The 72,089-nt window shown below is 42.0% G+C and overlaps 1 long non-coding RNA gene across 2 annotated transcripts; it reads left to right on the top strand.

Moving 5' to 3' along the window:
- Positions 1–21,713: 21,713 nt before the first annotated feature.
- Positions 21,714–43,284, top strand: LOC132395929 (uncharacterized). Of its 2 annotated transcripts, XR_009512788.1 has the most exons (4): positions 21,714–21,884; positions 29,362–31,986; positions 33,019–33,227; positions 42,005–43,284. It is a non-coding gene; the product is annotated as an uncharacterized LOC132395929 (long non-coding RNA). The 2 variants fall into 2 exon arrangements; XR_009512787.1 differs by having other exon boundaries at positions 29,362–33,227.
- Positions 43,285–72,089: the final 28,805 nt, after the last annotated feature.

The raw sequence follows: 72,089 nt of genomic DNA, 5'->3' as shown, positions 1-72,089 counted from the left end.
TTTCCCAGTTTAGCAATCTTAAGCAAATTTGATCAATTTTGCTTTTGATGTGAATTTTAATCTATTTTGGTCAAAACCCTTTTAGCGGATGTGTATTGTGTATGTCTCTTGGCATGTTTCTTAACAATCCACCCAAATCTATCCAAAACCACCAAGTATGAACTTAACCAAATGTATTCCATTTGAACCTGTTCAATTTCTTTTGAAGGCACAAACAGGTTATTGTTTTGTAATTTCCTTACCCAACATGAGACACGGGTTCTGTAAATGTCTAAAAAGCTGATAGGGCACATTGACAATGGTATTTGTATAAAAATAGTTATCAGGTTTACTGGTAATCATTTCCATTATTTTGCACAGTTTTGAAGTATGGCTAATGAATGTAAAGCCAACAGTCTGTGCTTTGGTCCATTTTGAAATGGAAATTATATAGATCTCAGTTTAATCCATTGCTAGTATGCCAATGTCTGGATAATATTTTGGTGATCATCAGTCATCTGATCAGTTGTGTGGTGGGAAGGATAGTTACTCTCAAGAAAACTGTAGCATGATATACTCCATGGTAAATCATTCAATATGACTTGCTCCATAGAATGACAGCTTAGGATGGTTTGCTTAATAGGAGGATGCTCCAAAATATATTGTGTATGATGGGGTTTCTATATTTCCCCTTCATGCCTCTTCCCTGGTAATTGCAAACCTGATTCTTTACTGCACTGATTGAACAGGCTATGAGGAAACAGAAACAGGAGTTCAAGGGCAGCTTGATTAATATAGGGAATTAAATTATAAAAATGTTGGCCATGTGAAAACTAATCTTACCACTTGCTCACAGACCCATCGAAAGTGTACTTCAAAAGATTTCCTCTATCCCATACTTACAATTAAGTTGTTAACACGGTGATTACAAGAGAGAAATTACAAAACATTTCCAAGGTTCCAGTTCTATGACTTTGCCAAATTTATATAACACCCCTAATGCGAATGTTCCCTGCATGGCTGAACAAGGAACATTTGTGGTTTAAGGGCTTAATAATATTAACTTCATGAACATGTCCCTGAAGTTGAAGGTCAGACAATTTTGATACCTATAGCCAGGGTGGTTGGTTTCCATTCAAAACTAAGCACTGTTTACCCAACAGCTATTAAAGCAACACTAAAAACAGGTTTGTAGGAGCTGGCACAAACTTGCAAATTTGTTATTTTTAGTGGATGTATAAAGGTCAACTTATTCTGAAATAAATATTTTATGCTTTCTAAGGGTATTTTTTTCACTGCACTGATGTACTCACAGAGTATTAATTTTAATTGCTTCTGTTGACTTTATAAAATAATGATTTTTTCAGGAATACTATCTGCCTATGTCACTACACTATATTTCCTGATGACTTTTCTGTAAATTTCAGGCAGGAGATTGGATAAATCACTTTAGAAATTCAAATCCAAGTGCTTCCAGCTCTAGATTATCATGAGGTGGGACTGCGATGAACCCATTGGTGAATTTCAAAACTTGCATGTCATGGTGACATTCTGAGCACAGCTAATTTTGACGAGAATTTTCCATAGTCTTTCAATGAAGTTCTAAAAGGCCATGTAGAACAGTTGATGTTGATGTCCATGTTTTCTTGGATTTATTGCATGGGGAAGATTATGTCCATTACACTTCTTAAGGAGAATCTATACTGCAGTTCTGGGAAGGGTTGTGGGCTGGGGTATTTGAAGCAGACCTTCCATTGACAATACCCATAGCAGGAAACAGGAGACTCCTCTTCCATTTCTTTGATTGGAGATCTTTTACTTCAGTATGATGAGTCTTGAGATCTCCTTGCATGGTCTTCATTTCCCCTGTTCACCGTAGATTTCATCTGCTGCAGGTATCTTGTTTTGCAACTGTTGGGTGGCCGCCTCAATTTCTTGGCAAGTCAGAGTAACTGACATCATGCTGGAAAGTGTACTGTTAGGATGGAGTCAAGGGCAATTGCAGTAACATTGTGTTATTGTTCTGATTCTATTCAATCTCTTACTGAAATACTTCTTAACTCTAAAAAGCTTTCTGCTGAAGTGAAGTTAATCTACATACAGTGCAGTACATATGAACTAAATATAATTCATATTGTCCTCTTTCAGTTCAATGTTTTTTTTCATGTTCTCACACATTCTTGTTGCAGATTGACAGGCTGTGGGCTTTGGTGATCTGCTAGTTTTAGTGCAAGGGATGTGTTGGGGGTGTTTGGGATTTGCATGTTTTTGTTTCTTTTTCTTGTGCGCGGGCGGATTGATGTCTTTCTTTCAACTACTTATATGGCTTTCTGTATCCTGTGGCTATCTGGAGAAGACAAATCTCAGAGTTGTATCCTGCATACATACTTTGATAATGAACCTTTGAACAGTTTGTGGATGAAACCTGATTTTGTGCAAATGTTGAAACATGAAAGGAGGATGTTATTAAACTGAAGCTTGTTTTAAACATCCTTGGCCAATTTGCCCCTGCCATACAACATAACCTTTCTACATTCAAGGTCAATGGTAGGTCCCTGGAAAATGTAAATCACTTTTCATATCTCAGGAGCTATCTCTCTGCAAGCACTGCATAAATCACTGCTTTTAAGGTTCCAGCACAGCTTTGGGCTTTCAGGATATATTACATCAAAGGCTGAAATTTCAAACTCAACATCAAGTTCAGGTCAACCAGTCTGCAGCAATCTCTATTCAGAGACATGGTCCACCTATAATACACACCACAAAGCATCGAAGAGAAGTACTACCAATTAATTCTGCCATTGTAGAGTCCTGCATTGGCATGATAGGTGAACCACTGTCAGTGTAATTTCCATGTCAATTCATCCTGACATCTTAACCAGTTCTGCTGGGTAGCCACCTTGTCTGCACGTCTTAGACCCAGCTCCCAAAAACAAGCATCCTGCTTTGATGTCAGTCATGGGAAGAGAATTCTGGGAGGGTAAATGCTTCAAAAGCATTCTCCTTGACTAGTCACTAAGGACTCTCAACGTATGAGACATGTCCTCTTTTTGTTACTACAAAACAGCGAGAAGGTACAGGAACCAGAATACTCATATTCAACAATTTAGGAACAGCTTGTTCCCCTCTGCCAAATTTCTAAATAGTTCATGAACACAGCTAGTCATTTCTTTCTTTGCAATATTTAGTTATTTTGTAATTTCTGGAAATTTTATATCTTTGCACTGTACTGCTGCCACAAAACAATAAATTATAATAAACCTGATTCTAATTCTGAAATTATAACATTTTTGCAGACATCTGGACTCAGAGGATAATGCAGCATGGAGTCAAGGTGTCCTAAAATAATCCTATTTGCCTATATTTGACCCATATACCTCCAACTCTTTCCTATACATTGAATTGAGTAGGTGTCATTTAAATGTTATGGTATTTGTCTCAACCACTTCTCCTAGGAGCTCATTCTATTTAAGAGCCTCAACTTAAGCCTACTTCCTCTTATTTTGCTTCCCTGTTCATGGAAAAACACCATGTGTATTTATCCTTTCTATACTTCTCATGATTTTATACACCTCTATAAAGTCACTCCTCAGTCTTGTATGCTCTAAGGAATAAAGCCTTTGCTTGCTCTACCTCTCGTCATTGAATCTTGGAAACTATTGTCAATCTTCTTTGCACTCTTTCCAGCTTAAAGCCAAGTCTGTCCTTATACGCACAAAGCATCGAAGAATAAACAAAACTGTACAATAGGCCTCCTAGGCTGTGGCAGAGGAGTAATATTTGGAAAGGCATAGAAGCCATTGGTAAACAGCATAATGAATGTAAAACATTTTAATCTCCCTCTCCAACCCCTGCACTGCTAAACACCATCTATGGCCGAATCAGCATATCTGGCAGAGGACCATGCAGGTACTTGGAACCTATGGAACTAGCATGAAAGCAAGTGAAGATTGTCAGTTGGATATGGAGCTAGACTCTGTCTAATTTACCCTAACAACAATTCTCAACCCCAAGACTATTTGGAGAACCTCCAGAATGATGTCCCACTTTCCCATCATGGTTATCCTTTTGGCTTTCTGAGTACAAATCCTCCATTTTAAAATTTCTTAAGAATATAGTTTAATTAAAATATGGAAGTTTTAGCACTTCCAGGTGAGGCAACACTTCAACTGTGAGTTGGCTGGTGTGGTATACTGTGTCTGGTGCTCCCGGTGTGGCCTTTTATATATTGGTGAGACCCGACGCAGACTGGGAGACCATTTTGCTGAACACCTACGCTCGGCCAGCCAGAGAAAGCAGGATCTCCCAGTGGCCACATATTTTAATTCCACGTTCCATTCCCATTCTGATGTGTCTATCCATGGCCTCCTCTACTGTCAAAATGAATCCAAACTCAGGTTGGAGGAACAACACCTTATATACTGGCTGGGTAGCCTCCAACCTGATGGCATGGACATTGACTTGTCTAACTTCCGTTAATGCCCCTCCTCCCCTTTTAACCCATCCCTGACATACTTAGTTGTTTGCCTGTTCTTCATCTCCCTCTGGTGCTCCCCCCCCCCCTCCTTTCTTTCTCCTGAGGCCTCCCGTCCCATGATCCTTTCCCTTCTCCAGCTGTGTATCACTTTCGCCAATCACTTTTCCAGCTCTTAGCTTCATCCCACCCCCTTTCCGGTCTTCTATCTTTTCACATTTCCCCCTTCTCCCCCACTACTTTCAAATCTCTTACTATCTTTCCTTTCAGTTAGTCCTGATGAAGGGTCTCGGCCCGAAACATCGACAGTGCTTCTCCTTATAGATGCTGCCTGGCCTGCTGTGTTCCACCAGCATTTTGTGTGTGTTGTTTGAATTTCCAGCATCTGCAGAATTTCTCGTGTTTGAAGTTTTAGCACAGTTACATTAAAATTTTATCTATTCAAACTGTTGTGGATAGTGTAGTTTGGCAGAATAGTTCAGTACTCCATCAATAAAGTGCTTTCGTGCTTGACATATAACATTTACATCCAACTGTTATTAAGTTCAATCATACTCAGCCTATGCTGTTACCCCAATCAGAAATGCACACAGATATTAGGATATCCATGCATTTACAAAAGATTGGATAGGATAACCTTGATGGACTGGTAACATGTTGTTGATCACTTGGTGATAGTATGAAATCTGTATGGTTTAAAATAGCAGTAATGCTAGGTCAGGTGACATTCCTGAAAGGGGGTGGGTGTGGGTGTGGTTTGATTTCAATAATGTGCAATGACCACTAGAAACACAAAAATGTTTTGGCATTTGTTGTTCATCAGCACAGGGGTAGATTTGTGCACCTATTCTTGATGCAAATTGGATAAGTAGGTGGCTCAGAGATTTTACAATCCTCTAACGAATGAGTTAGAAATAATTGGAGGACAACTTTCAGCAGGAATTCAAAGACACTTAAGCTATTTGAATATTGTTCTCTTAAATAGTTTCACCCAAAATGGGGTTGAAATCCCAGACTATGTGGATGATCCATTAATCCATTGATCCAAAAGATGCCTGCCTGGTCAAACTCTCCTCACTGCTAAGCTCTGAAGCATCTTAGGAAACCTCCCTTCACACTCTGCTATCATTTCCATCCTGCAGTGACCAGAACATATTGTGTTAATATAGACCTATTGCCAACTAACTGTGTGAGCTGAGTAGGACACATTGGCTTGCAATTTGTCGATAGATGTCTGCTGATGCTGAAAGAATATCAGTCCCTTGTATAAACCAGAGACATTAAGGAGTAGTGAATCACTCTAATGCTGCTTTATCTGACACCACAGTAGCTAGCAGTCAGAAAATTGGGGTCAAATTTGTGCATCTGTATATAAGGAGTTTATATTCTCTGTGTGACCATGTGGGCTTCCTCTGTGTGCTCTGGTTTTCTCCACTTACCAAAAACATACGGGATAGGGTTAGTAAGTTCGTGGGCATGCTGTGTTGGCATCAGAAGCATGGCACCTCTTATGTGCTGCCCCCAGCACATGTTGATCGTAGACGCAAATGACGCATTTCACTGTATGTTTTGATGTACATGTGACAAATAAATCTAATCTTTATCTTTACCAGATCATGTAAGTGCTTTTCATTCATTATTGATTGTAATCTCTGCCAATGTTATTTGCTTAACCTGACAAAGTAGACAGCTGGCAAAAGCTGGTATTGGCTTTCAATTTAGGGAGGCTACAGATTAGAGAGGAGTGGAAAAAGGAGCATCTGTGGTGTCTGTGGATTTGTGTGTGTGTGTGTGTCTGTGTTGCAGTGGGGGGAGAGAGGGACAGACAGGGAAAATGTTGAGTCCTTGCAGAAAAAACTTGGTTTCTAATCACCTTGCCACTTGGCAAAGCTCTCCCCAAGGCCGTGAAGTAGCTGTTGTGGAGGGGCCATTTCACAGACAGATATATGAGATCCAGTCACCGTTGGTCCAGAGTCTGCCTATAAAGATCTAATGGATTGTTTTTTTCTTCCCCCTTAGTACATGGAGATACCTTACTGCTGCTTTGTTTATGTGAAATGGGCTCTGCCGCCATTTTAATCAGGTGTTTCTTGTTCAGGTAAGATAATATCAGTAAACTAACATCCATATTATTTCCTCTAATTTGGCACTGGCTAAATATAAATGGAGTTTTAGATAATATTGGTTCTTCTGCTTGGATAGGGCTGCCAACAAACCCTGTTAATGGGTAGGAGCCATGCGATGAGGTGATGAGTGGGCAGGACTGGGAGTGAGGTTGTACAGAACACAGGAGGGGAACAAGATAATCTAGTTCCTCTCCAACAAGAAAGTTTTTTTACAGAATAAAAATGTCAGCTGTTGAATGTTTCAGACATACTTTTAAAAAAACTCAAGAGAAATCCAGGAATATACAATGGAAGGGAAATGGAGAAGTAGCATTCAAATTATAATGTATGTGCCAAAATTGGAAAGAACATCCTTGACCTGTTGCATGGAAGGTATCCAAGATGTTGTGCTTCCCTGTTTAGAGAACCAGCTGGGGGCGGGGAGAAAGATTACAACTAAATAATTATAAAATGTGACCACCACTGTTCAGCTTTGCAATTCCTCTGGTACCTAACCCTCTGTTGTCTCCTCTCTTTTCATGGTTTTGTCTTGATTTGGGCAAGATACAATTAATGGATGTAACTGTAAGCTTTAAAAAGCTGACCACCTGAAAATGTCTAAAAATGTCACTAAGACTTCTGTCCAATCTTTTGTCTGACTGTGCTGAACGTAGAGCAAAATGTTTGTTGTAATTGCTAGTAAAACTGTAATATGAAGTACCTCAGAGCAGAAGTTAGACCTGAACTATACATAAAACCTACTTAGAAACCTTTGCTCTTTTCCTATCTAACAAAATGTATTGATCGGTGCTTTGAAGATTTCAATTGGTCCGCATGAATATTATTCCTGACTTCTGGTAACTGTAGAGTGCAAGGTGACTTCGCTTTAATTTTCTTTACAGTTTGCAGAGAAAGTTAGTGAAGGTGTAGGCAATAAAAGAGATAAGGGGAAATAGGTGAAGTTACCAAAACAATTTTTTTAAGATATTGAAAAGTAGCATTTTTATGCAGTTCTAGAGGTGATACATAAATATTTACTGTGGCCCAATGCGATATTTGCTTTTACTTATTTCGAGAAACAAATTCTAATTTTAACATTTTGATGCTTCCAGCATGCAGCATTCTATCAAGCCTGTTGGAGTATTATTGTGTTTTAAGACCTGTAATGGAGCACGGTAGTTTATTACCGTGCCCCCCACCCCAGGCAGAAACAGGATAGAGTTCCCCTACTTCTCAACTGTCACCCCACCAGCCTACATCTCCAACATATCACTCTTCTGAACCTCTGCCACCTACAGTGGGACCCCACCACCAGGCACATCTTGCCCTACACTTGCTTCCCCTGTTTTCCACAGTGATCATTCCTCATCCATCCCCCTCCTTCCCAGGGACTCAACCCAGTAGCTATGCAAAGTTTACACCTACTCCTGCACCTCCTGCTATACCACTGCCCAGGGCCCCTGGCAGTCCTTCACATTTAAGTACACTGGTGTTACTTATTGCATCCAGTGCACACAGTGCAGCCTTCTCTACATTGGTGAGACCAGGCATAGACTGGATGACCATTTCACTGATCACCTCCGCTTTGTTTGTCCCTCCAGTTGGGAACCCCTGTTGGCCAGCCTGGAAAAGATTGGATCAGCCATGATAGAATGGTGGAGCAGACTCAATGAGCCAAATAGCCTAATTCTGCTCTTATCTCCTATGGTCTTATGCTCCACCTTTCCCTTCTGTTGGATTCCATTATCTTTGGCCCCTTAACACTTCTACCTATCACCTCCTAGCTTCTGACATCACTCCTGCCTTTATCTGCCTATCAGCTCCCTCACTGGATCCATCTATCACCTCCTAGCTCTTGCTGCAGTCCTTCTCTCCAGATTATTATACTGGCTATCTCAAGATTTCTCCCACTCTTGCTGAATGGCAATGATCCAAAATGTCAACTATCCATTTACCTCCATAGGAGCTGGTTGGCCGTGATGTTCCAATAGCACCTTGTGTGTTACAATAGCTCATTTTTTGGGTCTTGGAGGCATAAGGTTTGAACAAAATATGTTGTGAGGTGGTAGAACATTTTGAAAGCAGGATTAATAAAACAAATGCGATCCAGCACCTATACTCTGGAATTAGAAGAATGAAATGTAATCATGCAGAATTCTTACGGAGTTTAACAGTAGTCTTCATGTGATGTTGAATAGGATGTTTGGAGTCAGTGTTACATGGTCTCAAAATAAAGACCATTTACAAATGAGATGAGAAAAAATTTCTTCACTGACGCAGTGTCTCTTTGGAATTCTCTACCGCAGGGGTCAGATTCTCTACCATACAAGTTCAGTTGCTAAGTATGGTCAAGGCAAGGATTGATAGATTATTGGATATTACATGAGTCAAGGAATTAGCACAGGAACATGGTGCCAAGGTAAAAGATCAGCTCTGATGTTATTGAAATGTGGATCAGCAGCAAGGGAATGCTCCTCTAGATTATTTTTAGTCAATGGATTGAATACAAAAGCAGGAAAATAATGTCAGAAATTTATAAAACTCCGTTTAGGTCATAACTAGAACATTATTTCAAGACAGTACACTTTGGAGAGGGTGCAGAAATAGTTCCAGTGCTGAGGGATTTTATCTGGAAAGTAAGACTGAAGAAGCTAAAATGGATGGGTTTAGGTGGTCCACAAAGCAAAGAGGTTGCAAAAAGATTTAAAAATTGTGGACAACTGTGCTAGGGCAAGGAAATTGAAAGCTTAGGCCATAAGTTCTTGTCTTACCAACTCCGTAAGATGAAAACGAAAAGGAGGTAAATAGAGATCTGAGCAATTTGAAGGAGTAACATGCACAAAATGTTGAAGGAACTTAGCAGGCCAGGCAGCAGCTATGGAAAAGAGTAAACATTCAGTATTTCAGGCTGAGAACCTTCATTAGGGCTGGAAAAAAAGAGATGAGAAGTCAGAGTGTGGGGGAGGGGAGGAAGAAGTACAAGGTAGTAGGTGATGGGTGAAACTGGGAGAGGGGAAGGGGTGAATTAAAGCTGGGAAGTTGATTGGTGAAAGAAATAAAGGGGTGTGGAAGGGGAAATCTGACAGGAGAGGACAGAAGGGCATGGAAGAAAGGGGAGGAGGAAGAGGAGCAGCAGAGGGAGGTGATAGGCAGTTAAGGAGATAGGGTGAGAGAGGGAAATGGGAATAGGGAATGGTGAAGGGGGCCTATTTCCAGAGTTCGGGAAATTGATGTTAATGCCAGTAGGTTGGAGGCTACCCAGTTAGAATATAAATTGTTGCTCCTCCACTTGAGTGTGGCTTCATTGCGGCAGTAGAGGAGGCCATGGACTGACATGTTGGAATGGGAAGTAGAATTGAAACGGAGGAGATCCTGCACTTTCTGATTAAGAGAGCATAGGTGTTCAGCAGAACATTTTCTCAAATCTGCGTTGGGTCTCACAGATATATAGGAAGCTACGCTGGGAGTACTGGATATGGTAGATGACCCCAACATACTCAAGTGAGGCCACCTGGAAGGACTATTTGGGGCCCTGAATGGTAGTGAGGGAAGAGGTGTAGGGGCAGATGTGGCACTTACTCCACTTGCAAGGATAAGTACCAAGCGAGAAATCAGAGGGGAGGGATGAATGGACAAAAGAGTTGCTTAGGGAGCAATCCCTGTGGAAAGCAGAAAGTGGGGATGAAGGAAAGATGTGCTTGGTGGTGGGATCCCATTGGAGATGACAGAAGTGCTGGACGTAGAGCTAGTGGGGGGGTAGGTGAGGTCGAGAGATACCCTATCCCTGGTGAGCTGGTGGATGAGATCGGAGGAAGCAAATGTATCCCCAGTTAATAAGGTCAAGAGCCAGTTAAAATGATGGAAACAGCACACCATGAACAACCCACCTCCCTACCTCATCAGTCACAGAAGAATGGAGCAAAATCAACATTGACAATATTACACCTAATATACAGATCATTCCTGGTTACAGCAAGTTTCTGTTCATGTGAACTCTTCATAATCCGAACAGCCTGCAACAAAGACGTGGATACAAACTGACCTCCAAGATGGCAGCTGGTAAATTCATCCCACTGGTCTCCCAAATACTTCCATGAGTACAAGCTGTACATTGTGTTGGGGGTGTCTCTAATAAGTTTCATTCTCCTATTAACTAAAATAGCTTCAGATCATTCCAAACTTCCCTTTATTTTAAAATTATCATCCATATCATTTCCTGTATCTGAAATTCTTCAACCTGAAACAAAAATAGAAAATTCTAGAAAAACAGAGCAGGGGTGCAATCTATGATAAGGGAAGCAATGTTTCAGGTTGAATCTCAAGGTTGTATGTATGGCATATATGTACTTTGATATTAAGTTTACTTCGAAATTCAACCTTTTTCCAAAATGTTGTCTGTCTTTTAACTGATACTGCCTGACCTACTGAATTTATTTAGCATTTTCTGTTTTGTTTCAGATTTCCAACATCTTCAGATTTAGTTTTTAATTTCCAGCTGTATAATTCTGGCCTTTCGAGCAACCCCTATTTTAAACAAGAGGGAAACTAGGAGAATAAGACATACAAGAAGAATTAGATCCTTGGCCCATTGAGTCTGCTCTGCCATTCCATCATGGCTGACTTATTACCGCTCTCAACCCCATTTTTCTACCTTCTCCTTGTAATCTTTGATGCTTTGGTTAACCAAAAACCTATCAACCTCCATTTTAAATATACTTAATAACTTGGCCTCCACAGCTGTCCATCACAATGAACTCACCACTCTCTGGCTAAAGAAATTCCTTCTCAACTCTGTTCTAAATTCTATCTTTATTCCAAGGCTTTGGCCTCTGGTCCTAGACTCACTTACCATAGGAAACATGCTTTCCACCTCTACACTCTAGACCTTACAGTATTTGATAGGTTTCAATCAGATCCCAGCTCTCCAATGAGTACAGACCCAAAGCCATCAAACCCACTTCATACATTAGCCCTTTCATTCCCTGAATCATTCTCTTGAACCTCCTCTGGACCCTTTCCAATGTCAGCACAAGACTGACAGGACCACTGAAGAGCATTTTCGTCATTTGAAGCAGTATTAGGTTTATGCCACACGTACCAATAAAAAAACATATCATTGCTTGTAAAGACTTTGCAAAGCATCAATTAGAATATACTGTAAAGATGTAGAAGAAGATACTGTGCTCAGATGAGACTACAGTGGAACATTTTGGCCTCAACACTAAGTGTTACATGTGGCGTAAATCTAATACTGTGCATCAGCTTGGTAACACCATCCTTCCTGTAAAGTATGATGGGGGTAACATCATGCTATGTGGAAGCCTTTCAACAGCAGGGACTAGAAATCTGGTCAGGATTGATGGGAAGTTGAATGCTGCTAGATACAGAGAGATCCTGAATAAAAACTTGTGTCTCTGCCAGGTAACAAACTGGGGCAGAAGTTCTTCTTTCAGCAGGCCAATCACCCAAAGCACACTGCTAGACCAACCATGGAGTGGCTTCAGATGAAGAAAATCGATTTGCTTGATCGGCCCAATTAGAGTCCTGACCTTAATCCCATCGAACATCTCTGGCAGGACTTCAGAATTGCTGTCCACCACCACTCCCTAACTAACCAGGCACAGCTTGAGCAATTTTGCAAGGAGGAATATGCAAATCCTGTTCCATCACGTTGTGTAAAGCTAAAAGAGACCTATAACTAACCACTAAATTGGACAACTTAGTGGCACGTCTCACAGAGTGTATAATTGGCATGTAAACATGTGACTCATGTAAAGTCTAAGTGCAACTTAACTGCTGAAGCTACACAACTTGACACAACCATTTTGCTGTTTGTAGCTTTCATTTCAATATCTTAGGTAATGGCGCATTCACTGGACATGAGACAGGATTATAAAGGAGCATTCTGCATTTATCAGGAATAATACAGATTAAACAACACTCCAGTTCAAATCAAGTTGTCTACATGATTGCAACCCCATATGATACACTTAAAATATATTTTCATTGTTACTAGCACCTCTGGCTATACCATGTATTGTCTTTATATTTATACATTAGCTTGTAAAATGTGAATATCACTGAACATTGGCATCTTTTGTGATTAGGAGTCAACCACATTGGTGGGTCTGCCAACACGTATATAGGTCAAGAAATAATTGTAAATTTCCTTTCCTAAAATACATTAGTATAGCAGATGCATTCTTCTTACAATCTTCCTCCAGCACTTCTCCAGAGCGCAAGCATCCATCCAGCATCCTCTTTGACATTCCACCATCAGGCAGGAGACTCCAATGCATAAAAACAATAACAGTCAGGATGGGAAATAGTTTCTTCCCTCAGGCCATTGGGCTTCTGAACTCCCTGCAACATCACATTTGAAGTGTCACCAATTAATTTGTTCTGTACCCTATAATTCTTAATTTATGCATTATTTCATTTGTAGATTTTATCCTTACTTTCCAAAGTTATTGTGTATTACATGTGTATTATGTGTACTATTGTGCTTTACACCCTGGCCCAGAGAAATGTTGTCTTGTTTGATGGTATACATGTATATAGTTAAAAACTTGACTTGATAGATATGCCAAATGTGGAGAATTAAATACAAATGGGAATTAAGCATCATAAGCATTCCTTGAGTGGAGAATTGGATGATGGGAAAGAAGTCCAGACAGGGCATATTGACAATCTGAAGCCAAGCAACTGAGCATGAAATGCCTTTGCAATAAATGGAAAGAATGGAAATGTTCTTGAAGGCAAATAATCATAAATTATATTCAAAATATGAAGCCATCAAATACTTACATGACATTGTAAAAACATCATTCTTTTGATGGAAATTCATTTTGAAACATAACAACCCTGCTAATTTGGCAACACTGTGAAGTCAAGGATGATTCTTTCTTTCCTTTAATGATGTATTATAGATACTAGAGGATTATTTTAATTATCAGCCACTTGAATAACCAGAAAGTTACAATTTTGTCATAAGAAGTAGAAGAATCAGTGAATTTACTGTTGTGTTAAAGAATTTATCTAGACTTTGAAACATTAGTGAATTACTGAAGCATGCTGTGGGACAAAGTTGTGTCTGGCTTTTAAGTTGAACAGTTTCAATCCAAACTGGTAAGCATACATGGAGTCACATTAGACCTGACTTGCAGCGTTGCAAACACGAGGAAATCTGCAGATGTTGGAAATTCAAACAACACACACAAAATGCTGGTGGAACACAGCAGGCCAGGCAGCATCTATAGGGAGAAGCACTGTCGACGTTTCGGGCCGAGACCCTTCGTCAGGACTAATCATTCCTCTCAGTTAGTTCCTCACAGTGCTTCTCCCTATAGATGCTGCCTGGCCTGCTGTGTTCCACCAGCATTTAGTGTATGTTGCAGTGTTGCAACCTTGATTGTAAAATAGACTTGTACAGCAGAGAAACAGATTGTGTGGCTCACCACACCAATGCTGTTCTTTTTGCTCAGGTACCCCACTCTTAGTTGTCTGTATTAGGTCTGTGTTCTTTTATGCCTTGTTTATTTAGGGGCATGTTTAGAGTCTCTTAATGTAGTAATTATATCTGACTCCACCACTTCCTCTGGCAATGAGTTACAGATATTAACCATTCTTTTCTATTATATTCTTTGTAAAATTGTTCCTTTCAATTTACATCAATGCACTCCCTACATGAATCTGACTATGTACGCTATCTGTGCCTTTTATTATTTTATATACCTCCAGCAATTCACCACTCAGTCTTTATCAATCCAGAGAAAACAAGCCCATCCTGTCCAACCTCTCCCCACAGCTGGTCTTCCAATCTCAACAAAATTAAATTAAACATCCTGGTGAATTTCCTTTGTGCTCTCTCCAATGCAGCCACATCCTGGTTCCAAGGAAATTCATCCATCACCTGTTGCAAAAAAATAGACAGAAAGATGCAGCGAGAACTATATTTACAAACAAGCCTAGTTTACCTGAGTGAAAGTAGTGCTTATTCTTGCTGCAGAAGCAATGGACGTCATTCACTGCAGGGCTGATCATTTGATAAAGAAAAGTATTATTTGTGACAAAGAGACATATAATGATTGGATATAAATCCAAACCCTAGAACAATTAATCCAGGTGCTCCTAAACATTTTTTATGTCATGTGCCTGTACCATTAACTGAAGGGTTTGTGGACCCCAGGTTGGGAACCCCTGAATTAACCAGTTACTATCAATGCAATACTGTCACAGTGTGGAAATTTGCTAGAAAATACAGAGGGAGCATCTGTATAACACTGACATTATAATACCATCTAAAATATAAACAGAAAATTCTTGAGAAACTCCGCAGTCCAGGCAGAACTAATGGAAAAGGAACAGCTTCAGGTGGCATAGCAGCTAGCGTAACACTGTTATAGTGTCAGTGATCAGAGTTCAATTCCCACCACTGTCTGTAAGGAGCTTGTATGCTCTCCTGCATGACTGCGTGGGTTTCCTCCAAGTGCTCCGGTTTCCTCCTATGTTCCAAAGAGGTTAATTGGTCACATGGGTGTAATTGGACAGCACTGGCTTGTGCTGGAAGGGCCTGTTACTGTACTGCAGCTCGAAATAATATTAATAATGGCTTTGGGTTAATGAGCTTTCTTTGGAATTGTACAAATCTGTTCTATCAAGTAAAGATGTGGAAAACAGATAAAAATGCTACTACATGATGAGATTTAGCAATGAATATAGCTATGTTTAAAGTTTGGTTTTTAATACTGGAGAATACACAGCAGAAAATTCAGCTGTTTACCTTTGAAAGAATGTAAAACTAGTCTCTGTGTAAACATACACTGGTGAAGTAAAAGTATTAGGTTAAATACATTGCATATTATGTTATAACTGGAAATCACTGGGTCATCATAGAATGATGTGTTTCTGAAATAAGTCTCTGAGCATGTTTTTATGGGTTTTGACAGAGACCCTAATGTGAATATGCAACCATTTTGCAGAGAAGAATTTAACTGCTCAGTGGTCAGGGACGTCTGTTAGGTAGATATAGAACAGGCATGGGCAAACTACGGCCCGGGGGCCATTTGCGGCCCGTTAAGCTTTTTAATCCGGCCCGCAGAACTTGATGAAATTATATTAATAAACCTTGTTAACGTTTTTTCCCCGCAATTCTGGCGTTTTCCCAATAGATGACGCACTCTATATACATTGACCTTTGTTGAGGTGCAGCGTATTACTCCACATTTGTGCTTTACTCTTTGTTCGGCTCGACCTATTATTGTGAACAGGCATTCAGCGTCATGAACATCAACAAAGCCAGCCACAGATCCAAGTTAACTGACCAACACCTCAGATCCATCCTGAGAATCGCCACAACAAAACTAAATCAAGACTTTGATGCGCTGGCTAAAAAGGGAGACCAACAACACTGTTCCCACTGAAATTAAAAATAAGTTTCTTTGTTTTGTTATGTAAAAAATGCATTTGAAAATATTTTTTTCAATAAGCCTTACATGTTACATGTCATTTCTGTTAAGTGATGGACATGAGTAGTGCACAGGTGCACGTACGTTCTCAAAATAAAAAATGCGCTCCAGACCAAATAACGCGCTTCGCATACTGGCGCGCTGTCAATGTTCTGTCCTTGTGCTGGTCGTTGTTGAGTTTTGGCACAGGGGACAATTGAATAAGAAGGAGCAGGACAAGTAGACCTGCATCTCCTACCGTTTTTGAAATAAAGACAGTCAGGAGGAGAGTGATGATGATAATATCTTGAAGGATAACAGAATTTTCAGTGCTTTTAAATAATAACTGTTACTATTAAAAAAGCTGTATTCATTTAATTTTCAGTGTTTTAAAAGTCATTTCAATAAATAGCTAAATACCATGGGACTTCAAAGACAGATATTTTGTTGTAATGCATTTGTTCATTTTCCATTGAAATTAAAGCACATGTTTTCTACATATCCCATGATATTTTATTTTCTCTTATGAGGTGTATTACCAAAACACTCTGTCCATCTGCTCCTGGTCCGGCCCCCCTGTCAAATTTTAGAACACTTTGTGGCCCAAAAGTCAAAAAGTTTGCCCACCCCTGATATAGAATGACCTGATAGGATGAATTACACTCAGGACATAAAAATGTTAAAAATATGAAGGTATTTCTACCAGTTATTGAGTATTGCATAATGCATCAGAAATTAATGGGAACAGTTGATAACTTTTTACGTAGTTGATGTTGCAACATCCCAGCTTACAGGTGAGAATGGAGGGGCAGCAGCTGAAACAAAACTAGACTCACAATTCACATCCCAACAATTTACTGGGAGAAAGTAACAATTATAACGGGTGGAAGTTCAATATTGGAAGATAGCACAAAGCTCTAGGTATAGAAGATTTAGATATGTCAAAGTGCAATTTGCAGCTACTAAAGACAATGTAACAAACACAGAGACTGGCATGGTCATTTCAGAGATTCCATATTGATTTTGTCAAAAAGGCGAGCAACTTCCTGGTTTCTGACACATTCTAAATGGATTGAAATTTCATAAGTCAGATCATGGAAAAATATACAATTGAGGATCAGATGAATTAATTAAAAACTTAGTGTCAGATAATGGACCTCCATTCATATCATAACTGTTTGAAAGTTGATGAGGTGCATTGATATCAAACATGCATTGATATCAAACATTCATTGATTCCCCCATAATATCTCCTGCCTGTAATGATGTGGCTGAATAATCTGAACTCATACTGAAGGAAACCTTGAAGAGCTGTTTTCTAAGTGTGTCCAAGAGGTACAAATAATCATTATTTAGCTCAATTCCTACCTGATTATTGGTTTAGTGCCACAGGATGCACCCCAGTATATAGCAACATACAATCTGCTGGAGGAACTAAACACAGACAATTCCTTTCCTCCCACAGATGCTCCTCAACCCACACCAACAGACTGCAGCTGCAGAGTCCAAGATACTGATATACTAATGAATTTTTATATGACTGACTTCACTGCAACTGAGCTTGAAGGAGAGGGTCAACAGTTGAAACAAATGCAAAATTATGATTCAGTTCCTGACAGCTCATTGAGAAGCAACAAAGCAGTGAAAGATAAACAAAAAATGGGAGTACTAAGACAGACGGACAATTATGATAGATGTAAGCGAAGCATTGCTGAAACAGTAGAAGTGTGCAGAACTGGTTGATACTTTATATAAATGGTCAGAGAATCATTAGCTAATTGACTGTAGTGTGAGACATGATAAAATAAATTGCAAAATAAGAGGTGACAAATTTATGCCAGAAGCAGATATGGAGCTTTTTAGTGAAGAGGAAACTCCTAAACTCAGGAAATATCTACAAAGCTTGTTGCTCTTACCATCCCAGTCTCTCACTCTTTCAAAGAGGGAAAGTACTTTGGTTTATTTGCATGTAAAGCTGTAAATGAGAATCACATGCATTGATGACGCCGTCCACATGTGATGTAAACACGTGGTAGTTGTAGTTAGTCTGTGATAAGGAGGTAATGAATGTTCTGAAGCTGCTGAGGGATTTTTACAGACAGCTTTCCTTCCAGTGGTTGGTGGCTGCCCCTCTATCAATGATAATTTCACCTCTGTTCTTAGCTCTCAGTAAGATGTTTGAGCTTTGACAGCAGTGAAAAATCCATACAAGCCATGATTATCAGTGATTTGCTGGACCTTCTGTGCTCTTTCTACCCAGCATCTTCTTTAGGTCAAGCACCTCTGCTTTCGTGCCCTGATAATGTTGTTTGCTTTCACCGGGTGACATGATGAGCTTTTAGTCTAAGAATGTGTTACCTTTAAGGTTACTCTCATCAAGTTGGTCCAGGTGTTTTCTGTTGGAGGAGCTAGGAGTCTCCTCGTGTGTGGAAATTATGGTGAACTTCAGGACAATTCAGAAATGTGGACGTTGTGCTTTCAATAAAATGGGGGCAATCAGGTTGTATGTAAGGTGCAGCCCAGGAGGATTTTCTTTCACTGTCACTGATACATATAATGTTTTTTTTTGTGTGTGGCAGTTGTTCTGTTTCCACCATTGTTTGGAGCCAGGTTGATGGAGATAATGGAGTGCATGAGGTGGTGGTCTGTCCAACTGTTATCATCAACTGTCCTGGTGTGGGTTTATGAGGTGGTGCTTTTTGCAGGTGGCTGTTTCTTGTTCCACATGTTGAAATGAGGATCGTGTGGTGGCTTCTCTGGCAAAATAGGGTCTTGCAGGCAATCCTGAAATTACAAGATGGTTCCCTTGACACCAGTGCTGCTGGCAGAATCTCAGATGCCAATGAGGTATATAGGAGTGAGATATATTGGCTGATTGAGCAGTGTTTCAACAACAACCTTGCACTTCAGATAAGCAAGACCAGGGATCTGATTGTGGACTTCAGGAAAAGGGATTTGGGAAAACATACACAAGTTCTCATTGAGAGGTCAGTCGTCGAAATGTGAAGAGCTTCAAGTTCCTGGGTATCATCATTTCAGAGGATCTATCCTGGGCCCAACACATTGACACAATCATGAAGAAAGCGCACCAGTGGCTGTACTTCATCAGGAGCTTAGGGAGATTTGGTATGTCGCTAAAGACTCTCACAAATTTTGGTACACGTATAGTGGAGTGCATTCTGACTAGTTGCATCACAGCATGGAAGCTCCAAAACACAGGATTGTAAGAAGCTGCAAAAGGTTGTAGATTCAGCCAGCTCCATCAGAGAAACAATCCACCTCACCATCAAGACTATCGTCAAGGGACAATGCCTCAAGAAGGCAACATCCATCACTATAAAGACTCATCCTATCCAGGTTGGTTATTGTCATTCCTTTTCATGCCTTGTGGCACACTGGGTTGTCTAAAGAAGTAAGGTTGAACAAACCAGGTTTGTACCTGCTGGAGTTTGTAATAGTTCGAGGGGACTTGAATGAATATCTACAATGCTGAAGGGCTTTGAGAAGGTAAATCAGAAGAGAACATTTCTTCCTGTAGGAGAATCTAGGATTTATTGTTTAAGTCTTACACACTGCAATGCTATTATCTATATTGTTCACCATTGCAGAATGCACATTAAATAGAATAAATGGAATATGGCTTGGAGGAAAATGGGTCAAAAATGGGCAAGTGGGACCAATTTCGATGGACACTTTGGTCAGCTTGGACCCATTTCTGTGCTGTATGACTGAGTAAATCTGAATAGGAGTACTGTTATGGATGGGGTGAGAGGATGTTCCAGGGGATTGGTTAAGGGTTCAGGACAGCATTTGTGGGGAATGGGATTGGCAGATGAATATGCCCATTGTGTGAGAGTAGCCAAGATCAGTGATAAGGATTTGTGCAGATAAGGATGAATGAGACATTGCTCAGAGTGAGCGTGGGATGGAACATTTGTAAAAGTAGCTCATGTTGGTGGGGTGGGAAGAGTGTATTGGTGGTAAGTGGGGGATGAGGAGTCAGCTAGTGGATCAGTGAGGATATTAGGTGGCATATCAAGAACTGCAAGGGATGCTTGGAGGAGACAATCAGAATCAGAATTAGTATCACTGGCTTAGATAATGTGAAATTTATTGTTTTGCCACAGCAAAAAAAATACAGTTTGAGGAAATAAAATTACTATAAATTACAAAAATAAATAAATAATGCAACAAATGGAACATGGACCATTCAGAAATCTGGTGACAGAGGATTTAGAAGCTGTTTCTGAATTATTGAGTGTGGGTCTTCAAGCTTCCAAACCTCCTCCCTGATTGTAGTAATGAGGACATGTCCCAGATGGTAAGGGTCCGTAAAGACGGATGGATGCCTTTTGAAAATATTCTCGATGGTGCCTATGATGGAGATGGCGCTGGCTTCTTGTGATCCAGTGCATTGGAGCCTCCTTACCAGGCTGTGATGTAACCAGTCATAATGCTGTCCACCTTACATCAATAGAACCTTATAAGAGGCTTTGGTGACATATCAAATCTCCACCAACTCCTAATGAAGTAGAGCTGCCTTCTCCATGATTGCATCAATGTGCTGGGACCAGGACTGAACCTCTGAAATGTGGATCCTAATTCTTGAAGCTGCTCACCATTTCCACTAATGACCACTTAATGACAACTAGTGTTGTCCTTCTCCTAGTTATGGAAATGGTGCCTGGGTATACCTTACATATGTGGCCACCACTTGTGCCTTCTCCCTCTAATCTATACCCCTCTCCAGATATCTGTTCTCCTTTAACTTGGGCTGTGATGTTATTTACTGCACTAATGTCATCTGCTAGCAAGATATTAAACTCTTTCATCTGCCTTCTAATTACCTGTATCTTACTTTATTTCATGAAAACTTCCTCTTTTGGGTTCTTAGTTATTTGACTTCTTTTGTGGTCTGATTTCAAATGTGGTTTGATAATACACTTACAAAGTGTTTCAGGGAAATTGCACTGCATTGAAGCCGTTGCTCTTGTTATTCACGCCCAAGGCTGCATAAGTCACCTGCAACACATATCTTGGTTTGTGCATGTTAGTTGACACCTGTTCACTGGAGCACAACAATGACCCGTCACATATTGCACCCGCAACAGCAAGGCAGCTTCTGTTCGCCTGCTTAGTGTGATCTTCACAACAGAGTGGATAAAACTTCAACTGCTCGTCACATGTGGAGAACTGGAAACCCCTTCAGATACTGAGGGATTGTCTCACTGTTCCTGGAGTTCCTTTTTCTTAATTTACATTTCTACGGTTTCCTTTGAATGTCTGGAGTGTGCTAATACAAACTGGAGCTAGAGGAAGACAGCCACAAAACCACCAGCACCAACCCAGGTTTAGGAGAAGAGGCTATCTGGTCACTGCTGGATTTTTTTTCTAGAAAATATGTGCATAGTACTTGATTTCAGTGTGATACCCCCTTAGCTAAATTGCTTGTTTCCATGCTTATGTATGTATATATGAGCTTCGTGGATGAGGTACTAAAGCACAACTAATGCACCTCTTGAATTGTGAATAAATCATTGAGGTAATTTTAACTCCATGTTAAAGGAACAATTGATGTGTGACTAGGGTGTCTGCAGGCTATAATCTGAAACAATGCCATCAGGCTGGGAAGGTGAAGAGGGGGAGGCATGACTGATTTTATTTGTGATGTGGTTCGCAATGCTGGCAAATCATTTCAGCAGAGGCATGCCCACCTAACCTTGTTAAGCACTTTCTAGCAGGTTAAACCTGTTGATTTATAAACTGAATACATGTCTTAAAGGAGGTTGCAGATCCCTGAATTTGGACTTTGAACTGTTTTGCTGCAGATTGGCCGGAAGCTGGGGAATGGTTGCCCAGAGGTTTTCAGACACTTCCCAGGTATGTTTCCAACATTCAGGATGTACACAGCAATGGTGTCCTTCTCGATGCAACTTTGCTCAGCACCACTCACAAGGTGTCACTGTATCTCGTCTCATTCTCTTTTCCAATACACAGGCTTGCTGTCTTCACTCCCAATAAACCTCAGCTTTGATGTAAACTCAAGACATTGTACAAACATTGACAACATTTTCTTGAGACTGACCCACTTGATTGGCTATTGAATTATGCAGAGGGGACGTCCCAGGTGCCATTATCTCCTGCAGTCCACCCTCCCTGCAATTATTTGGAACTTTGAACCTTCAGGCCCTCTGTGAGTGACAAAAGACACTGCAGATCCTGGAATCTGGACCAACAATATGCTGAAGGAACTCAGCAGGCCAAGCAACATCTGTGAGAGAAAAGGAATTATCAACATTTCAGGATGAAACCCTGCATCAAGACTCCATGTAGGTTTTTTTTTACCTGAAACATTGATCTTTCGTTTCTGCTCACAGATGCTGTTTGACCTGCTTAGTTCCTCCAGCAAATTATGGTTGTCCCTGGGATTGACAATGGGTTTCTAATAGAACAGCCATTGCTGTCTCACGAGGTAGTTCTATGTTGGCTTCCTCAGCAACCCCTGCTGTGTTCTGTGAGCTGGTAGTAACCACAATCTTCAGTCATGCCTTCATTGTCCTCAGCTTCCAGGGCTGGTCTGCCATTAGTTTCTGGAGGGTAGACAATTCTCATGGCTTCCTGGTGCTTGATCCACCAACACCATTGTGGGTGCCCCTCTTGAAGTGGTGCAGTAAGAAAAAAAAGGCACATTGCATTACTAATGACTGAAAATTAAATAAAAATAACTGCAGATGTTGTAAAACTGAAACAAAAACCAGAACATGCGGAAAGCACCCAAGAGGTCAGGCTGCATCTGTACAATGAAAGCCAGAGTTAATGCTTTAGTTTTAAGATGAACGCAGCTTCAGATGAAGAATCTTTGACCTTAAGTGTTAATCCTGTTTTACTTCCCATCGAAGCTGCCTAAGTTCAAGTTATCACTTGGGTGATTTATGTTTAACAGCAAATGATTCCATTTGGTGCACATTGGAACTTTCATTCTAGTGACAAATTGGTCTGATGGATGTTTGCTGAGTAGCTCATTAATCTGCCCTGTCAGTAAGTCACTATTGTAAAAGTTGCCTGACTATCTGAATGTTACAGGATCATGGAGTGGTGACTGGGTTTGCCAAGTATGTACTGCAGAGAAGATTGGTTTTGTTATCAAGCAGCATTGCACAAATGATTGGGCTGTGAATGCATTCTTTACATAGCTGCTAGCCATAGGAAGTCACAGATCATCACCACCCTCTGAGCAAAGAAGATTCCCATCATGTTCCTCTTAAACTTCTCACCTTTCACCTTTAAGCCATAACCTCTGTGGAAAAAGCTTGCTTATGTTACGAACCCCGTAACTGGGTATCTTACCAGCAAAGATAGGAGTATCCGTTGAAGTCTGATGATACTATTTTTAACAGTATTTATTAGTAAAAATACACAAAAATAATATCAATACAAATATACAGATAATATACGTCATCAATACTGAACCTAAAAGTGCGGGTATAATAATAATCTATAAGAAATAAGCTCTATCGTTGTCTAGGGGATAATGTATTGTCTGATGGAAATATAAAGTTCAGTTCAGTTCGTGCAGGCTGCAGTAGTTGTTGGTTGCTGTGTTGCAATTGTTGGAGAGAGAGAGAGAGAGAGTAACAGCTATTGACTTGCCGACTTTCCTTTTACGATCTTGATCCTTTGATGCATTGTTGTTGTGGCCATTCACGTATGACCCCTCCATCCTTTAGCTAGACCGTTCTGTGGAGGACTTGACACCCAGGCAAGGGTGGACACACACACAAGCCCCCACCAGTCTCGTATCGTCTCTCCTGGTGCGTTCCAGGGGTGTTTCCCCAGACCCTACTTTTATCCCCACTCAGAGGGTCTCAGGTGTCCATCAGGTTGGGATGATGCAACCCATCAACCAGACCACTCTGGTTGCCCCCTGAGGGGTTTCAATGAATAGAACAGTACTCAATACACAATCCTTCTCCAAGAGACAATAGCGGTAATCAGTGGTTCTGTTCCGCTTTTGTTAGGAGGAGACATTCCACTTTTGTGTATCTCTGCATTGTCTCTCTCATTTCCTTGGTATCAGACCCGAAATAGTAGCGACTTTGCGATTCTCAAGGGGGGGCGACTTTGCACCCTTCTGCCCATCAGAGTTGCTCCTCATTCGTAACACCCCCATCCTTCTAAGAATTTTCACCCAAAAGGGGATAATTAACTAATAGAGTCTTACAGAATTACAGAATCTAACACAATACAAGAGTTTTCACTACAGAGTAATACAGTCATACATTCAATTTAGCATCTAGATAAACAGTCAGCGAGTACATTATCACTTCCTTTAATATCTTAAGATCTTGTACCTTAATAAATTCCTGTAGCATCAGGCTCCAATTTAATAACCACCTATGTTTATTCCTTTTCTTCAGCAAAAACAAAACGAAAAGGTTGTGATCTTAAGTATATAATACAAAATGTGAACCAATACATGTGATAATTCTGTAGTACATTACAAAAGTTAATGCAAATACTAATCTTTTATTTTTAAAGTTAACAGTCAATCTTCCATAGTGTTGCCTTTATTATTTACATGCTTTGTCAAAGTCCCTTAAAACCAGATCCTGTTATTTAAAGTGGCATTTTTTCAACCTTCGCCTCTTTTCCAGTTAACTCTCACGTGGTTAGCTTGCTCACCAGTGTGGAATAGGCTTTTGCATACTCCTTCCATAGGAGTTATTTTATCAACAATGTTTTCCAAACTTAGCCCATCTTCTGAACTTCCACACAATTCTTTATTTTTAAGCAAGTCGTTAGTTTTATCTTCAGGACCCTTCGTTCTATTAGTTTTCAGGTTAACATCTGCAAGTGATCCCTCTTTGTCCAAACAACATTTCAAATTCTGCCTCTTCACAGCACACCCTTGAATAACATTAGCGAGTGGGGTACCTTTACATTCCAAATCAAACAGTAATTGATTCACAGGCACCTTGTTAACAAGCCATTGTCCCTTCAGCCTGGTTACTGCTTCTGACATCAATCCAGACTTTAAATTTTCTTTATTCAATTTAGGAACTACACTTTTCCCTTCTCCTTCAATAATAATATCCACATCACCAATTTATCTCCTCACTAACTTTTAACACACCTTCTAACACAAACAACTGGGAATTCTCACTTCCCACTAGTACCAAGGTTAACCCTTTCTTCACTGAACCAAGTCCATCTGACCCAAAAGGACTGCATTCCTTTTCAACTAAATCAGATACCTCAGACTTTTGCTGAGTTTCATTACTAGGTTCAGTACCATGTGCATCCACATCTTGAACAAACTCAAACAGGACACCTGCCTCTTCCAGGCTTTCAATACCTGTCCCCTTTTCAAATTCTAAGTTCCCCTGATCCTCCCAGTTACTCTCTGGGCAACTCCCTTCCGGAGTAAACTCAACCTTGCGGGTTAAAACAACCTCATCTGCTAATCCAGAAGACTCTTTCAAGGTAATGGCATCCTTTTCATCTAGGACTGTCCTTATTTCATTATCGGGAACACATTTAAAATTTTCAACTTCTTCAAACAGTTCTGTCAAGCCAGACAGATCATCCATGTCCAACCCTGGATCTTCTAACAGCCTTATCTGTTTCTCATTTTTACTCCGTGCCTCTATAAATTTCCTCCTGGCTAAGGGTAGGTCTACCTCCTCTCCTTTACTCTCTTTCACCTCCCTATTCTCCATTTTACTACCCTCAACCCCTCTTGGTACAGGGTCGGTAAAAACGTCTCAGCCAAATTGATACTGGACTGATTTAAACTGGTCTCTGTCTCAGCTGCCTTTTCCGACATGCTGCGAGTGGATGCGGGATAGATCTTGGAATCTAGGGGCGGGTCCTCAACACTTACAGGCTTGCTCGTCAGCTTCATGGCTGAACACACGTCACCACCTGCTAAATCGTTACCAAGAAGGACTTCCACGCCAGCTCTCGGGAATTCTGATCGCACCCCTATTTCAACTGGTCCAGATACCAGCTAACAATTTATAATGATCCTGTGCAAAGGCACAGCTTCTGTCCCTTTTCCTATGCCTCTCAAAACTACCTCTCCAGTCTCAGGACCAAAATCTAGTACCTTACCGAGAATCAATGACTGCTCAGCTCCAGTATCTCTCCAGATCCACACTGGAACTGGAGTTTCTCCCTCTTTCACAGACACGGTCCCTTCTGAAATAAATTTCTCACACCCCTCTCTTATTTTATCTACCTGGGGCTTTCTCATCAATTTGCTGATCAACACAATACACTCTGTAGGGACTGCTGCGTTCCCTTTTCCTGTCTCCTTCCTCAGAGCAAAGCACTTAGATGCAATATGACCAACCTTTCCACAGTTAAAACAGGTCAAGCCAGGAACCCTCCTGCCATCTTGCCTTTCTTCCTCCTTACTTTTACCACTAGCTCCCGGCTGAATTTCTGCCTCAGCCAGCGGGCTTTCTCTACCGTTCCTACGGTCTTTCTGGTAACTCTTATTCGAGGAAAACTTGGTCTTATGGGTTAGGGCATATTCATCTGCGAACCTGGCAAATTCTGATATAGACTTATTCGGCTTCTCATTCAAATACATCCGGATATCATCCGAAACACAACCTTTAAATTGCTCAATCAGAATTAACTCTCTGAAACGCCAGAAATCCTCTTCCACCCTTTCTGCCGCACACCAACGATCCAAGAGCACACCTTTCTCATAGGCAAACTCTGCATACGTCTGATTCCACACTTTCTTTAAATCTCTGAACTTTTGTCTATATGCCTCAGGTACCAATTCGTAGGCCAAAAGAATGGCCTGTTTTACTTCCTTGTAATTCTCATACTCCTCCTCCTCCACATACAACGCCACATATGCCCGTTGTGCCTTCCCTTTTAACACACTTTGTAACAACGCCACCCACTGATCTCTTGGCCACTTCTGATTCACTGCCACCTTTTCAAAATGCAAGAAATAACTATCAACATCCGTCTCCTCGAACGGAGGTACTAACCTAAACTCCCTACTAACATTAAACCTCTCCTCTCAGTCCACCCCTTGGACCTTTCTCTCTTGCTTTAACTTCTCCATGTCCAGCTCATGCTGCCTCTGTTTCTCCTTCTCCTCATACTCCCTCTTTCAGCTCTTTCCTTCTCCCTTTTCACCTCTAACTCCTTTAGCTGGAGCTCATACTCCCTTTTCCTCTGTTCCGCATCCAGCCTCAATTTTTCCAACTCTAACTGAGCTGTCCCAATAGCTGGTACCTTTTTAGGGATCTGTTCCTATACCTCAGCCGAAAACACATTCTTCTCAATATAATACTGAGTTATGGCCCTCCGCATCTCCCACTTTTTCATTGATGACCTCACCTCTGTGAGATTTAATCCTTTCGCAATATTTACCAAGTCCGTCTTTGTGGCCCCCTCTAGCGCCTTCAAAGTCGGGTTTTGTGTAAATTCGTCTACGTCCATCTTTGCTGGTTTCCTGTCTGGTTATCCGCGCAATCAGATCCAAGTCTGGACTTAAAAGCCTGATTCACTGGCTCTCCAATTTGGTATCAAATCCCGGATGAGCCCCCAAGTTGTTACGAACTCTGTAACTGGGTATCTTACCAGCAAAGATAGGATTATCCGTTGGAGTCTGGTGATACTATTTTTATCAGTATTTATTAGTAAAAATACACAAAAATAATATCAATGCAAATATACAGATAATATACGTCATCAATACTGAACCTAAAAGTGCGGGCAAAATAATAATCAATAATAAATAAGCTCTATCGTTGTCTAGGGGATAATGAATTTCCGATGGAAATATCAAGTTCAGTTCAGTTCATGCAGGCTGCGGTAGTTGTTGATTGCTGTGTTGCAATTGTGTGAGTGAGTGAGAGAGAGAGAGAGAGAGAGAAACAGTTATTGACTTGCCGACTTTCCTTTTACGATTTTGATCCGTCAATGTGTTGTTGTTGTGGCCATTCACGTATGACCCCTCCGTCCTTTAGCTAGACCATTCTGTGGAGGACTCGACACCCAGGCAAGGGTGGACACACACACAAGCCCCCACCGGTCTCGTAGCGTCTCTCCTGGTGCGTTCGAGGGGTGTTTCCCCAGACCCTACTTTTATCCCCACTCACGGGGTCTCAGGTGTCAATCAGGTTGGGATGATGCAACCCATCAACCAGACCACTCTGGTTGCTCCCTGAGGGGTTTCAATGAATAGAACAATGTTCAATACACAATCCTTCTCCAAGAGACAATAGCGGTAATCAGTGGTTTCATTCTGCTTTTGTTAGGAGGAGACATTCCACTTTTGTGTATCTCTGCATTGTCTCTCTCTCATTTCCTTGGTATCTGACCCGAAATAGTAGCGATTTTGCGATTCTCAAAAAGGGGGGGACGACTATGCATCCTTCTGCCCATCAGAGTTGCTCCTCATTCGTAACATTTGCATTTACCCTATCTATACCCCTCATAATTTTGTATATTTCTATCAAATCTCCTCTCAGTCTTCTATGTTCTAAAGAATACAGTCCTAACCTATTCAACCTTTCCTTATAACTCAGGTCCTCCAGACCCAGCATATCTTTGTAAATTTTCTCTATACTCTTTTAACCTTGTTTACGTCTTTCCTGTAGGTAGTTGACAAAAACTGCACACAATCCTCCTAATTAGGCCTCACCAGCGTCTTACACAATTTCAACATAACATCCCATCTCCTGTACTCAATATATTGATTTACGAAGGCCAATGTGCCAAAAGCTTTCTTTGTGACCTCATCAATCTATGACGCCACTTTTAATGAATTATGGACCTGGATTATGTCCTAGGATTTGAATGTTTGCTTTGGAAGAATAACAGTGAGATTGATGATCCTTCTTGTGTTGACTTGTAACTGAGCTGGTCAGGCATGGGCTTGTCACAGGATGCCTTCGGCATTTTAGGAGGAATGTGCCTTGTTTCCATGGAACCATTCACCAACATTCACTACGTTAGAAAATGTTTGACTGCCACTGCCACGATTCATAAACTCAGGTTCACAAAAGCTCCTGGTTGTTCCCAAAGTGACCCAAAGACTTAATATCATCAAGCAGTAAATAACAGTGATGGGAAACTCTTTGGAGTGCGTGCATCACTGACTGTCAATTATGTAATATGTTCTCAAAAGTACCCTGGCCATCAGTCAGCAGGTGTTCTTGCAAGAACCTGGAAACAGGGAGGAAGTGGCCCATTTCAGGAAACCCAGCTTTCTCAAGCATATCTAATAAGGGCTTACTTGGCCTATGGATGTTAATGGGGACTAGGTTTCTTGTGTCCATTATGCTTCCTGCTCGGTGAGACCTGTGCTTCATTTTTGTTGCAGCTGCTCTTCATCAGGCTGTTTCAGATCCGTGACATTTCTGGCAGGGATCATGGTGCTTAGTGACAGAAGGTAGTTCCAGAGTACTACCGAGGACAGATTACCCGCCTGGCAGCATGTTGAGGAGATAACCAACACATTTTCTGATCAGCACAATGTGGCAAGATCCTCGTGCATCATACATAAATGCTCGTGTTTTATGTATTCAAGCACATTTTATTCCATACCTGTTCTTTAACCCCTAAGTTTATTTTTTATATACATGTAATTCTTTTATTTTAGAATTGTTGAATGTTGCTGTTTTTTGTTGCATGTACTCCCCACACCACAGCAAATTTTTAATATGTGTAAATGCACTGTGTATAAGGCAAATAAAGTTGATCCTTGTTACTAATGAATAAACCGAGATAATCTTCCTTCAGTTGAAATGTTGTACCTAAGGCCTTGTCTCTTTCCTTGAGGACATATTGAAGATGCCATGGTACTGCTCTGAAGAACAGAAGTAATCTCTTTTGTTGTCCTTGCCAATGTTACTAAATAAACATATTTTCCACTCATTATCACAGTGCTCTCTGATTGATTTTCATAACGTGATTCATAACGTGATGTTTGGAAAACAATGATGTAGATGCAAGACCCTTTGGTGAGCAAGATAAAGAAGATAAATGAATTGAGTGTAAAGTGACACATTGTACTGCTTTCAATATACTTGTTAACACAAAGCCACCAGCAATCTGAATGAGTGACGTACATGGTTCAGCTTCCAGATGACAATAGAGCCATCAACTATTTTGGTTACTGTTCCGCTTGCTTAGCCCTCTGCTGTTCTCACTTTATACCTATGATTGTGTGGCCAAGTACAGCTTCAGTGTCACAGTGAAGTTTGCTGAACCAAAGGTGGTGACAAATTGGCATATAGAAGGGAGACTGAAAATCTGGTTGAATGACACCACCACAACAACTGCTGATTATTGACAACAGGAGAAGAAGCTGGAGGTCCATGATCCAATCTTCAGTACGGAATCACGGAGAAGAGAGTCAGTAGCTTTAAATGCCAAGGTGTTAATGTATCAGAGGATCTGTACCGGGACCATCACAAAAAGGGTATGACAGCAGCTCTACTTTCTTAGAACTTTGCGTGGATTGGGTACGCTACCAAAAACTTTGTCAAACTTCTATGGATGCATAGTGGAGAGTATACTAAGTGGTTGCAAAATGGCCTAGAATGGAAACACCAGTGCCAGGGAATGAATAAGACTACAGAGAATGGTGGATACAGCCTAGTCCATCATAGACAAAGTCCACCCCACCATTGAGCACATTTACATGGAACATTGCCACAAGAAAGCAGCCTCCATCATCCAAGTCCACTACCATTCAGGAGCCTGATAATTGTTACCCTACAACTATCAGGCTCCTGAACTGACGTGGATAACTTCACTCACCACAACTCTGAACTGATTCTATGATCTACAGGCTCACTTCATGTTCTCAATATTTTTTATTTGCACAGCTCGTCTTCTTTTACACATTGTTTGTCAATCTTTGTTCATGTATAGTTTTTGTAAATTCAATTGTATTTCTTTATTCTTCCTGTAAGTACCTGAAGAACAGTAATCTCATGGCAATAACTTTTAACTGTTAGTACCCTAAGAATATCACCAAGCCTTGATTTGCATGTTATTTGATAAGACATTTGCATGCCTGTTGTTGGAACCTTGGCCAAGTGGAAAGTGGATGAAAAATGGAAAAAAAACATTGGTAAGTACCAAAATTTCAGCCCTTAGCAAGCAGAATAATAACAAGGTCAAACTTCCAGCATTGTCTCTGAAGTGGGGACAATGTTTCCAAATAGGGTGCTAATTAATTTTATTAAAATTATTTTTGAGCCAGACCAATCAGCAACCTCAGCCTAATCACAGGACTTCATAATGACCAATTAACCTACCAACTGGTACGTCTTTGTACCAGTTGTGGGAGGAACCCGGAGCACCTGGAGGAACCCACACAGTCACAGGCAGAACATACAAACTCCTTACACAGAGCGGTGGGAATAGCAGTTTTGGAATACCTTGCTTCATCATAAAATACTGGTTAGCAGCAATAGGCAGAAATTAAAAGTACACGCACTCCTATAATTCATGGAGACCATCCGTTGATATCGCTGGGAACGAGGGGATGCATAGGGCGAAAAATAAACTGCAGGAAGAACTCAGTGGGTGACACAGCATCTGTGAAGGCAAGTGGACAGTTGACACTTTGGCTCAAGACCCTGCAGCAGTCCAGCAAAATGTCCAAGGCTTTGACCTAAAACATCAACTGTCCCATTACCTCCATAGACACCTTGTGACCTGCTGAGTCATTCCTACAGATTGTTCTTTTTGCTCCAAGTTCCAGGATCTGCCTTACCTTGTGCCCCCATACCAAGGCTAGGTGTTTGGTCTCCAAGTTATGATAACGTGGAGCCGAATGTATTGCACTGAACTGTTGCTGCTAAGTTAACAAATTTCACGACACCAGCTGGTGAAAAATAAGCTTGATTCTGATTCTGAATGTGTGTGGTTCAATGACAGGTAACCTGATACAGACTAGGCCTGAAGATCAGCCTCTGGAAATTTGACTGCTCAGGTATGTGCTGCTCACTGGGTCATAACCTAGGTCCAAACTACACCAACAACCCCACCACCAGCATGTGAAACCTCGATCACCTTGCATCGTCACTGGTTCCTTTATAGAATCTCAGGCAGCAAAAAACCTGCATAGAGAACAATCAAAGCAATTATGCTCTCTATTCTTGGGGGAAAAAAGGTTCATTGAGGACCCTCTCTGCACACAGAAAGGAGGATAACTCTGTGTAAACACACTAAACACACAAAGGTACAAAAGGCCAGCAGCTGTCTTGAATGTGTGATATTTCACAGACTAAATCTGTGCATTATATCGTTCAACACAAGACTTGAGGCAAAAGATATTAGTGATAAAATTTCTAACTCTGCTTGAAAGTCATGTAGAGATAAAGCAGTCACCTGTTTAAAACTGGTGATCTTTTAAAATATTTTTACCCAGAGACATTTCTAGGTTTGACCCTGGTCAGTTTTAAATTAACTAATCTCATTTCCGCTCGATCAATATCCACTGACCCCCGCTGAAAGTGGATGTGTGTACAGCAAAACTGTGTGCTCAAGCTGTATTAATGCCAGGGCTGAAAGACACTGTCCTTCCCACACTCTGATAAAGTTCAGAAGTGACAAGACATTTTTAAAAATTTAAAAGGAAGGCCCTCAGTCCATTATATCTGAGTCAACCAGCCAATATTACTCAGCCAAGTCACCCATACACTTTGTTTTCTTTAATAAGCATGTACATGAGTGTTTGAATTTGTTCATTCCTCTTTAAATTTTAGTCACTTCATTAAATTAAAGAAGTCAATCTGACATCATTTTATCCCTCTTAATCTTTGTTACTGTAATGATTTATAATTGTTCAAATAATCCTCAAGGTTACTCCTGACAATCGATTCCAAGGTTTCATTGAAAGGTGTGGAGATGCTTAACTCTAATTTTCTTCGCAGTTATTGATGTATAGAAATTTTCTTTTGAACCCACAATATTCAGAGTGGTTGTCAGTCAAAGAATTTTTTTTGTTATTTTATTGACACAGTGTGGAGTAGGCCTGTCTGGCCCTTCGAGCCATGTCACCACAGCAACCTTCAACAAATCTCATCAACCCTAACCTAATCACAGGACAATTTACAATTACCAAATAATCTACCGAGTACATCATTGGACTGTGGGAGAAAACCGGTGCACCGGAGGAAACCCACTCATTCCATGTCCTAGGAAGGACGTATAGAAACTCCTCACAGGAAGGTGAGGAATTGAACTCCGAACTCTGGAATGTTTTGAGCTGTAGCAGCATTGCGCTAACCACAGTGTCCTAATGATAAGGTGACAAGGAATTTATATAATCAGATTATGAATGGGCAATGAATTTGCAGTTGACTACTATATTTAACAATATCCTTAGCTGTGAAAGAGATTTTAATTTTAAAATGTGACTAACACATTGATGAAGGTAGAGCAGTAGATGTAGTGTATATGGATTTTAGTAATGCATTTGATAAGGTACCCCATGCAAGGCTTATTATTGAGAAAGTAAGGAGGCATGGGATCCAAGGGGACATTGCTTTGTGGATCCAGAACTGGCTTGCCCACAGAAGGCAAAGAATGGTTGTAGATAGGTCATATTCTGCATGGAGGCCGGTGACCAGTGGTGTGCCTCGGATCTGGGACCCCTACTCTTTGTGATTTTTATAAATGACCTGGATGAGGAAGTGGAGGGATAGGTTAGTAAATTTGCTGATGACACAAAGGTTGGGGGTGTTGTGGATAGTGTAGAGAGCTGTCAAAGGTTACACCGGGACATTGATAAGGTGCAAGCCTGGGCTGAGAAGTGGCAGATGGAGTTCAACCCAGATAAGTGTGAGGTGGTTCATTTTGGTAGGTCAAATATGATGACAGAATATAGTATTAATGGTAAGACTCTTGGCAGTGTGGAGGATCAGAGGGATCTTGGGGTCCGAGTCCATAGGACACTCAAAGCTGCTACGCAGGGTGACTCTGTGGTTAAGAAAGCATACGGTGCATTGGCCTTCATCAATTGTGGTATTGATTTTAAGAGCCGGGAGGTAATGTTGCAGCTATATAGGACTCTGGTCAGACCCCATTTGGAGTATTGTGCTCAATTCTGGTTGCCTCACTGCAGGAAGGACATAGAAAAGGTTCAGAGGAGATTTGCAAGGATGTTGCCTGGAATGGGGAGCAAACCTTATGAGAATAGGTTGAATGAACACTCCCTTTTCTCCTTGGAGTGATGGAGGATGAGAGGTGACCTGATAGAGATGTACAAGATAATGAGAGGCATTGGTTGTGTGGATAGTCAGAGGTTTTTCCCCAGGGCTGAAATGGTTAGCACAAGAGGGCATATTTTTAAGGTACTTGGAAGTAGGTACAGAAGAGGTGTCAGGGCTAAGTTTTTTATGCAGAGAGTGTTGAGTGTGTGGAATGAGCTGCCGGCAGCGGTGGTAGAGGCAGAACCGATAGGGTCTTTTAAGAGACTCCTGGATGGCTACATAGGCTTAGAAAAATAGAGGGCTATGGGTAAAGCCTAGCTAGTTCTAAGGTAAGGACATGTTTGGGACAGCTTTATGGGCCAAAGGGCCTGTATTGTGCTGTAGGTTTTCTATGTTTCCATGTTTCTCCTTCATGAAGTTACAGATCTGGAATAAGAATCAGAATCAGTATCAGATTTAAATGGCCGATAGATGTCATGAAATTTGTTAACTTTACGGCAGCAGTACAATGAAATACATGATAAATATAGATTAAAAAACTGAGTTGCATTAAGTATGTTTATGTGCAAAATACCAGAAATAAAAAAACAATGAGGTCGTGTTCATGGGTTCAATGTCCATTTAGGAATTGGATGGCAGAGGGGAAGAAGCTTTTCCTGAATTGGTGCGTGTGTGCCTTCAGGCTTCTGTACCTCCGTCCCAATGGTAACAGTGAGACGTTAGCATGTCCTGGGTGGTGCGGATCCTTAATGATGGATGCTGACTTCTTAAGGCACCGCTCCTTGAAGATGTCTTGGATGCTATGGAGGCTGGCACCCGTGATAGAGCTGATTCTGCAAGTTTCTGCAACTAAGCTGCACATCCACAGAATGCAACTTACATTCCAGTAATTTAGCTAAATAGCCTTCTTTGTGTGTGAGCCTAAAGTGCCAGGCGACCAAATGAGACAGCATTTTCCGAACTCATTTGGTATTTATGTTAATTCTAGTTTGCCTTATTAAGTACACAATGTACTTTAATAAGGCAAACTAAAGTTACTCATTGTGTACACTACACATTGTTGAATCACAAACAACAATCTTTCTATTTCAGCACTGAGTTTTAGTCAGATATCCATTTTACTGACTGTGAAATCAATGCCACTAACCAATTTCAGAATTGTTAATAATTGTTTTTCTACAGGCTGGATTAATTATGAGTGAGTTGGAAGCAAACTACAGGGTTTCAAGTTTCTGATGACCTGGAAATTAAATATGAGCAAATCTTCAAAGGAGCAAGGAGAACTTATATTTGACACAAAAAGAGTTATACTTATATAGCATCAGTTACTTCATTCCAAATTATTCTACAGTTAGTGGACTATATTTTGAAGTTAATTTGCTCCTGTAATGTAGAAAATCTGGCAACCAACTTGTATTAAGAGGACTGCAGAAATTGGTTGTGTTTTACTGCAGTAGTCCCCAACCACAAAGCATGTGCACTGCACTGCAGCTGACTCATATCGCTTCATACCGCCAAATCATATCGTTTCCTCACAGCCCGGTGGTTGGGGTCCACTGTTTTACTGTATTATCTGAGACATTAAATTTGGACAGGATGTGTAGATAACTTTGCAAATAATACCCAAAGATCTTTAACCTTCACCTGCACATATACATCAGGACTTAGTTTTCTTACTAACACTTCAGTACTGTGCAGAAGTATTACACTTTAGGACAGTGCAGCCTTCTTTTGCATTGCACTGAAGTGATGAGTGCTGAGCTCAAGTTTGGAGTGCAATTTGAATTCCACATTGTTTTGGAATCAGGGATAATACTGCAAACAACTGAGCTGACCTTGTCACTAAAATATTTGAAATAAATGTCAGTACAATATAATTTGCACTTTGTCAACTCTTGTTGGCATGTATAACAGTGACTTTTAAAGATTTATAATGACGGAGTAGTAGTCACTCATGTCCAAGGGAACAGAATAAAAATCAGTCCGTGGACTCCTCTATTGCCATGACAAGGCCACACTCAGGTTGAAAGAGCAACACTCTATATTCCTTCTGGGTAGCCTCCAGTCTGATGGCATGAACATCAAGTCCTTGAACTTCCAATACTTGCCTCCCCCCTTCACAATTCCCCATTCCTGTTTCCCTCTCTCAACTTATCTCCTTACCTGCCCATCATCTGTCTCTGGTGCTCCTCCCTTTCCCTTTCTTCCATGGTCTTCAACCCTCTCTATCACATTATTTCTTTCATCAATCAACTTCCCAGTTCCTTACATCACCCATCTTCCAGTTTTACCCATCACCTACTACCCTATACTTCTTCCCCTACCCCACCTTCTTAATCTTCCAGTCCTGATCAAGGGTATTGGCCCGAAACATTGACTATTTACACTTTTCCATAGATGCTGCCTGGCCTGCAGAGTTCCTCCAGCATTTTGTGTGTGTTGCTTTGGATTTCCAAAATCTTTAGATTTTAGAAACATAGAAAACCTACAGCACAATACAGGCCCTTCGGCCCACAAAGCTGTGCCGAACATGTTCTTACCTTAGAACTACCTAGGCTTTACCCATAGCCCTCTATTTTTCTAAACTCCATGTATCCATCCAGGAGTCTCTTAAAAGACCCTATCGTTTCCACCTCCACCATTGCTGCCAGCAGCTCATTCCATGTACTCACTTGTGTTTGTGGGAATAAAAATTTATTTTTATTTGTGACCAAGAATAATATATAACTTTGAAAACAAACAACGAATTTCATGTCATATACCAATTATATATAAAACCTGATTCTGATTCTAATATCCGTGAACTTAACTCTTACTGGGGTAAAATCCAATTTACATAGAATAGTACAGCACAGTACAGGCCCTTTGGCCCACAAAGTTATGCTGACCCTTAAATCCTGCCTCCCATATAACCCACCCCCACCCAAATTTATTTGCTGAATCTCCCAGTTTTCTCTGGGCTGATCTTATGGTTGGTCCCCCTCTCTGCTTCTCATATGACATTCAACTGACTGCAAATTTTAATTAAAAAACAGAAAATACTGCAGATATTTCAGTAATTCCGACAGTATCTGTGGAGAGGGGGAGGGAGAACAGTTTGTCAAACCTAAAATATCTGTTTGTACTGCTCTGGTGACAGGAAGCTGACCACATCATCTCCTAATTCATCCTTCCGTCAAGCAGTAGGCAAACCCAAGATGATAATAACCCTGCCACCCCCGATCTCCCCTCCCTCCCGGAATGTGGGCCCCCTCAATCACACTCCTGCTGATTCAGGAATGAATATTCCCATCCCAACACAATGAGCCTGGATGTTTCACAGGAACATCCTACCACCTCCCCCTCACTGAATTTTAGAAGCCAGGCAACCACAACTCATCGACCATGTTTACTCAACTCCTCTTGGATACATTGCTGTATTTTTAACCTCTATAGTGTTCCTTAGCTCAAATATTAATCCTGAAATGTCACCTCAGCATTACACTCTTCGGTTGACCACCATTGTGTGAGGTTCTATCAGGCCATGTGTAGAACAGAAGTCCTCTTGCAGTAAAGATCAACATCCAATATGCCTTCCTTATCAATTGTTAAAGCAGGATAGTAATTTTCAGTGACCTGAGACGGAGAGGTAACTTAAAATTCCTTAGTACTTATTCATATCAAAGGATCTGCCCTGGGATCAGCATGTAAGTGCTATCACAAAGAAGGCACAACAGCACCTCTACTTTCTCAGAAACTTGCACAGATTTGGCATGTCACCTAAAACTTTGACAAACTTCTTGGAGATGCACAGTGGAGATATCCTGACTGGTAATATCACTTCTTGTTATGGAATTACTAATGCCCAAGAACAGAAAAGTCTAGAAAAAGTAGCGAATACAGCCCAATCAATCACAGGGAACTTCCTCCCCTCCAATCAAGATTTAAGATTGTCTAGAAACATAGAAAATCTAGAGCACAATACAGGCCCTTCGGCCTACAAAGTTGTGCCAAACATGTCCCTACCTTAAAACTTACTAGGCTTACCCATAGCCCTCTATTTTTCTAAGCTCCATGTACCTATCTAAAAGTCTCTTAAAAGACCCTGTCGTATCCGCCTCCACCACCGTTGCCTGCAGCCCATTCCACATACTCACCACTCTCTGGGCTTAACCAAAAACGCTGGGGAAACTCAGCAGGCCAGGCAGCATCTAGAGAAAAGAGTGCAGACTGGGATCCTTCAGCAGGGAGAATGAAATAATTGTTACTCCAGATCTGATGCTGCACCAAAAAAACACAATAAGGAACATAATGACAACGTAAATACAATGAATATAAATATGTAAGATAGCTCATATGCATAGATTGATTACGTATTCATTATGTGATGCTAAGCAAAGGGATATCTGTACTTAAGGTGACTGACAAGAATTAATTAAATAGTAGTGGTTGGAGGTATGGAGGAGTGGGTCAATGGTGGAGGTACAGATCAACTTTACTGCTTGAGGAAAGTAACTGTTTTTGAGTCTGGTGGTCCTAGCGAGAAAGCTACGTTGCATTTTCCCTGATGGGGGCGGGACACAGTACCCATGAGCAGGATTGATGAGATACTCTGTGATATTACTGACACTGGAACCTTTCTTGATGGTGGGTAGGCTGGTACCAGTGATGCGTTGGAAAGTTTTGACTACACATTGTATTGAGCATATTCTACTGACTATCCATTCAGCAAATGTACAAGGAATGCTCCCATATGAAAGCAGCATCTATCACTAAGAACCCTATAATCCAGGCCATGCTATCTTCTCACTGCTGCCGTTGGGTGGAGGTACAAGAACCTTAGGTCCCTCACCACCAGCTTCAGGAACAGTTATTATCCACCAGCCATCAAGCTCCTGAACCAGTGTGGATAGCTTCACTCACCTCAACTCTGAACTGATACCACAACCCTCACTTTGAAGGACTCCACAACTCCTGTATTCAGTATTCATTTATTTGTTCGTTTGTATTTTGTGCAGTTTGTCTTCTTTTGTGTATTGGTTGTTTGTCAGTCATTGTAGTTTTAGATTTTTTTCAATTGTATTTCTTTGGTTTCCTGTAAATGCCTGGAAGAAAATGAATTTGAAGGTATTATATGCTGATATTTATATAGTTTTATAATCAATTTACATTGAAATTTAAAATGAACATCCAGGTCTCTCTGAATACCAACACCTTTCAGCTTCTGACCATTACAAAATTCCTTACCTTTCTTTTGATTCCACCAAAATGGAAGAACTGACATTCTTCCAGATTACATTCAATCTGCTATGACCTTGTCCAGTCATACCCTCCTTATAATCTACAATGTTGACTAGTTATGTATCATCAGCAAATTTGGGTATCTCATACATCATCCCTTCATCCAAACCACTGATATAAATAGCAAAGAGCTGGCGCCCCTGCAAACTCTTCCTAGTCATAACATTGCAACCCAAGTGTTAATTCCTACCTTTTACTTTATTTTTCCCTTAATCAATCCTCAATGCATGCCAGTTAATTTCTTCATTACCATTTTGTTTAAATATATCTTGTGTGGCATATAATCAGAGGCCTTGCTGGAAGTTGAAATGCACTACAACAACTGTTCTCCTCACAGCACACCCCTCCAATTATTCTGCTGGTTACAAACCTAAAAATGTCCATCAAATTTATCAAACTATTTCACTTTTGTAATTCTCCACAGTCTCGTATTATTTCTTCAACGTCTGGACACCATTTTCTTGGTACTAGATTCGAGTATCTCCCCAGTACTGATGTTACACAAATTGATGTGTAGTTCTCTGTTTCCTCTCCAGTCATTTCTTAAATAACTCTTAAATATTTGTTACCTGCCTAGACAAACAATGATTCCTTGGGTGACATTTTCCAGATAGTCAATTATTTCAGTTTTTCTACTTATTTTTATAATAATTTTGCATTTCAAACTGTTGGAGCCTCTGACTTACAGTCTGTAGCTTGGTTGAGTGAGCTAGCACTCTGCTGTCCCTGGAAAATTTCCAGGAGAAAACTGTGAGCAAGAGTTACCTTGAGGAGAAGCTCAGAGATGAGGTGCAGGGCCATGATCAAGCATACTTCTCACTGATTAAAGCATTGAGGAAGATTAAGGCAAATGCAGAGGAGAGTGAGTGGTCGAGTGGTCAATCTTCTTGGAGAGGCCACTGGGTTTGAATTGCTCCCCTTGGAGAGGTCACTGGGTTCGAGTTGTTTACCTCAGAGGGACAACGGGGTTGAGTTGCTCTTCTTGGAGGGGCAGCTAGGTTTGAATAGCCCCTCTAGGAGGGGCCACTGAGTTCGAGTTGCTCTTCTCCGAGGGGCCACTGAGTTAGAGTCGCTCTCCTCGGAAAGGCTGCTGTGTTCGAGTGGTTGCTCTCTCCTCAATACTCCTGGGGTATGCTATAGAAACTTTTTTATGGATTGGACTGTAATTCATATCGGCCTCTTTCAATTTTACATTTTTTTTGGTGTGTTCTCACCCATTCTTTATTGTTGCTGATTGGCAAGCTGTGGGTGTGGGGCCTGATGTTCTAGTTGCCGACCTGTTAGTTTTTGTGCGAACATGGGGTTGGCACAGTTTGTTCTTTTTCTTTTCACATGGGTGGGATTGATGTCTTTTCTTTCAACAATTCTGTGATTTTTCTGTATTTCATAGCAATCTGGAGAAGACAAATCTCAAACATACTTTGATAATTTAAAAAATGAACCTTTGAAACCTCTAATTTGTGGGAACTATTCTAGAATTTTGAGTTTTAGCTGCTATAATCCCCTGAGCCACTATTTCAAAACCCCAAAAAGTAGGTCATTGGGTCCTGGAATTTTATCATAAATCAACACAGAAATTGCTGGAAACTGTCAGCAGGTCAAAACACATTGGGTTCAGAACCTCTTGTCAGAACTAAAATGAAAGAAAAATGTGAGTTCCTCAGTTTTGCATGAATGCCATCCTAAAGAAAGCTTTGACAAACTTCTAGAGATGTGTGGTGGAGAGTTCATTGACTTGTTGATTAACGGCCCAGTATGGAAACACTTGAACAAAAAATCCTACAAAGTGTAGTGGACAGGTCCTAGTCCATTGCCGCTAAAGCCCTCCCCTCCGTTGTACGCATCTACACAAACCATTGTTGTAGGAAAGCAGCTCCATCATCAAGGATCTCTGATCACGCAGGACATGCTCTCTTCTTGCTGCTGTCATCAGGAAGAAGGTCAGGAGCTCAGGACTTGCACCACCAGGTTCAGGAACAGTTATTACCCCTCAACCAATAGGCTCTGATCCAGAGGGGACTTCACTCATGCTATCACCTACTGTTCCCACAATCAATGGACTCACTTTCAAGGACTCTTCACCTTATGTTCTTCTTCTTATACTTTTCTCTTTTGTATTTACACAGTGGTTGTTTATCCATCTAGTTGGGTGAAGTCTTTCATTGGTTCTGTTGTTTCTTGTATTTACTCTTTATGCCTGCAAGAAAACAAATCACAGGGTTGTATATGGTGACATATCTACTTTGATAATAAATTTGCTTTGAACATTTAAGAAAGTGGATTTGTTAGCTTTCACTATTGAAGTGCCCTTTCGTCAGGAAAAAAATTGAATATTTGAAGGCTACTTTATGAAATACAATGAATACTCTTGCTCTGGGGACAATTAAAATGCATGTGGTCAGAATCATGTCTTTCCCCCACCCCTCTGTCACATTGCTTCACAGTTGGTACATTTCAGAGAACTTTTGATTCTCCCAGCAAATATTAGCTACTAAACTTCTCATTACTTTTTAGAATTGGGGAGCACAATGAATGCCTTGCATCCAGTGGTACTTACATCCACTGTGAAGCGGCTTTGAGAGGTCGATCATGAAGCATATCAATTCCTGTCTGAGGAGTAACCTCAAACTACTACATCACAAGAGGTCAACAGCAGAGGCCATTTCATTGGCTCTTCACTCAGCTCTGGAACATCTGGACACTGAAGCTGCAAACGTCAGGATACTCTTTATCGACTACAGCTCATTATTCAACACCATCGTCACCTCAAAACTAATCACACAGCTCCAAGATCTAGACCTCAATATGTCTCTGTGCAACTGGATCTTTGATTTCCTCAGTTGCAGACCCCAGTCAGCACAGATCGGCATCAGCATAGGTACACCACAGTTTCAAGTCTGCTGACGACACCATCATTGTTGGCTGAATTAAAGGTGGCGACAAATCGGATTATAGACTGAAATTCTGGTTGAATAGTGCCACAACAGACTCCCACTTAACGTCAGCAAAACCAAAGAGCTAATTATTGACTACAGGAGGAAGCTGGTGCTCCAAGTTTAAATTCCTTGGCAATATCATACCAGGGTATGTGTCCTGGGACCAGCACAAAAGTGCCATCACAAAGAAGACACAACAGCACCTCTACTTTCTTAGAAGTTTGCATAGATTTGGCATGTCATCTAAAACTTCTATAGATGCAAAGTGGAGAGTACCCGGACTGATTGCATCATAGCCTGGTATGGTAACATCAATTTGCAGCACTGGAAAAGTCTACAAATGTGGTAGATGCTCATGTCCAGCCAATCAGAGGTAAAGCTCTCCCCACTATTGAGCACACTTACATGGAGCGTTGCCACAAGAAAACAGTATCCATCCTCGAATCCACCATCCAAGCCATGCTCTGTTCTTGCTTCTACAAACGTACTATCAAGCAGGAGGTTAATGGAGCCTTGGGTCCCAAACCTCCAGGTTCAGTAACAGTTATTACCCAAAAACTATCAGGTTCCTGAGCCACCAGTGATAACTTCACTCACCTCAACTCTGAACTGATTCTGCAACCTACAGACTCACTTTCAAGGACTCTACAATTCATGTTCTCAGTTAAGAGCAAGGATGTCCTTTTGCATTTGTACAGGGCCCTGGTGAGACCACACCTGGAATATTGTGTACAGTTTTGGTCTCCAGGTTTAAGGAAGGACATTCTGGCAATTGAGGAAGTGCAGCGTAGATTCACTAGGTTGATTCCTGGGATGGCAGGGCTGTCTTACGCAGAGAGATTGGAGAGATTGGGCTTGTACACGCTGGAATTGAGGAGATTGAGAGGGGATCTGATTGAAACGTTTAAGATAATTAAAGGATTTGATAGGATTGAGGCAGGAAATATGTTCCAGATGTTGGGAGAGTCCAGTACCAGAGGGCATGGATTGAGAATAAGAGGTCAGTTATTTAAAACAGAGTTGAGGAAGAGCTTCTTCTCCCAGAGAGTTGTGGAGGTGTGGAATGCACTGCCTCGGAAGACGGTGGAGGCCAATTCTCTGGATGCTTTCAAGAAGGAGCTAGATAGATATCTGATGGATAGGGGAATCAAGGGATATGGGGACAAGGCAGGGACTGGGTATTGATAGTGAATGATCAGCCATGATCTCAGAATGGCGGTGCAGACTCGAGGGGCCGAATGGTCTACTTCTGTATCTATTGTCTATTGTCTATTATTATTTGCACAATTGAAACATACTGAGAATGTGAATTGTGTTCTTGAAAGTGAATGACATAGACAAAGACTGAAAAAATAATGTGCAAAATTTGTATTCTTTTGCACATTGTTTTTGTCACTGTGTTCATGTATAGTTTTTTTTAATCACCTCTTTATTTCTTTCCTGTAAATGCCTACAAGGAAATAAATCTTAATTTGCATATAGTGACATATACATATGTATCTTGATAAGAAATTTGCTTTGACTTTGACTATAGGTGTTCATACATCTGATCGCCCCACTATAGGAAAGAAGTTGAAGCTTTGGAGAGGGTGCTGAGGAGGTTTTCCAGGATGCTGCCTGGTTTAGAGGGCATTTACTACACAACAGGCAGGATAAATTTAGGTTGTTTTCTCTGGAGTATCGAAGGCTGAGGGGAGATCTGATAGAGGTTCACAAGATTATGGGAGGCACAGACAGAATGGACAGAGTGCATCTGTTTCCCAGGTTTGAAATGTCTCATACCGGAGGGCACATCTTAGAGGGGTGATGTGAAGGGTGTTATTTTACTCAGGGAGTCATGGTGACCTGGAATGTGACACCTAGGGTGGTGGTAGAGGCAAATACATTAGAGGCTTTTAAAAGACATTTGAACAGGCACGTGGATGTAAGGAAGATGGAGGGATAGAGACAGTGTGTACAGAGGAAGGGTTATTGTTTGGGTGTTTTTGTTTTGTTTTTTATTTGGTTTGGCACAACACTGTTGGTCAATTGGCCTGTTCCTGAGTTGCACTCTTCTATGTTCATTCTCAGAATGGGCCACAATGAAATGTGAGTAACAAACTTGGCTTACGATCACCATAATTAGATCAGCAGCGACATACTTCACTTCCTTGATGGTCAGTAATTTTGTGCTATTTTCCTTGATTTGTTGTTGTGTTTCTCAGCTTCTCAGCATCATGAAAGCAACACAACAAATGAAGTGTCAGCGATTAGATTCATTGCCAAGCTTTGGTAGAAACAGATAAGGAAAGTAATGTGTCCTGACAGTTGAATAGCCCACAGCATTCAGTGACGGATTAAACTCACACATAACAAATGAGTTTAAGGGAAGGGAAGGACGTTCCTGTAGAGATGCACAACTGAGGCTATTCATTAGAAATCAGGTGGAGATTGAGTCTGAACAATATTGACACGGAGATTTACTCAGTAAGACTACAAGGATTCAAACATTTATGCATTTTAAGGATTGAAAATTACTGATTTTTGTAATTACTTTCTCACTGCTGATAATGGCTGGGGTTAACTGCCTTGTAAAGACACTGCCCAAAAGAAGGCAAAGGCAAACCACTTCTATTGAAAAGTTTGCCAAGAACTATCATGGTCATGGAAAGTCCGTGATACCCCACATCATATGACAAGGCGCACAACGAATAAACGATCTTACTTCTAGTCAATATTCTGGCTATCGTGCTCTCTGCCCAACGTAACGTAGTGGAGGGTGAAAACCTGCGATAAGATCAGAAAATGCCAGAAATATTCAGCGGTTCAGGCATCATCTGAGGAGAGAGCGTGATAGAGTGGTACAGACCAGAAAGAGGCCCTTCAATCCATCACGTCCATATTGATCATCAACCATCCAATGCACCAATCCAAAATTAATCCATTTTTTATTCCTGTCAACTTCCCCCAGTTTTTGCCATCTACATACACACAGGAGCAATTTACAGTGGCCAATTAACCTATCAACTCACATACTGGAGGTACTCTTGCAGTCACAAGGAGAATGTTCAAACGTCACACCCACAGCACCCCAGGTCAGGATTGAACCTGGGTGTCTGGTGCTATGTGGGCAGGTATTCTTCTACCTGTGCTGCTCTGACACCCTGTTTGACTTTTCATCACAACCCTGATGTGCTGAATGTTTTCAGCATTTGATGAGATGTGTTAGTGCTGGAAATAGAGCTAAAACACGCCATTCCAGTTCAGGGTCTGCCCATCCTGTATTGACATGTGGAATAACAGCATGGAGCTCCTCCTTTGTTACCTCATCAAACACTCCTCAGTCAGGCACAGTGTGGATTACCAACAAGACTTCCTAGAATCTATTACCAAATTTTATAAGCAATTACTTAAATACTGAGTAAAGTTCATTTTAAACTACCCTACTCTACTGTAGACCCTGGTCTTTTTGGGGGCTCTGCTTTTGCATGCATGGTGGGTGGTGGGGTGGGGGGGTGCTGATACTTTTTGCTGGAATAAGTGGGGGGGGAGGGTTGATACTTTGCTGCTGCTTGTGCATTGGAGGGGAAGGAGGGGCTTTAGGTTTCTAACGTTTTGCTGTCATTCATTATTTAAGATTTTTCTTCTGTTTCGTGGATGTCTGGGAAGAGTAAAAATTTCAGGTTTACTGTATACATTCTCTAGTAGTAAATGGAACCACTGAAGCCCACGAAACACTCCCAACTGTAGGGTTTAAATATCACCCAGTATTTGGAAATACTTCTTTAAGAAAATAGGTTATAATGAAGAAGTGTTTGTATCTGTATCATGGGATTCAGATCACATTAGGCTATAGGCAAAGGAAGAACTTCCTCCGGTGACTGGTCTACTCCCATTTGATCGAGGATTTAAAAAATCTGGCAAAGAATTTGTATGTATAGGAAAATACTTTATAGTTATATAAAATGGAAATATCTGGTGTTTATATTGAAGATAAAATACTTTACTAGTTAATGTGAGGTTTTAAAAAAATCTTACCTGCATGCTTTCATTCACCATGTTGTGGGCTAATGCTTGCTGAACACTACCCCATCCAGCACTTCATCCTGGGTCTTGTCTAGGTCTGCCTTTTGATTGCATTGATGTAATTACATAAGGTAATATTACACTGAATTCATTATGGTTGAAACTCGTGAATGAAATAAATATTTTAAAATACGGTGACAATACCTGAATATAAAGGGTGTGTGATATAAAGGCATACACTGTTACAGAAAGGTAAGACTTGAAATGTTAACTATTTTGATCACACCTCCACTTTTTGTAACCAGTATTTTTAGTTTGTCTCAGATTTCCAGAAGTTTTTGTATTGATAGTCATTCCTTCCTTAAGAAGGGCCATTGGTGTTAATTAGGTTCATTAACTTCACTTCAATGGCACACACTGAATTGCAGGTTTGACAGGTATGCTAGTATTTCTGTATTAAGCCAATGCTAACTTCCATTGCATATTTAAAAAGAAATCTGTCTCAGAATATCAAGTGAAACAGATTGCAGATGCTGCAGTCTCGTGCAAAATTAAGAGTTGCTGGAAGAACTCAGCAGATCAGGCGGCATCTGTGGACGGAAATAGACAATCAACATTTCCACATCTGACACCTTCCTCCCCTTTCTTGATCTCTCTTTGTCCATCTCTCGAGATGGTCTATCCACTGATATCATTTATAAACACACTGATTCTCACAGCTACCCGGACTACAGCTCTTCCCACCCTGTTACTTGTAAAAATGCCATTTCTTTCTCTCAGTTCCTCCACCTCCATCACATCTGCTCTTGGATAAGGTTTGTGGTTCCAGAACTAATGACATATTCTCCTTCTTCAAAGAAAGGGGCTTCCCTTCCTCCACCATCAACACTGTCCTCACCCGCATCTCTTCCATTTCGCGTACGTCTGCCCTCAACCCATCCTCCCACTGCCACACCAGGGGTAGGAATCCTCTTATCCTCACTTATCACCCCACCAGCCTTTGCATCCAGCACATAATTTTCCGTAACTTCTGCCTTCACTGACAGGATATCCCTAACCAAACACATCTTTCCCTCCCCTGAGACTTTCTGCTTTCCACGGGGATCGGTCCCTAAGCAACTCCCTTGTCCACTTGTCCTTCCCCATTGATCTCCCTCCTGGTACTTATCCTTGGAAGCGGAACAAGTGCTACACCTGCCCCTACACCTCTTCCCTCACTACCATTCAGGGCCCCTAACAGTCCTTCCAGGTGTGCTGGCACTTCACCTGTGAGTCTGTTGTGGTCATCTACTGTATCCGATGCTCCCACTGTGGCCTCCTGTATATTGGTGAGACCCGGCATAGATTGTGAAATTGCTTCGCCAAGCACCTATGCTCCATATGCCAAAAAAAGCACCCACCTGTAGCCACCCATTTCTTGTCTTTTTCAATCTTTTTATTAATACCAAAATAGTGGATATACATAGTATTGTTACACAATTGTTGGGATTACATTGTTAATAACATATATAGTTATATATTCAGTTAGTACAGAGGTAATAAACCTCCCAAAGATGTTCTAAATACAAATGCAGAGTTCACGAAAAAAAGGATTAACATATCCAAAAAAAACAAAAAAAGAAGAAAGCGAAAAAAGAAGAAACACCCATTTCAATTCCACTTGCCATTCCCTTTCCAACACGTCGGTACGTGGCCTCCTCTACTACTGTGATGAGGACATACTCAGATGGTGGGAGCAACACCTTATATTCTGGTCATCAAACTTTACAACTCCTCCCTCAGAGTGTCAGATACCCTGAGCCAATAGGCGGGTCCTGGACTAATTTCCACTTCGCATGATTAACTTGTTATTATTTAATTATTTATGGTTTCATATTGCTATATTTCTACACTATTCTTGGTTGGTGCGGATGTAGCAAAACCCAATTTCCCTTGGGATCAATAAAAATGTCTGTCTGTCTGTCCATCTGTCTGGGTAGCCTGATGGCATGAACATTAATGTCTTGAACTTCCAGTAATTCCAGCCCCCTTCACCATTCCCCATTCCTGTTTCCCTCTCTCACCTGCCCCCTTACCATCACTTTCATATGGTGCTCCTCTCCCTCCCCTTTCTTCCTTGGTCTTCTATGCTCTCCTATCAGATTCCCCCTTCTCTAGCTCTTTATCTCTTTCACCAATCAACTTCCCAGCTCTTAACATCACCCCCTCCTCCTCTCCAGGTTTCACCTATCACCTTGTATGTACTTCATCCTCCCGTCCTCCCACCTTCTTACATTGGCTTCTCCCCTTTCCTTCAAGTCATGAAGAAGCGTCTCAATCTGAAATGTCGACAGTTAATGCTTTTCCATAGACGCTGCCTGGCCGGCTGAGCTCCTCCCTCATTTTGCATCTGCTGCTTTGGATTTCCAGCAGCTCCAGATTTTCTCTTGTTTGTGAGTCAACATTTCCAGATGGTTCATCGGAACAACTGAGGTAGTGTTTCAAAATGCCAGAATAAGAAGAGATCTGATATTATCAATCAGGAAATAGCAGCTGGAATTTCTGGGACATGTACTGAGGAAAAAGAATTTCAAAAATCTTGCCGCGATGGGAAAAATTGATGGAAGAAAATGCTGTGGTCGACAGTGCATAACATTCATGAGTTACCTCAAGAAATAGACAGGCAAAAGTTTTGAAGAGCTTATTGGAACTTCTCAGAAGATCATCATCACCCATTTCATAAAACACGACACATAATAATGATGATGGTGAGTAAAGTGCAGAGATTCAGAATAAAGAGATGAGGACGATGGAGTGAGAGCTAGCAAGCGACAGATGGATTCAGGTGAGGATGAGTTGACTGGCAGATCCAGCTTTCCTCTACTTTCAGTACAATGAAGGGTCTTGCTCTGAAGTGCCAACTATTGCCTTCCTTCCACAGATGCTACCTGACCTGCTGAGTTTCTCTGGCAGCTCGTTTAGTGTACCAGAATGGCTGTGCAACGGCAGAACGTCCATTGCTAAGTTACAACTCAAACTCTAGACATTTTTCTGTTTGGAGATATCCCGCCTTGCATTGAGGCTAGATCTGAGGGACAGGGGAGCGAACAAGTGCTGGAGAATTCTGATAAAGAGTCTTGGACCTGGAACTTTAACGTTTCTCTTTCCAAACACGCTGTCTGATCTGCTAAGTGATTCCAGCATTTGCCGTGATGTAGTCGCTGTTTGTAGGGAAGATTTTATTTAGGAGCATTCCATCAGTAAAATCAACATGACTGGGTCCATCAGAAGCCCTATGCGATCACACGGTGTTACATCACCTGTTTGTTAAGAGGTAATTTCAGTGTTTACTTTATGGTTAATAACAGACTGTTCGTTCCACTTATCAAGTCTCAGTTTCTGTTAACTAGCTCAGTGGTATGTCTCTTTGTGATGTGCCTGAGTGAAGAGTATGCAAGGATGTATTTGCAGATCAAACACATGTGATACTCCATGATGATCCTTCCCCACTTGAAGTAACTTTTACTTTTAAAGCCATCCCTGCCTAATTCTTTTAAATCTGAGTTCCTTAAGGAATTGCTGAAATCAATGAGTGGACTATTTAATACACTGACTGATATCTCACAATGCAGACAGCTGTTCTGTATGGACTTGACAATGAACTGGATGGACATGCGACACCATATGGAATTGCAGAAACCTAATTAATGTTCTTCCTACTAAAGAGGCAGTGAATGCCCCCACTAGCTCAGGGCAAACCTGGAACTGAATCTGGGACACATTTCAGATTTCTAGGACTGTTATGTCTTGTTCTTGATTTGAACGTTGGTCCTTCAGGTCTAGTGATTCTGTTTAATGCTTTGTCCACTCAATGAGGCTTTGGGGAGTTTGGCTCTTCAATTTTCATAGAGAACTTGCACTACTCATATCTAAAGTGTGGGCACCAATAGTGAAACATCCACAACAGGTCTGAAAGTATTAGGAAACAGACAAAATGTCTCAGTTCAATTACCTTCCTTCAGAATTGTTTTTAAAGGAATGCTTACAAGAAAGTAGCTGGCTGCAGTGAAATATGGTTAGAGGAAGCTGTGGGAGTCAGTGGGCTAATTATCGTGGCATTCCAATGTTCTGAAGTGGAGCAAGCAACATTTAGAAAGATAAAGCAAAAGATGAGTTTATTAGAAGGTAGGCATAACGTTTAGCACGTCACTGAACAGTATCAATGATCACTGATGGAGGTTCGATTGCTGCTACTGCCTGTAAGGAGTCTGTATGTTCTCCCCATGATGGTGTGGGTCTCTGCCAGGTGCCCTGCTTTCCTACCACAGTTCAAAGATGTATGGGAGGGTCAGTAAGTTGTGGGCACAATATGTTGGCACTGAAAGTGTGGTGCTTCTTGCACACCTTCGCAGATTTGATTTTACACAAATTACGCATTTTACCATATGTACACGTGGTAAATAAAACTAATCTTTAATCATCATTGTAAATGTCATTATGTATTAATGAAATTCAGGGTCGTTGGACTAGTGAGAGTGAATGGACAGTATGAAGGTGAGGGAAGAGCCGATGGACTAGATGAGAATGATAAAGAGTTCTTTGCACTATGTGAATGTGAGGGATTGTAATTAAATGGAAATTTGTTCGTTTGAGTAAGAGCAGAAAGTGACACATACACTATCAGTTATGTGTTGTTAAAAGAGTGGAATATGTACCAAGAATGGTCTTCACATCCCACAAGGAAAACTACATGGGTTCACATGTTCAGAGAATCAGAGCAGTATGCAGAACAGAAACAGGCCATTCAACCCACCTCACCCATGTTGACTATGATGCTCCATATTCTACCATCTGCAGTCTCCTGTATCCCTGTAATGCCTGTTTGTCCACATTAGACCTATGCATTTCCTACTCAAGTGCCTGTCCAAACACCTTTTAAACATATTTGTATCTGCCTACATCACAATCTCTGGCAACTCAGTCTGAGTATTCACCAACATCTTTGAAAAACATACCCCGTTAAACCTCGCAACACACACAAAATGCTGGAAGAACATTTGACAAGGTACCACACGGTAGGCTTATTCAGAAAGTCTGAAGGCATGGGATCCGGGGAAGTTTGGCCAGGTGGATTCAGAATTGGCTTGCCTGCAGAAAGCAGAGGGTCATGGTGGAGGGAGTACATTCGGATTGGAGGGTTGTGACTAGTGGTGTCCCACAAGGATCAGTTCTGGGACCTCTACTTTTCGTGATTCTTATTAACAACCTGGATGTGGGGGTAGAAGGGTGGGTTGGCAAGTTTGCTGATGACACAAAAGTTGGGTGGTGTTGTGGATAGTGTAGAGGATTGTCGAAGACTGCAGAGAGACATTGATAGGATGCAGAAGTGGGCTGAGAAGTGGCAGATGGAGTTCAACCCAAAGAAGTGTGAGGTGGTACACTTTGGAAGGAGAAACTCCAAGGCAGAGTACAAAGTAAATGGCAGGATACTTGGGAGTGTGGAGGAGCAAAGGGATCTTGGGGTACACATCCACAGATCCCTGAAAGTTGCCTCACAGTTAGATAGGGTTGTTAAGAAAGCTTATGGAATGTTAGCTTTCATAAATCGTGGGATAGTGTTTAAGAGTTGTGGGGTAATGATGCAGCTATTTAAAACTCTGGTTAGGTCACACTTGGGATTACTGTACTATGTCCAGTTCTGGTCGCCTCACTATAGGAAGGATGTGGAAGCATTGAAAAGGGTACAGAGGAGATTTACTAGCATGCTGCCTGGTTTAGAGAGTATGCATTATGATCAGAGATTAAGGGAGCTAGGGCTTTACTCTTTGGAGGGAAGGAGGATGAGAGGAGACATGATAGAGGTATACAAGATATTAAGAGGAACAGACAGAGCGGACAGCTAGCGCCTCTTCCCCAGGGCACCACTGCTCAATACAAGAGGACATAGCTTTAAGGTAAGGGGTGGGAAGTTCAAGGGGGATATTAGAGGAAGGATTTTTACTCAGAGAGTGGTTGGTGCGTGGAATGCACTGCCTGAGTCTGTGGTGGAGGCAGATACACTAATGAAATTTAAGAGACTACTAGACAGGTATACGGAGAAATTTAAGGAGAGGGGTTATATGGGAGGCAGGGTTTAAGGGTCAGCACAACATTGTGGGCCAAAGGGCCTGTACTGTGCTGTACTGTTCTATGTTGTTAACTCAGCAAGCCAGGCAGCATCTATACTGAAAAAAGTACAGTCGACTGTACTTTTTTCCATAGATGCTGCCTGGCCTGCTAAGTTCCTCCAGCATTTTGTGTGTGTTGCTTGAATTTTCAGCATCTGCAGATTTTCTCTTGTTTGTGTCCCCTTAAACCTCCTTTACATTTCTTCCCTCTCAACTTAAGTTTGGTTAAGTTCGGCAGCTTCCAGGCTTATCCCTACTGCCTCTTCTTTGAACAAGGGGAAATGATTAGCTTTCCTCCAGTTTCCCTAATGTGCTCCAGTATTTCTGTCAATTCCTTCCTAAAACAGACCCACTCTAGAATATCTGTGTACCACTCCCCAACCTCCACATCCATATCCCTGGTGAATACCAATGAGAGGTACTGATTTAGAATTTTGTCTCTTATCTCTTGCCTCCATGTGTGGATTACCTCTCCAGTCCTTCAGCAGACATGTTCCTTTCTTAGCTACCCTCTTCCTTCCAGTATACTTACGAAATTTTAGGATTCTCCTTAATTCTACATGCCAGTGCCATTTCTTGTCCCCTTGTTGTCCTTCTAATTTCTTTGTTAAGTTTTCTTCTGTATCCTGTGAAAACCTCAGGTGATTTATTTAAAAACAATTTCCTATATTTGTACTTCCCTCTTTTCCCTGATGGAAGTTCAGCATATCCCCAATGACTCTTACCAACTTTTACAGATGTGTCACAGAAGACATCCTTCCGGGTAGATCTCAGCTTGGTAAGGCAACTTATTTAAATTATATCAAGGTAAGTCTCAATGAAGAGCCTCGGCCCGAAATATCAACTGTTTATTCATTTCCATGGACGCTGCCTGACCTGCTGAGATCCTCCAGCATTTTGTGTGTGTTTCCAGCAACTGCAGAAACTCTTGTGGTTTTGGTTGGGCAGCTGCTCTGTCCAAGACCTCAGGTAACAGCAGATAGCAATGATCACAACCCAGGTCATCACACAAACCAGCCTCCCCACCATTCATTCTGTCCACACCTGCCCAGTGCTTCAGGAAAGGAGCCAACATAGTCGAAGATGCATCCCACCCTGACATTCACTCTTCTCTCCTGTCAGGCAGGCATCACGGAAGCTTAAGTGCATGTATCATTAGGCTCAAGGACAGCTTCTATCTGTTGTCATCAGACTCTTGAATGCTAAGATTATTATTTGATTACTTGCAATGCATTCCCTCTGTAATTGTGATACTACTGTATATTCTACTCTTATTTTGATTTTATTACTGATGTACTTCTGGACAGAATGATCTGTATGTATGGCAAGGAAAGGTTTTCACTGTATCTCAGTACATGTGACAATAATAAACCAATATTAATACTAAGGATCATAAGGAACGGAAAGTAATGAATATATCAGCGCCAATATTAATGTTCCTGTGCTGAAGGCTCACTGGACTAAACTACGCATCACACACAGCCTTGATTGTGAACTTGATGCGCTATGTTCTGTCTGCCAGATGTCGGACCAGGAGATCTTCCACTTTAGCACACTCCCCCACCCTCTCCAAGCTCCCTATTGCCCCATCCTGGTGGAATGCACTTCCTCAACAGCTGCTCACACCTCTTCCTGGACAAATTTGCATCTATCCCTGCCCAGGGTGCGGTCAATAGGTTGAGGGGAAGCTGCCAAGCCTCGCCTGCCCAGATGCCACTGTCCCTATCAGATCCCTGTGCCTCAGACATTGAGTCACCCATCTCTACTGTGTCCCTGGCTTTCCTGCCTGTCCAGACCTGCCCGCTAACAAGACTTTGGCAATCAACTGTAGAGGTCAGCTCTGATATATAAAAATAATTATCAACCTGATATGTTAACTGTTCCTCTCTCTCCCCCCATGTTGTCCAACCTGTGAGAATTTACAGCAGTTTTCATATTTTTAGCAACTGTATTATTTTTCTTTAAAAGGTATAGTACTTTGTAAGTTTTCAACCCGATCCTGCTTTACAAAATATGCTACAGAAATATTTCACCGTCCTGTAGACACATTTCATCAACTCCCATTATAGCATCCTCTAGTGGCAACTCTAAATTATAGGCAAATTACACCGAGGTACATAGGGCAAATAGAGGAACATAAAAAAGTATTTGTATGATTTAAAAATTGAGACAATCAAATTCAGAATCAGGGTTAGTATCACTAGTATTGGTAAGTAATATCAGGTTTAAATTCACTTTCTGAAATCTGTTGTTTTGCAGCAGCAGTACTTTGCAATACATAATTTAAAAAAACTATAAATTATGACATGAAAATAGATAAGAAATTAAATTAAATATCTATTGCAAAAAAGTATCTAGAGTAAAAAAACATTGTCAATTCAGAAATCTAATGGCAAATGGGAAGAAGCTGTTCCTGAAACATTGACTGTGTGTCTTCAGGCTGCTATACCTCCTCTTTGATGAGAGCACAACAGTGCCTCTTTCACCTCAGATGGTTGAAGAAGTTTGGTAAATTTAGAAATCCTAAGGACTTTCTACAGAGGCACAATCGAGAGCATCCTAACTGGCTGCATCACTGCCTGGTGTGGGAACTGTACTTCCCTCAACCGCAGGACTCTGCAGAGAGTGGTGCAGACAGCCCAGCACATCTGTAGATGTGAACTACCCACTATTCAGGACATTTACAAAGACAAGTGTATAAAAAGGGCCTGAAGATTCATTGGGGTCCTGAATCATCCCAACCACAAACTGTTCCAGCTGCTACCATCTGGGAAACGGTACCATAGCATAAAAGCCAGGACCAACAGGCTCCGGTACAGCTCCTTCCATTAGCCCATTAGACTAATTAATTCATGGTGATGTAATTGTATTTCTATGTTATATTGACTGCCATGTTGTGCATACTATTTATTATAAATTTCTATAAATTGCACATTACACATTTAGACGGAGACATAATGTAAAGATTTTTTACTCCTCATGTATATGAAGGATGTAAGTAATAAAGTCAATTCAACCTATGCCCTCACTTTCAAGGACTCTCCATCTCATATTCTTGATATTTATTTCCTATTTATTTATTATTACTATTTCCTTCTGTTTGTACTTGCACAGTTTGTTGTCCCTTTCACACTGAGATCCAGGTGTCAGCTCCTCCGTCCTGCACAGCTTTCTCTCCCATCCCCACCCCCCAAGCAGGCTGGGTCTCGTACTTTGTCTGCTTGCTATAATGCATGATCATTACCACCACTTGAGCGAGCAAGTGCTCACCATGCTCTTCTTGGGGAATGGTCGGTGCAGGTGGGATCTTCTGACTGCAGAAGTGAGAAATTGAAGATGTCCTTGAATACTCCTGCAAGTGGGGTCTGACTAGGATCTTGTATAGCTGTAACATTACCTCACAGCCCTTGAACTCTGGTTAAATGCCCTTTCACACTGGTTAAATGCCCAAGTTGGTGTGGTCTTTCATTGTTTCTATTATGGTTATTATTTTATTATGAATTTATTGATTATGCCCATAAGAAAATCAATCTTAGGGTTGTATATGGTGACATACATGCACATTGTTAATAAACTTACTTTGAACTTTGATTTTACTGACGTTGAGAGCAAGGTTGCTGTTGCAACACCGGCTGATCTATCTCACTCCTGTTCACCTCCTCGTCACCATCTGAAATTCTGCCAGCAACAGTTGCGTCATCAGCAAAATTATTGCTGGTGTTTGACCTGTGCCTAGCCACACAGTCACGTGTATAGAGAGAGTAGAGCAATGGGCTAAGAATGCATCCCTGACATGTGCCAGTGTTGATTGTCAGCAAGGAGGTGTTATTTCTGATCTGGATTCACTGTGGTTCCAGTTGCAGCAGGAGCGACAGAGGGTCAGGTTTGAAAGTTTGTTTTTAAACAAGGTTTAACATCAGGTTTTAGGTCTTTAATTGATTCTATTACGGTTATTATTCTATTATGGATTTATTGCGCATGCCTGCAAAACATAATTCTCTAAATTGCATATGGTGACATATCTGTACTGTGGTAATACATTTACTTTGAACTTTACTGATTAGAACTGAGAGTGTGATTATGTTGAAAGCTGAGACATAATCAATTATCAGCAGCCTGACGTAGGTATTGCTATTGTCCAGGCGATCTAAGGCTTGGTGAAAAGCCAGTGAGATTGCATCTGCTGTAGACCTGTTGTGGCAATAGGCAAATTGCAGTGGGTCCAGGTCCTTGCTTAGGCAAGAGTTAATTCTGGCCATGACCAACTGCTCAAAACACTGTATCACAGTAGATGTATGTCCCACTGGGCAAAATTTGTTGAGGCAGCTCACCGTGCTCTTCTTGAGGAATGGTATGATTGTTGCCCCTTTAAAGCAGGTGGGATCTTCTGCCTGCATAAGTGAGAAATTGAAGATGTCCTTGAATATTCCCGCCAGTCGACTGGCACAGGTTTTCAGTGACCCTCTAGGCCAGGCATGGGCAAACTACGGCCTGCGGGCCATATGCGGCCCGTTAAGCTTTTTAATCCGGCCCGCAGAACTTAATGAAATTATATTAATAAACCTTGTTAACATTTTTTCCCCGCAATTCTGACGTTTTCCCAATAGATGACGCACTCTATATACATTTGTGGCGACCCATTTCCTGGCACATCCGAACCGGCTCACAATTAGCCAGTGTTCCGGCTAAGGCAGATAGCCTGTGGGGATTTGCGAGCACAGAGCTTTGTAGCCTCTGCGCCACGGGGGGCAGGTTGAGGGAGGCTTAAAAGTGAGGCTGAGGATTTCGAATAAAGTTTTTTTCTTCGACTGCAGTTACCGACTCCGTGTCGTAATTTTAGCGCTGCATGTAGCACACCGCTGCACATTGACCTTTGTTGAGGTGCAGCGTATTACCCCACATTTGCGCTTTACTCTTTGTTCGGCTCGACCTATTTGTGTGAACAGGCGTTCAGCGTCATGAACATCAACAAAGCCAGCCACAGATCCAAGTTAACTGACCAACACCTCAGATCCATCCTGAGAATCGCCACAACAAAACTAAATCAAGACTTTGATGCGCTGGCTAAAAAGGGAGACCAACAACACTGTTCCCACTGAAATTAAAAATAAGTTTCTTCGTTTTGTTATGTAAAAAATGCATTTGAAAATATTTTTTTCAATAAGCCTTACATGTTACGTGTCATTTCTGTTAAGTGATGGACATGAGTAGTGCGCAGGTGCACGTACGTTCTCAAAATAAAAAATGCGCTCCAGACCAAATAACGCGCTTCGCATACTGGCGCGCTGTCACTGTTCTGTCCTTGTGCTGGTCGTTGTTGAGTTTTGGCACAGGGGACTATTGAATAAGAAGGAGCAGGACAAGTAGACCTGCATCTCCTACTGTTTTTGAAATAAAGACAGGCAGGAGGAGAGTGATGATGATAACATCTTGAAGGATAACAGAATTTTCAGTGCTTTAAAATAATAACTGTTACTATTAAAAAAAGCTGTATTTTATTCATTTAATTTTCAGTGTTTTAAAAGTCATTTCAATAAATAGCTAAATACCATAGGACTTCAAAGACAGATATTTTGTTGTAATGCATTTGTTCATTTTCAATTGAAATTAAAGCACATGTTTTCTACATATCCCATGATATTCTATTTTCTCTAATGAGGTGTATTACCAAAACACTCCGTCCATCTGCTCCTGGTCCGGCCCCCCTGTCAAATTTTAGAACCCTTTGTGGCCCACAATTCAATAAGTTTGCCCACCCCTGCTCTAGACACACCATCAGGGCCTGATGCCTTACAAGGATTCACCCTCTTGAAAGATGTTTTGTCATTGGCCTTCTAAACAGAACTCATAGTGTCACCAAATGCAGCAGGGATTTGCACAGGTGTAGTTTTACTTTCCCTTTCAAAATGTGAATAGAATGCATTGAGATTATCTGGGAATTAACCATCACAACCATTTTAACTTGCAGAAAATAATGCCCTGCAGACACTGCCAGAGCTGACATGCATCCAGTTCCATCTCTAACCTCAATTGGAATAGTTCTTTTGTTCTTAAAGCAGACTTCCGTAGGACATACCTGGACTTCTTGTATACTTTTGGATCACTGTTCTTGAATGCCACAGATCTAGCCCTCAGCAGACTGTGAAATCTCCTGGTTCATCCATGGCTTTTGGTTCGGGTAAGTCCTGTATGTTCTTGAAGACATCCACACAGGTCTTTATGAAGATGGTGACAACCGTGGCTTATTCATTCAGATTTGAAGATGATTCCCTGAATATTGTTCAGTCCACCGATTCAAAGCAGTCCTGTAAGCACTCCTTGGCCTCCATTGATCATATCTTTTGATCCTCATCAGTGGTGCTACAATGCATTTGTAGAACTCAGAGTGAACAAATCAATCCAATAAAAATCCCACACAGCAAGGTGTCAGTTTGTGTCAGATTATTCTTTTAATCTCTAGGAATGTTTTAGTGATGCATGTCTTAAAGCTTTAGACTTAAGTTTGTGAGAACTGATGTTTGGGTGCCTGTTATATGGAGATTTTATGTTATCAGAGTTAGGACCACTATTATTTGTCCTAACAAGGTGTACTCTGTCCATCAGCAGTGGTGTGGCGCGGTGCCAGGCTGGAGTCAGTGCTGCCCCCTTGTGTTCACTCGGCAGACTCAGCATCTAGACTTTTTTTTGTATGGCTGTATTTTGTTGATATCTTACTGTCCTGTTTGACTGTGTGACTGTTAGTACTGGATTTGACTCTGGAGTAACGCTGCCTCACTGGCTGTATCCATGGGTATTCATGTGGGTTGAATGACAATGAAACTTGTATTGAAGTACTTCAATCCTCAATAGCTGGCCTCCATCCTCAGGGTAATGAGCTATGGCAATGTTTTGGACAGCTGATGAGTCCTGTTATCAGCTAGTCTGGGGGTTGATACTGAAGGTTGATTGGATGTCTGGGAGTCGAAGCCTGATGGCCAAAGCCTGTATACTAGAGACTGGAGGCCTGAAGTCCTGTCAGCCTCTCCTGTGGTTGCTGGATCACGCACATTTGTGGGTAGGCAGGAGGGGAAGTGGGGCTTCTTTTGCTGTTGTTTCCTCATTGCTTGTTGTGTTCTGCGTTGTTCCGCAAAGCATTGTGGGCATACTGTGGAGATCTGCAGATGCTGGAAATTTCAAGCAACACACGGTCCTGACGAAGGGTCTCGGCCCGAAACGGCGACACTGCTTATCCCTATAGATGCTGCCTGGCCTGCGTTCCGCCAGCATTTTGTGTGTGTGTTGCATGGGCATACTGTGTTGGCAGTGGAATTGTGTGGTGTGGCAACACTTAACAGGCCTTCCCCCCCCAGCACATCCGTAGGTACATTGGTTGTTCGTGCAAAGGATGCTTTTCACTATATGCTTCAATGTACATGTGAAAAATAAATGAATCAGACTCTTCTTTTTGATTATGAGATTGTTTTGAATGACAGCGTATGTCGTGAAATTTGCTAAGTTAACAAATATCACAACATGCGCTGGTGATACTGAACCCGTTTCTGATTCTGATCTGATTCATTCTCAGTATCATCTTTTGGAGCTGGTTGACAGATCTCATGAGCTAGGCCTGAGAGAAAGCAGTGTGCTACAGTAACAGTGCAGAAGACTACATAGGATTGTAGGGGGGGCTACACACACACACACACACACACACACACACACACACACACACACACACACACACACACACACACACACACACACACACACACACACACACACACACACAAACAAAGTGTTCTGGATTTCCAGCATCTGCAGAATCTCTTGTGTTTATTGTTGGGAGAGCTGGTAGGTGACAGTGCAGAGAATCTTTTTGGATGTCAAAACCCTGATGAAAGTCTTGATGGAACTCTGTTACACCCGAAGGAAGTTTTGCTGAAACCCAAAAAAAATACTCGTGTGAAAAAAGAGGAAAACCAGAGCATGTGAACTGTGTGAAATATAAATGTGGGTTGGGACAGATATCAAATTTATCTTGTGATCTCACTCCCTTGGTTTCTTAAACATGCTGGCTCTTGTTTAGTTCTAATTTGTCTGTTGAGAGAAACTGAAAAATGTTCCGATTTGGCTACACTTGTTAGCCTTCACAACCTTTAAAGGATTTCATTAGCACCTTCCTAGACAGACTGCATACAGATGCATGTGAAATAGTCAACTACTTAACATTTGAATGAAGGCAAACTACACACAATCTTCAAGTCACTGACAGAAGAGATTCCACAAATGCTGACACCTTGACAAAACACAAAAATGTTAGAGGAATTCAGCAGGTCGGGTAGCATCAATAGACGATCAGTGTTTTGGGCAGAGACCCTTCATAAGCAGTAGAAAGTAAAGGGGCAGAAACGTACTTGGCCACAGGGCCATTGAGACGATGGGCCTTACATCAGTATCTGCAAGATGAAGATACCCTAGCTAGCTGCCCGCACTTCACACACTCTCCTTCGATGATATCCTTTATCAGACCCTTGAAAAACAGACCACTTCCCACATCTTCCTATTCATCAATGGCAAAGGAAGCCTTTGATGAAGTTCACCAGTGCCACCAATGTGAGAGCACTTGGTGTTAGAGGGTCAGGATTTTAGACCTGACACTATTCAGGTTCATTCATCACATGTACACTGATAAATATATTGAAATTCATTGTTTGCATTAACAACCAAAAAAAATCTAAGGATGTGCTGGGGGCAGCCCATGAGTGTACGTCAAGGTGGAACAACAGCTTCGTCCTGCTGACAGTTCTTGTAGTTCTTCTTTCAAATACGATTCTACTACTAAGCTGTGTGTGACTGGAACCTGTGACTTACATTTCAATGGAGTGTGCTGGGGTTGATTGAGCAATCTGGTGCTTTGCTGTCTCTGAGGGCGTTAGATAAGGTTTGGAGCAGAGTGTTAGGCCTGGTAGCCTGGAGACAGGGCGTGAGCCCGTGATTGACTCCATTGCTCCTCTCCAGTTGAGATGTCGAGCACGGCTGAAGTCGACGAGGATGGGGAGCAGAAGGTGTGGACTGCCCGAGTTTGACTGGCCTTCCTCTCTCTCTCTCTCTCTTGCAAGCTGCTGTCCGAGGAAAGTGCAGCAGTCTCGGGATCCACCTCACCAGGATTCATTCAGCAAGACTGCGGACTCATTTTGGGGAACTTTGGGGTTCATGTTGCACGTCTTCCTGGATTCTGGTTACTTTTTTTGTGCCGTTTTTAAGTGGTTTGGGGCGATTGACGCAGAATGGGAAACTTTGGCAAAGAATGGCCTTGCAGCTTATGTTGGCTAGTGTTGCGGTGCTGAACTGAACTAAACTGAATTCGACTGGTCTGATGTTTGATATTCTATGTGGTTTACACTTACTTTTTGCCGTTTGTGCAATTTGTTCTGTTATTTTGCACGTTGCCTGTTTGATGTTTCATTGAGCGGGTTCCCTAGTGTTTCTTTGTCTCATGGCTACCTGCGAGAGGACGAATCTCAGGACGAATCTGTATACATACTTGGGTAATACATCATTGAACCTTTACTGCCACACATTCCACCACCAATAAAGCATGCCCACAAAGCTCTACCAGGCATGTCTACCATGTCTGCCAGGTGACAGTGATCCTATCCTAACTACATATACTTCAGAGGGCAGAGGGGGTAGAAATTACCAACAACTGTCTCCACAAAATCCTCCCAATTCACTGTAGGGTTTAAGCCAACAAACATCAGCATCCTGTTCCAGGCCGAAATTCCCAAAATTGAGGCCCCAGCTGTACTCAGTTGGCTAGACTGGACAGTCTACCTCATCCCCGTGTCCAAAACAAGACTTAGAGAACAGTCATGAACCTTGTTCAGGGGAAAGGACTACCAGGCAAACAGAGGAAGAGATACAGAGATGTACTCAAAGCCTCCTTGCAGAAATGCAACATCCCCACTGACTCCCGAGACCGTTTGACCCATGACCATTTGAAGTGGAGAAGCATTTGTTTCTGGGAATGGTTCTGGTAATCTAAAGAACATGCATTGTGAGCACGGAGAGGCCATGCTGCCGTGGTGGATTGAGCATGCCATCCCAAAAACTGCTCACCCACCTGTGCCACTGGGCACCTCCTTTCTCAGATGTGGAAGAGGCTGTCACACTCCCCTCTTCTGCTACCTCAAACCCCTACAAGAACAGAGCAGATGCTAGTCGCCCACAATCGCAAGAGGTCGCTTGTGAAGAAAGAAGCAAAGTGTGCAGAAAAGTCTCCTCAAGTCTATTGCTCATGGAATGTCTCGGAACAAAAGATGGAGGGACACATTGACAAATGCAAATTTTGTACGGAAATGTAGCGGTTTGGTATGTGGAGTGAATAGTGACATGTGAATGCCCTCCATTGTATATTCGCAAATCTTATGAACAAAACGTGTTTTGGGAGTTAAAGGCTGAGGGAGTAAAGCAGGACTGGAGGGCAGAGCTCATTTGGGCAATGCTATTCTGTAGTAGATAATATTGTTTAATTGGATTATGGAGTAGAGCTGAACAGTGAAACGCAATAACTAGAACCAGCATTTTCCTTTCATGTGTTATCTGCTGCATCTCTGATGTTGAAATACCGCTTGTTATGACTGCCAAAACTGCTTTGCATTTCAATAACATGCACGCAGCTTTAAAAGCTGGAGTATGCAGTGGCAGAGGTGGTCACAGACAAGCCTCCCCACTGCCAAGGCTTCATTTTGTGGCTGCCTGCGGGAGGATGAGTCTCAGAGTCGGATTCTGTGTACACACTTTGTATCACCACCACCCTTAGGGCTTTGTTCCCTGATGCCATTTGTTTTGTGTTGTAGTGGGAGGTTGGCCCTGTTCTTGGCTCTTCATGTTTGTTTATGAGGTGAAGGTTTGTTGGCAAGTGGTTATCCAGTATTATTCACACTAAATGAAGTGCTGCTGTGCTGATGTCTTGAACTGCCCAGAGTTGTTTGCACTGTCTCACTGGGCCATTTACAATCACAGGGCCAAAAGGCTATTCTGCCCATTCATTCTGCTCCACCATTCAAACGTGACAGAATTTTTTTTATCAATCCCTTTCTCCCACCTTCTCCCTGTAACCCTTAATCCCTTTACCAATCATGAATCCATCAATCCCTGCCTTAAACTCACCTAATGACATGGCCTCCTCAATTCTCAGTAGCAATGAATTCCACAGATTCACCACACACAGGATAAAGAAATTCCTCCTCATCTCAGTTTGAATTTGAATCCTTATCTCACTGCTGCAAACTCGAAAGACCACAGACAGTGAGTCCAGCAGATTTCCTCCTCTTCAGGACATTTGTGAAGTAGATGGATTTGTGCAACAATTTAATAATTTTATAGTCTTTTTCTAATTTTTTTTTGGTATCTGCACTCCAGTTGTGTGGATGTTGACCTGGCAGAATCAGTCAGGTTTATTATCACTGACATATGCTGTGAGATGTGTTACTTCACTACAAGTTAAGAAAAAGAATAATAACATGTTAGTACTCATGGACCAGAAGAGTGGTCTGTGGGTTTCTCAGATTCTGCAACTGATATCACAGACTGCATGTCGGTGGATGTCTTAGGAAGTTATGTTTGAAGTTATTTATTTACTAACTTTTTAGTCTGGAAACAGGTTCCAGTTCTGGTAAGAAGGTGAAGTATTCAATTGCAGTGGCTTCTATTGGGGTCAACAAAAGGTGCTGTTGTCCTTTTTAAACATAGTTTTTTTATGATCATAAGATCCTGCTGGACATTAAGAACATTAAGTACTGCAGGTCTACCACATCAGGGAGTAGCTTGTTTGGTGGAGGAAATGAAGGGGCTGCTCATTGCGCCATTGTCTGCGCTAAAGGAGGCATATGGTTTAATAGTTGTGGAACTTCAATTTAGTTTTCAAGTCAAAATGATTCAAGTTTAATTGTCATTCAGCCAGACACGAATACCCATGAATACAGTGAAACGAGATAGCATTACTCCAGGGCTAGGGTGCAAGACGCAGTACCAACAGTTACACAGCACCAAGCACACACAACATAGTGAGCACATAAAGATATCAGTAAGATACAGCCACACAAAAAGAAAATGCCGTAGACCAGATCTGAGCCATGAATGCCACAGAAATCTGCAGTCGTCCACTACATATAGTATATATGCACATACTTAAGAATGGAAACAGGCAGTTCAACTGAAATCAAGTACTATACAATTCATTTCTAGAAAAAAAAATCCAGCAGTGATCAGATAGCCTCTTCTCCTAAACCTGAGAATACGAACATAATGCTGGAAGAACTTAGCAGGTCAGGCAGTATCCATGAGAAAAGAGTAGCCAACGTTTTGGGCCGAGACCCTTCATCAGGAAGGAGAGGGCCGAAGCCCAGTAATAGAGATAGGGGAGGGGGTAGGGCCTAGAGGCGCCAGGTGGAAAACCAATCAGATCACACTAAGCAGGTGAGTGAACAGAAGCTGTTTTGCTGTTGTGGGTGCACTTTGTGTCGGGTCACTGTTGTGCTCCAGTGAACAGTGAACATGCACAAAAACTCCCTGAAACACTTTGTAAGTGTATTATCAAACCACATTTGAAATCAGACCACAAAAGAAGTCAAATAACTAAGAACCCAAAAGAGGAAGTTTTCATGAAATAAAGTAAGATACAGGTAATTAGAAGGCAGATGAAAGAGTTTAGTATCTTGCTAGCAGATGACATTAGTGCAGCAAATAACATCACAGCCCAAGTTAAAGGAGAACAGATATCTGGAGAGGGGTATAGATTAGAGGGAGAAGGCACAAGTGGTGGCCAGATATGTAAGGTATACCCAGGCACCATTTCCATAGCTAGGAGAAGGGAACATGGTCCAGATACTGGTCACATATGAGGATTTATGAACATTTTCCCATATGTGCAATCATAACTGGCAACATATCTCAGCTGGATCACGTTTAACATTTATGTTTTACAATCTTCCCTCTGCACTTCTTTCTGTAACTAAATCCTCAACTTCCTCATCAGGAGACCATGTAGTCACCACAAGTGCTCGCAAAGGACGTCTGCTTAGTCCACTGCTGTGCTCTCTCTACACTCATGACTACGTGACAAGCACAGCTCAAACACCACCTCTAAGTTCAATGATGTTGGTAGGATCTCAGGTGGCAAGAAGAGATGCCCGCCATGGTAGCTTGTCTTCTGCCGACTAAACACTGGACTCCAACACCTCTCTCTCGGTGGGTGTAAAAAGGCGATACTGACGAAGGGTCTCGGCCTGAAATGTCGACTGTACTTCTTCCTATAGATGCTGCCTGGCCTGCTGCGTTCCACCAGCATTTTGTGTGTGACACTGACTTTCTGGGTTGCTTTTCTTGTGATCACAAGACTCTTTCAGACATTGTTAAGGTGGAATGCCGCAAGTTCAATTCACTTATTTATTGACGGAGAGCAGGGGAGGATGGTGGGGGAGCAGCATGACCTCACTCGTAGCAAGGGCCAGGCCACAAGCTGTTCCACCTGGCAGAAGAAAAGCTATACGGTGGTCGATGGTATATTTCTGTGGCACTCGTGGACTCGGAGTCTGGACTATATATATTTTTGTGTGGTTGTATTTTACTGATGCTTGCTATCTTATATGTGTGAGGACTAGGCCCCAAGCTGCAGGATCTGTTTACAGCCACCAGGAGAGAGGCCTTGAAGCCTGGGGACAGTGTGGCGTGGCTTGATGCAGTTCTAATGATAGGATTTAAAATCTTTGTAACACTAATTCTGCAAATTAAACATTATGTAGCTTTCCTTCAGGCAAGTGGAGAGTCTTCTAACACAGAGACACTGAGCTAGTCAGGAAGCATCTATGGAAAGAGAGACAGAGCTAATTATTGGCGTCAAAAAGCCCCCAGTGGAACTGACAAATGGGGGGAAAAATCATTTGATATTCAGTGAGAAGCACCGTCAACGTTTTGGGCTGAGACCCTTTGTCAGGACTAACTGAAAGGAAAGATAGTAAGAGATTTGAAAACACAAAGTACACTGCAGATGCTGTGGTCAAATCAACACGTACAAACAAGCTGGATGAACTCAGCAGGTCGGGCAGCATCCTGCTCATTTCATCTGAAATATTTTTCAGATGGTTAGTCTTGACTGAAACTAAAATCCCCGAGGTCTGCCTCAGGCGCTGATTTCAATTATCAGTGTAGGTTTCAATGATATTCCTGTATTGCATGGTAATTAGGTCATTTCCGGAACAAATCCAACTCAGAGTTGTTAACGTTCCTGTTGAAATCCTCCAGACTTCTCTGTTTCACTTACCTATTTTCCTGGATTTTGTACACAGAGAATGATGCCACCAAAGGAAAGCAACTCTACCACTGCCAAAATAGGAATTAAAACTAAAATCCAGTGCAAATCAGAAGTGTGGCTTCAGAGATCAGTCACACATTTTGTCAGTAAACTGTGAAACCCTCTTTATGTTTGACACTGAATTTCACAGCACCGATATCCTGGGGTGGTCAGCTTTCAAGTCGTCACTTTTTATTGTCAATTGACCATTACTGCCGGTACAGTACACAGTAAAAATGAGACAACATTTTTCAGGACCATGGTGCTGACATGAAACAGTACAAAAACTACACTGAACTACGTAAAAACAACACAGAAAAAAGCTACACTAGACTACAGACCTACCCAGGACTGCATAAAGTGCACAAAAACAGTGCAGGCATTACAATAAATAATAAACAAGACAATAGGCACAGTAGAGGGCAGTAAGTTGGTGTCAGTCCCGTCTCTGGGTATTGAGGAGTCTGATGGCTTGGGGGAAGAAACTGTTACATAGTCTGGTCATGAGAGCTCGAATGCTTCGGTGCCTTTTCCCTGATGGCTGGAGGGAGAAGAGTTTGAGGGGTTTATAGGATCCTTCATCATGCTGTTTGTTTTGCGGGTGCAGTGTATGGTGTAAATGTCTGTAATGGCGGGAAGAGAGACCCCGATGATCTCAGCTGACCTCACTATCCGCTGCAGGGTCTTGTGATCCGAGATGGTGCAATTTCCGAACCAGGCAGTGATACAGCTGCTCAGGATGCTCTCAATACAACCCCTGTCGAATGTGATGAGGATGAGGGGTGGGAGATGGACTTTCCTCAGCCTTCGCAGAAAGTAGAGATGCTGCTGGGCTTTTGGTCAATGGATGTTGCCCGTCCTGCTGAGTTCACCAGCTTGAAAGATTTGAGATTTACTTTCAAATCTCTTATCATCTCTCCTTTCAGTTAGTCCTGACAAAGGGTCTCAGCCCGAAACGTCGACAGTGCTTCTCCCTATAGATGCTGCCTGGCCTGCTGTGTTCCACCAGCATTTTGTGTGTGTTGCTTGCATTTCCAGCATCTGCAGATTTCCTCGTGTTTGATATTCAGTATCGCTTTTAGAATTCTGATTTCTGTGGTCATGACTTCTGTATTGTAGGTGGTGTACAACTCGTGGTGTGAATCAGTTACCATCACAGTTTCTCTCTGGCCTGCTCTCATTGACATAGTATTAATGTAGCTGGTTCTGCTAAGTGTCTCATCAAAGACTGCTTTGAGCATACTGACTGGCACATGTTCAGGGAGGCTGCAACTAATGGCGACTCTAAGCTAGAGGACTCTACCAGCTACATCAGCAAGTGCATTGACAACGTCACTGTGTCCAAGACCATCACTACATGCACTAACCAGAAGCCGTGGATGACCATGGAGGTGCATGCGCTGCTGAGGACCCGTGACTCCGCCTTCAGAGCAGGCAACATGGCAGCCCTAACAACAGTGAGGGCCAAACTGTCCTGGGCCATCAGAGAAGCAAAGCGTGCACACGCCCAGCAAATCCACAGCCACTTCCAAGACAGCAGCGACACATGGCACGTGTGGGAGGGCTTTCAAGACATCACCAACCACAACATCACCTGACTGTGCGGGTGATGCCTCCCTCCCAGATGCGCTGAACAACTTCTACGCTCGTTTTGAGGCAGAAAATGACGTGGCAGTGAGGAAGTCCACCCCTCACCCAAATGACCAGCATCAACCCACGGAAGGCTGCTGGTCCAGACAATATTCCTGGCAGAGTGCTTAGAGGATGTGCAGACCATCTAGCAAATGTTCTCCCTGACATTTTCAACATCCCCCTGAGCAGCATCATCGTTCCAACGTGCTTCATGGCCACCACCATCATCCTTGTGCCAAAAAAGTCTTCAGTGTCCTGTCTCAATGACTACCGTCCCATTACACTGACATCCATCATCATGAAGTGTTTCGAGAGGCTCGTCGTGAGGCACATCAAGACTCTGCTGTCCCCCTCACTGGACCCCCTGCAGTTCATGTACCATCCCAACTGTTCAACAGACGACGCCATTGCCATCACCCTCCACCTGGCCCTAACCCACCTGGACGAAAAAAGAAACATACGTTCGAATGCTGTTCACAGACTTCAGTTCAGCATTCAACACAACCATTCCTCAGAAACTGACTGGAAAGCTGAGCCTACTGGGCCTGAACACCTCCCTCTGCAACTGGATACAGTACTAGACTTCCTGACTGGGAGACCTCAGTCAGTCTGGATCAGAAGCAGCATCTCCAACACCATCACACTGAGCACGGGGGCCCCCCAGGGCTGTGTGCTCGGTCCACTGCTGTTCACTCTGCTGACCCATGACTGTGCTGCAACACACAGCTCAAACCAGATCATCAAGTTTGCCAATGACACGACCGTGGTGGGTCTCATTAGTTAGAATGATGAGTCAGCATACAGAGAGGAGGTGCAGGGGCTAACGGACTGGTGCAGAGCCAACAACCTGTCTCTGAATGTGAACAAAACAAAAGAGATGTTGTTTGACTTCAGGAGGGCACGGAGCAACCACTCCCTGCTGAACATCAATCGGCTCCTCAGTAGAGATCGTTAAGAGCACCATATTTCTTGGTGTTCACCTGACGGAGAATCTCACCTGGTCCCTCAACACCAGCTCCGTAGCAAAGAAAGCCCAGCAGCCTCTCTACTTTCTGCGAAGGCTCAGTAAAGTCCATCTCCCACCCCCCATCCTCATCACATTCTACAGGGATTGTATTGAGAGCATCCCAAGCAGCTACATCACTGCCTGGTTCGGAAATTGCACCATCTCGGATCGCAAGACCCTGCAGCGGATAGTGAGGTCAGCTGAGAAGATCATCGGGGTCTCTCTTCCCGCCATTACAGACATTTACACCATACACTGCACCCGCAAAGCAAACAGCATGATGAAGGATCCTATAAACCCCTCAAACTCTTCTCCCTCCTGCCATCTGGGAAAAGGCACCGAAGCATTCGAGCTCTCATGACCAGACTATGTAACAGTTTCTTCCCCCAAGCCATCAGACTCCTCAATACCCAGAGACGGGACTAACACCAATTTATTGCCCTCTACTGTGCCTATTGTCTTGTTTATTATTTATTGTAATGCCTACACTGTTTTGTGCACTTTATGCAGTCCTGGGTAGGTCTGTAGTCTAGTGTAGCTTTTTTCTGTGTTGTTTTTACGTAGTTCAGTGTAGTTTTTGTACTGTTTCATGTCAGCACCATGGTCCTGAAAAATGTTGTCTCATTTTTACTGTGTACTGTACCGGCAGTAATGGTCAATTGACAATAAAAAGTGACGACTTGAAAGCTGACCACCCCAGGATATCGGTGCTGTGAAATTCAGTGTCAAACATAAAGAGGGTTTCACAGTTTACTGACAAAATGTGTGACTGATCTCTGAAGCCACACTTCCCTTCAACCGGCCCCATACTCTGATTTGCACTGGATTTTAGTTATAATTCCTATTTTGGCAGTGGTAGAGTTGCTTTCCTTTGGTGGCATCATTCTCTGTGTACAAAATCCAGGAAAATAGGTAAGTGAAACAGAGAAGTCTGGAGGATTTCAACAGGAACGTTAACAACTCTGAGTTGGATTTGTTCCGGAAATGACCTAATTACCATGCAATACAGGAATATCATTGAAACCTACACTGATAATTGAAATCAGCGCCTGAGGCAGACCTCGGGGATTTTAGTTTCAGTCAAGACTAACCATCTGAAAAATATTTTAAAACCTTCCAGTGTTTCTGGAGCATACCTTTCAGATTTTTAAAAATTAAACAAAATATACTTTATTCAAAAATAAAATTATGTACAATAAACCATTCGATGACTCTCAATCCTTTACAAATGTTTCCATTACGGTCTTTACAGTTCCACACTTTTTGCCACCCAGGTGGCACTCTGTTATTTCATATTTACACGCCCTTGTTGAGGGGTATACACCCCGCCCCCCCCCCACCCCTCAACTCCCGCGGGAGAAGAACCCTAGACTGTGGTCCTTCCCCACGGGGCCCTTGCGGTGGCTGCACCGAGTTTGAGTGCGTCTCTCAGCACGTACTCCTGCAGCCGAGAATGTGCCAGTCGGCAGCATTCCCCCACGGGCATCTCCGTGTGCTGGTAGACCATCAAGTTTCGGGCCGACCAAAGAGCGTCTTTCCCCGAGTTGATGATCTGCCAGCAGCACCGGATGTTGGTCTCCGTGTGCGTCCCCAGGAACAGCCCGTAGATCAGAGAGTCCTCTGTTACGCAGCTGCTGGGGATAAACCTCGACACTGTCCCTTCCATCCTCCTCCACACCTTCTCTGTGAACCCACAGTGTGCTAAGAGGTGTGTCACCGACTCCTCCTCACTGCAGTCCTCCCGTGGGCACCTTTTGTATTTTTTAAATCAGCTGAGATGTTGAGAGTAAAAAACATGCGAGAATGTGTGAGACAGCCCACGTAGCCCTTACAGGATCTCTGTGTTACCCTCACTCCTCTGCTTCCCCCGGGTGAAACACACGGTGCGTGAAGGAGAAACGGAGGATATGTTTACAAGTTTTTTAGCAAGGCATGATACAATTGAACATCCGGACCAATATGTGGGTGAAGAGATACTTGTTATCAGTCCCTTTATGCAAATAATGTTTCAATACAGATCAACCATAAATGTCAGCAAAGGCATGTCCAGCCAACTCCCATTCCTATCCGTTTGCCCTTCCCTCCTTCTCCGCAGTTATAGATTTTCAACTGAGTTGGGAGGCTGATTCAACACAAAACTGACCCTGATTTCAGTCTACTTGTACACAGCTTCGGCAATGATAACCAGAGGGAGGTGATGACTCAGAGGGAAATAGATAGATTCAGCCCACCTGACTACACAAACCCTTCCCCATCCCCTACAAAAAGTACTGGAAATATATAGAGAGTGACGCAACAGCCACGAGAACTTACACAGTCATAGTTTTGGATGTGTAGTAATGCATTCCATTTGCTTACATGACTCTCGCTGCAATGCTCTGAGAATTGGTACATGTCAAAATATTATGGTAATAACTCAAGGTGAAATCAAAACCTTCAGGAAGAAGATAGCTTGGGAAAAACAAAATAACTATCAACAAAGAACTAAAAGCTCTTAGTAACCACAATAGAATGTTGGCAATCCCCTGTCATTCCCTGCTGC

The sequence above is a fragment of the Hypanus sabinus genome, chromosome 6 (genome assembly GCF_030144855.1).
Source record: "Hypanus sabinus isolate sHypSab1 chromosome 6, sHypSab1.hap1, whole genome shotgun sequence".
Classification (NCBI taxonomy): Eukaryota; Metazoa; Chordata; class Chondrichthyes; order Myliobatiformes; family Dasyatidae; genus Hypanus; species Hypanus sabinus.
This window is presented reverse-complemented; position numbering and strand designations above follow the sequence as displayed.